The sequence below is a fragment of the Cyprinodon tularosa genome, unplaced genomic scaffold (assembly GCF_016077235.1).
Source record: "Cyprinodon tularosa strain WSP-4 unplaced genomic scaffold, ASM1607723v1 ctg212, whole genome shotgun sequence".
Classification (NCBI taxonomy): Eukaryota; Metazoa; Chordata; class Actinopteri; order Cyprinodontiformes; family Cyprinodontidae; genus Cyprinodon; species Cyprinodon tularosa.
Window position 1 is genome coordinate 659943 of NW_024038786.1, and position 72089 is coordinate 732031.

Genomic DNA, 72089 nt, shown 5'->3' on the forward strand with positions numbered 1-72089 from the left:
ACATTTGGACAAATTATTCCTCAGGAACATAAGGACTAAAAAATGTGGTCAAATTATTATTTAGAAAACACCAATGGAAAAAAAAAATCATCTTTTTGCTCTCATTTTTTTAAACCGGTCTGGTTATTTTGGCAAGGTTCTAACAGATTGCGCTTGTTGCATGGTAATGCTTTATGAGGCCCTAAGAGGAGATAAAATAGCCTGTAATTCACTTTTTAAGGTCTAATTTTTTATGCCCACACTGATATAGTAAGCCAGGCTCAAACAACACAAACTGATGGTTTTAAAAATCTCCCAATGGAAACACAAGCATGCATCAACAGTGACAACGTGCCAGCAGATAGTCAAGGGCCAGATTCTTGAAGGGTCAAGAGGGGAATAATGTGTGAGTGAACAGAAGGGGAGGGCGGAGGAGGTTGTAGTGTGTGTTTGTGTGTCACAAATGACACAAGAGAGATCCAGCCCAGTCTCCCACACAGCTTTGTCATATCATTCGGAGATTAGGAACACACATGTCAAGCCCAGCAGAGCCTGCTGCAATAATGCACCTGCCAGCTCTCAAGATCCACTCAACCCTCGCTCAACCCTTTCTTGTGAAGCACTAACACAAAAAAGACTCACACATACATACTCTAATATTTTTCTTTTCAAACATAATATTTTTTAATCTGTTTAATCTGATGCAATATTTTGCATCTTGTTTTGAGATTGTCTCATGATATTTAAAATTTTCCGGCTAAAGGGAAAAAAATAGCTAATTTCTGTAAAGGAAAAATATGTGTAAAGAAAAAGGCACACCACATATCAAAGATATGAAAAGGTTGGAAGCTGAGAAAAGTGGATATTTTACATGAAAAGCCTGATGGGAGAAGGTCGGCGTCTTTCTTCTTGACAGACTTGGGTGAGAAAAAGGAGAGGGAGGAGGCTGAAAGAGATTCATTTCCTCCAGGATCCAGGGTCATCCAACCTAGTCATCCTAGAAGCACTTGAAAAATATAAAGCGAAGACTGGAGATATTCTTCTCTCCAAAAAAGACTATGACTGAGGAGAATCACTGACCTTCAAACAAGCTCTCTATCCATATAGAGTAGGGGAAGACATGCACAATCCATCAAAAATGCACATGAACTTTCCCTCTTCAAATAGTTCCTGCTCCAAAAGCAGTCAATGGATCAACTATGAATATTGCATGTACTGAATTTAGAATTAGAATTTAGAATTTGGACTAAACAAAAAATAAATAAATAAATAAAGTCATTAAAAAATAAATAAATAAAAAGTGATTCTAGATTGTCATTTTCACAAGTAGGCAAAACGTTTCGATTCAGCTTGTTTGAATTGAACTAAAATCATATCATGCTTGCTTTTAAAAACAAATAAAACAACTAAGGAAAAATACAACCTATAATCAGAGTGCCTTTTTGTCACACTGTTTTTTTAGGGCTGGAAAGATCAGTGTTAATTTTCAGCCAACCTTTGATTGGATGAACCTGTCTCCCTCATGCAAGACACGGATTGTACAGGTCAATGGCTGGTGCAGTGTTGCATGAAACATACAAATAGAAAAAGGCACCTTGTGGCACTTGGGCTCTCGCCAGAATACAATTGACAGTGAGCCAGCCAGGATCTCATAATAATGACCAGTAACCAAAGCAATAGAGGTGAGTGTAGACCTTGAAACCTCAGTAGGTAGGTAATATCCATTCATGTTAGAGGGAGAGCCTCATATTGTAGTCTGCAACAAATAAAAAATAGTTGCACAATTCTAAAATGAACATGATTCTGACACCACTGACTTTTTACTGTCTTTGCTATTTGTCTTGTGGCTTACTACAAATGGTTTAGACTGTCTTTTTTATTTATTTATTTATTTTTTTTTTTTTTAATCTTTCTTACTGAGGGTCAGGGCTTTTATCCACAAAGTTTCTCAAAGACCTCAAAAAGCTCATTAATTTAGCCTAAATATTTCTGAAAAAATAGTAAAAGAGGTTCAGCCAGACATTTGAGAGCAACTCTGAGTGAGGAGGGGACAGGAACTTTTATCAGTGAAAAGGTGTGGCTAACCCCTTTTGTAGGTGAAAGGCTGTTACATAAAATGAAATAAAACAAAAGCAAATACTCTCCTCAGTGCAGAGGACATGTTTAAATCATCATGATGAAACCCAGCAAAATTTAATTAATTGTATACCGGTCATTTGAACATTTATAAACGTATCATTGTTGGATTTGTTTAGTTTTATATTTCCATGTTATGCTGGTTCTTTTACTCCCACATTTTTTTGATATTCATTTGGACTCTCATCTGCCATTCTATACTATGATTATCTTCTTATATTTAGCAGTTTGTTATGACAAAGCAAACACAAAATGGATTATAAATGGGGAAACAACTGGAGTTGTAAGAGAAACAGCAGTGGGAGTTTAAAAAGGTAGAGTTGGGCATCTGATCACAGTGCAAATACTGCCAAGCAGATCAATGCATCATTCACTCTGCTTTCATGCACAAGCCTAGAATGTGACAAGTGCTCGTATGTGCTGTAATCAAAATCCAGAGAAGAGATTTCAGCTCTCCAAATAGTGCTGGACATAGTGCTGGACAATAGTGCTGGAGATAGAGACCTTCAGACGTTCCTATCTGCTGCAGAAGTGCTAAATGGTCGATCAGTTCCTCTTATATCCACGATAATATTCTCATTGTTGAACCATCAAAAGATTAAGTAAGATGAGGTAGAACCTACAATTCAAGAGTTTACCTTTAGAAGTTTTTCTCCTTGGGAGTTCCCTACAGCAGGACTCTTCAGTTCTGTACTCAAATCCATTTATCTGACTGTTTTAGATTTTACCCTCCATCCAAACACCTGATACGTATAGAAATGGTTGATTAACAGGCGCCTGCAGAACCTTGATGGTTGCTGAGATGTGATCATTTGATTCAGGTGTGCTTGGGCAGTGACAGAACTAAAACATACTCAACACTGGGTCAAATCACGGTTGCTGTGTTCTAATCTGTTGGCTGCTTCCTCTGGAAGTGAGATTCTTTGGTTGATTACAACACAGTTCTGTGCTGTGGGCTGTTTAGATTGGAATGCTCCTCCCAAGTGGCCCACAAATGCAGCACCCTGTTGGAAGGACAGGTTCAGTGTATCCTTTGTAACCTAAGGTATCCCATGATTCATTGTGAGTCAAAGCAAGCCAGCTGTTCCGTGCTCAGAGGAAAAAGGGAAATAGGGACGAACAGTGGTAAATTTTGTAAGTGCTGTTTAATGTGATACTAGTATGTGAATAATTTCGTCTTGATGAAAATGGTTAGTGAGTCAGATATGTGCTGGATAATGTTTTGTTTATGGAAAGATTTTATCTGTCTCTGTGAAAATGGGGTTGGCTGACATTTAAGCACAGATTCCTATATCTCTGCAGTGTGGCAACTACAAATCTGATATATGCGATGATGTTCCTGATGCTGAAGCTTCTCAATAATGAAATTAGCACAAAGAACTGTAGAAGGTAGTTTGGCATCCATTCTTTGCTTGCTTTTGGAGTCACCTGTTCCTAGGCGATAGAGCTAAAAAAAAACTGGGGGAAGGCTCGAGCTGTTCGATTCTATAGCTGAACTCTTTAGGCCTTATTTTGAAAGGTTTTGAAGAACCCAGTCCAAATAGGCTTGGTCTTTCAGAAGACACGGCCTCCAAAATTAAACACAGCACATGATTGAAGACTCCTGCTCTAAATACCTAAACAACTTATCAATAAAAGGAAAATTATTAAAAAAAAGTACCTCTAAATTTGAATAGCTTTTTTGAATGATACCTAGTTACGGTATCAATGAATAAATAAAGACAAAAATATAAATATTCATCATAGATCAGGTTCATCCTGATAGTGTTTACTTAGCCCTTTTTGAGTCTGAAAAATATTTTAACTTTTACTCAGTCGACAAAAGCAGATTGTTTAGCACAATCTGCTGTCAGCTTACATTACTAAATTGGCTTTAAACAAAGCTTAAACAATTGGAAATAATTTTTGCATTACATACATATGAACTTTTCTGTCTATAATATACACCGCCCTCACCTCATGCTAGATAGACCTCACATGTTGTCATGCGTTGTTAATCGCTAAAGTTGAAACAAGCTGAACTTTTCTATGAAATCTTGCACGACAGCCTATCAGAGACTGGTTGATTGCAAACTGCGCTCTTTTGATTAAACTTTCAACATAAATATGATTTTTTTTTTTACCATTTTCTCTTCACTTAACAATCATGTAACACATTGCCTAAACCTATGACATAAACCCCAAACAAAATACATTTAAGTTAACAGTTGGTTCTTACTTACTAAAAATGCCAAAAGGTGTAAGGGCTTTAAATAGCTTCATTTTACTGCTTTTAGAATGCCACAGACAACAAAGAAATAGGCTAAGTCAATGAAACATTTGCTGAGGCATATCCAAATTGAATAAAAAAAATCTATCTATCTATCTATCTATCTATCATCTATCTATCTATCTATCTATCTATCTATCTATCTATCTATCTATCTATCTATCTATCTATCTATCTATCTATCTATCTATCTATCTATCTATCTATCTATCTATCTATCTATCTATCTATCTATCTATCTATCTATCTATCTATCTATCTATCTAAATATACATATGATATTTGACTTTTAATTTTGCATAAGAGAGGGGGGAGAAATCTGGAGTGACAAGGTGGAAAGGCACATCAAAGAAGAGGCAGAAGTGGATATAAGAACAGGACAGCTGGGCAGATCACCTTGTGATAAAATGAGGAAAATAAGTCTGATTATTACAGAGACTGGTAGCATCAGACAGACAGTTGGGAGTCATCTCAAAACTCAGGAGGGAAGAGGCAAGACAAGAGGTCACAATTATACCCCGCTTACAGCACTCCCCTCCTCCTCATGAAGTCCTTTAATATATTCGGTTAGTTCTTGTAAAGCACGGAGGGGAAATTCTAATTAAAGGGTGGGGGAATTTTGACACGTGTGAGGCAGAGATCAATATTTAGCACCATAATCAGCCTATTCTTGATGGTTTCAAGGGTTGTCACTTGCGAGTGCACCAATGCGGCTCTCCATTAGGGAGCTGGGAAAGAGACAAACAGGCAGGAGAGACAAGGTGGAGGCTGCAAAAACTCCCAGTCATCATGAATCAAAGCAAGCGACGCCTTGCGTGCTCCGTTTTGCTTGCTTTTTCATCTTCATTCATCCTCCTAAAGGAGAAAAGTGAACTGTGTCAGCCGGCTTTGTGGAAGTGGGAAAAGGAAGGAAGAAAAATGTTATAGAGGGAATCTAGTAGATGAGGAGGAAGTGAAGCTGTCAAAGGGGATGATCTTAAGGTGCACAGATGGTCTTGCCTCCTGAGTGGTTTCTGCCTTTGGTTTGACAAATATTTGAAGGGTAAAAAAAAAAAGAAGAAATATTAGAAAAAAGCAATAGAAAAAACTCATAGGAAACATATATACTTTATATTAATTTCAATAAAACATAATATTGAAATTATCAATAAATATAGATATAGGTAAACTAGAGATCATGAGCAAATGTTTTTTTTTTTTTTTTATTGAAACAGTGTCATATCTTAAAGTTATTGATTATGCCGAAAACCAAAAAAATCCTAACTGTTTCTGCATAGAGCAATGATGTTATTGATAAACTCCAAGCAAACTTCGCCACTGTATTCATATGCTGGGAACCCACATTTATTTATGACAGAATGAGAAAACACAACAGGTTTGAATAAACAAAATATAGGTAGAGACTTTATGTTAGCAGTCAATATCGTAAGCAAATTTCACAAAAATATATCACAGAAAATTTAGCAAATGATTACCTTTTTTGTAAGAAAAAATTAAAAAAATCTGCTTTGGCCATTCTTAAACCTTTTGCCTGATGATGTTTTACATTATATATTACTTTCACTCTATTGTTCCTTTTTTATTATTAGTTACTGTATCCCCCTTTATGAGTTTTAGCATAAAAACAGTGAAAAGTTCATCCAGTTATCCAAAAATAACATTGTTACCCAAAAGTAAGAGGAGCAGTCCTGTGTGATTCTGACATTGCAAACATTTTTTTTTCGTTAGCACATCTTGAATATGCAAAGAAAATACTAATTTTGGCTTCAAAACTTGAACAAGGCTAATTCCTCCCTTTGTAGAGCTGGAGTTAAAATATTAACTACCATCAAAGCAAGTACTAAGCCTGTGCATGAATATGTCAGATTTGTGCTGAAGTGCTGCACTTGTGGTTATATTCCAGCACTGATGATGACCAGTGGCTTAGAATCAAGAACACGGTGTTGTTTCCAGAGGGCAAGGAGTGAGGGCGGTGCACAATGTGTGTGTGCATGTGAGAAAGAAGGGGGAAGTTGTGTGGGTGCAGCTCGGGCCAGGTTGTCCCCTGTCTCCATGTGTCAGCTCGTCTCCTTGTTCTTGCATGTCACTGACACACACGTGGGTACTTGCCAAACTCAAGTTGCTCCAATTAATGGCCGTCCCACTGCGCTATCCGATCTGCACAGTGCGCTCGGGCCAGGGTGACAAGATATGGTCTGGGATCTGTCTCTCCGGTGACATCAGAAAGGAATTTAAAGGGGGCGGGGGGAGCGATGCAAACACACATCGGCTCATGCTGCGCCTAGATAGGTGGATAACAAAGACTCTTGTAAATGAGTGGCAGCAAGGAAGGCATTGAGGATTCTTTAATTACTTGCTGCAATCTATCTAAGTCAGTGGCCTTCTAATTTGATTTATCAGAATGCATGAAATCCCTCGGAATAATGCCCTTATTAGAAGGACAGCGCTGACGGGGGGACAAGAGGTCTGCCAAGTGGGGGAGGGGTGGAGAGATTTAAGCATCAATTACAGTCAAAGGCAGAATTAATTGTTATTAATTCACAAACATAGCTATCATTCTTTTTTAAAAATGTCTTACGCTATTGTAGGCTGAACGACCACTGATGCACATTAATGCTTAAAAAGAAACAGGTTAAAATTAACATTTCTAAAACTAAACAAGAAAATAGAAAGAATATAAATGTGCTCAAACAGAGCCAGTATCAGGTTAAATGGGACCCACAACCACTCGCCCTTAACACACACACACACAATAATTCTCTCTATCTTTGTGGGGCCTTTCTATTGACTTTCATATATTCTAACCTATTTCTACAGCCTAACCACGACCCTTACCCTAAACCTAACCCATTCCTTCATTTCTCATCCCCTGTTACCAAGTTAAGTAGTCCTGAAGCCACATTTAGAACTAGAGCCACATTCAGAACTGGATTGCCTCAAAACAGACAATTTTTCTTTAAGTCTCCAGGAATAACTTAGACTCGGATCCAGAACCAGGAGAACTCAAGGGACAACTGCCTCTCAGTCAGGCACAGACTCATCCAGCAACACAGTCTGACCTTAGTTTTTCTGAACTTAAGTTTTCAAGTTTGGAAAAGTTAGGAGACAACAGTTTAACAATTAGGTTTTTTGGATACTTTAATTTGTTTACTGTTGTGTAAAGCAAGATAAGTTATTGGTTACCGCATGGTACCCCATGATGGCATGTTTTGAGATTTTGCTCATTAAGCTAAATAAAAAAAAAATTATAGAGTTAAAAAGTGAATGTAACATAATTGACATGTATGTTTCCTGATGCTTATTACATTTGTTTGCCAGAATGTGACCAACAGAGTCCTTTTGAATTAAGTCTGCTAGCTACTAACTTCATTGTTTCACCTGACCTGACTAAAGAAGTGAGGTAGTCCTTGACTTAATTATTCCCTCAGGAACAATCACAGATGGTTAAGAATCGACTATTTAAAATGTTATTGATTTCTGTTTAGGCAAATGATTTTATTTTTTGATATTTAATGCACAAAAATCACGTTTAAATGTGAGGAATCCCTCCCTACACTGTTATTTATTTCCTTAGATTTATAAAATGAATAAATTGGTCAAGGGTGGTTCCGAAGGCTTTATAATTTTGCGGGGCCTAAAGAGCTCTGTATGGGGAGATTGACACAAGGAAAAAAAAAAGACGAAAAGTAAATCCAAACATTTATCCAACATTTAGCCTAAGCCTGTGGCTGTCAGAGTTCTCCCACCTCTTCAAAAAACTGCAATAAATTCTGTTCACATCTATACCTATGAGAATTAGGTTTTCCTACATTAACATGGATCAAAAACAAGTAGTGGTCAACCCTGCAGGTAAAGGATGATATATGTTTATTACTGTGAAATGATTTAATGCACAGGTCCACCACTTCCTGAACTTCAGCAGCTCCTTTGTCTCCTGTCTTTCATTACAGGACATGCTGATTAATCCAGGTGTGCCTGGCCATTAACTGGGGTTATTTTCTTTCTAGCTCTCTTCTGACTTCCTCCTACCTTTTTCTTTACTCTTCTAAGTACATTTTTCTCTTCAACTGTTTTTTACATCAGTGTTCTTATTTTCCTCCAAATCTCATTCAGTTCAATTCATTCAATCATTCCATCAGTCTTCCCATCTTCTTCCTCTCTCCCCTTCTACACATCTTACACTATTCTAAAACCGTGATATAATGTGATAACAATCCCTTCCAAAAATACCGTATTAGAATGTATGAAATGAAAAGTTAAAATAAGATTTTTGTTTTACACACCTATTGGAATTTGGTTATTTTTAGATGAGATACTGGAGTTATTCTGGAATAATCTCATCATACATATTAAATATCATATGTTACTATTTCACTTGATTAAGTACTAAAAATGCTAATTACAACAATATTTGTAGCTACATGCCAAAACAAATTATTAAATGAAAATTTAACAGGCGGTTGCCTGTTGACACCATCATTCTAAGATTATGCAGCTCTTGTCTCATTCAGTTTTCCTGTTACTGATTCCTATTTTCTCATGAAGAACTTTAATTTCTCAAAACTGAGTAGTAAGCCTGAAAATTTTTGCTCAAAAATCACAACCATCAATCAGCAAAACAACTTACAATAACCTTAATAATAATCTGAAAATATAAATTAAAGGTCCCCAATCAGTTATAAAACATCTTCAGACAAACCCTTGTTGATCCCTGGAGAACCACTGTACAGGATTAGGGCCTTAAAGGAGTTTTCAATCATTCTGTTTCATTTCATCCCAGTCTTTTTTACTCATGCCAGCTCGAATCTGTGGTCTTGTCTTACTTTTTGTTGATTAGCTTGATTAATGTTACATTTCCGGTGCTCATCTTTAGTATAATAAAACAGATTGAAGCCCTATTTTTTTCTTTAACTGAACATTTATTACAGAGATCAGCCCAATCCACATCAATTAACACATCACAACGAAGGGCAGCTGTGATCCGTTATGACAAAGAACTTCCGCGCCTTTTTCTGTTTTAAAAGTAGAGCACCCTGTTCCTCATTTTACGTTAACGGCAGAGCAACCGGCTACCATAACGCCGTAATACTGTACAGCCTACTACATGCAAAAGTTTCCTCTTTATTCATAAAATTGTCAAATCGGGGACATTTCCGGGGACAGATTTAGCTAGGGACAGGTGTTCCAAAATGGGGACTGTCCCCAAAAAACGGGGACGTCTGCTCACTGTACTTTTAATAGCATCAGAAAGCGATTAATATAAATAACTTTGCTTACGTCACTAGCACTAACTTGGGTGCTGTATCTGATTTAGCTTCTTAACACCCAATTAATTTTAAGTAATCCTCACCTCTTTGCATACTCAAATTGAAAAGCAAATACATAAGAAACTGTAAGCAAAAATTACATGTTTGTTACATCATTTGAAAGATAACACCTTCTAGTTTCTGAAAATATAAATAAAAATTGTGTGACTAAAACACAGACTAAACTGCAGCAGTTAAAACATGACTCATAATAGTTTTTTTTATTTTCTTGTAGAGAATAATAGGTCTTCTTTTAATAGCAATAACACAGACATGCTTGACAATGGGCTTATACCATTGTATTACCTTTATTTAGCATCATGTCAATCACAACTAGAGAAAATTTAAGACCTCAACAGGTAAGAGTTCCAGAGCTATTGGAATTTCTTCTATTGTCACCAGCGTCTCCAAACTTCCCAAATGTGCCAGATGACGCCATATTGTGCTTGCTGCTTTTGCACAACAATTTTACCCCAAAACTCAAACATTTTTTAACCAATTTCTTTTTTCATTTTTTTAACTTTCCATCAAATTATCTAACAATGTGCAATGATACAATACTAATGTATTTGTGAGCTTTTTCAAATTTTCCATGCTTACCTCAATAGCAGCCGGACAGTATGAAGAATAAAAGCAAGAGGATCCATGCGCAATGCGCTCACAGATGGGGGGCACTCGTTACATGTCAAGGCCTGCCCCGGCATCAAAACTTAACAGAAATCGAGGGGACACTTTCATTTTGTAGATTTGAAGGAGGAGGAAGCAAACATACCATGACAGTTAGCATTAGGAATAAGGATTGAACTTTTCTGATGGTAAAAAAAACTGACTTTATGAACAACTTAGAAAACACAGAGACATTATAGTTCACACAATGAAATAAAATATTGATGGCATTGAAAAGCTCCTAAAAATCTTAGTAGGTGAGCACAGTGACCCATGAGGGGTATGAGGTTGCAATCCTCTACAGGCCTAGGCTGTGGTTCATGTCCTGGCCTGCGGATCTTAGGAGCGAGTCTTTCCCCTCTCTGCATATTCCCTGTAAGATAATTTTCAAAATAAAGGCCAAAAGTTCCAAACATGAAAATAAATTTTTTTATATATATTTCTGGCTTAGTTCTTTTTTTCTCATAATCTTTGCTGGGTGAAATTAGCAAATAATATGTTTCTAGTTTAGACAATAATAGCTAAATGTATACTGTTTGTTATGATATCAGATCCTCAAAAATGTATTTCTTTGTTTGACATCCATACTTGTGCACTTTCAAGTGGATCTAAGGATGGAAGGGGGTCCTAAGCAGCTGTATATTCCATTTATTTCCGTACCCTCTGGTATTCCTGATACTCAGGATTGTTGAATCATTTTATACACCGGTAGATCAAAGGTCTTTAACTCTTTAACTAAATTCCTGACTGACAAATTCAATTGCTGTCATTGTTACAAGACCATCTATGTCATATGTGCATTTTGATTCAATTTGCCCTGCAAATACATACATATACATATTTTTTATCTTGTTATGGGTAAAAGAAATCAATACTTATATCAGTGCTTTATCATTCCTAAGTGCATCATGCGATAGAAAAATATCACTCTAATTGAATCCAGGAAAACATTGTAGATTGTTAATTTTGAGCTATTAAGCCTTTGCAGCATTTACAAAGCCTTCCTTTTTGCTCATTGATGACTCTTGTTTGTCTACTTGTATGGGAAAATAACCTTTTACATATTTTAGATTTGATTTAGAAAGGTCAATTTCTAAGCAAATAATAAATCATACCTGAATTTGTGTGCATACTTATCAGAACAGAAAAATACATCTAATACATGTCTTTTTATTAAAATATACTTTTAATTTAAAATATAACTACCTTTAAAGAAAAATAATTAAAGGGTAGAGTGTGTTAGTTATGCTAAATAATAGAAGGCAGCAGTCTAGTATTTTGTGACACTATGTTTTGGCTTTATGTGAATCCTTTGGTTTTTGAGAGTGACTGTAAGGAGAATGCCAGTGTTCTGTTGCCTTGCTGTCAGTCACACAGAGGCAGTATTTAGACAGGCAACTGAGAGGTCTGCTTCGCCGCCAGCTCCTGCTTTTTAAACAGCCCTTTCCTCAGAGAGACAGCTTAGCACTGAGTGCCAGTCAACCTCGCCTGCCCGGCCATTCACCCAACCAACCCCCTCCCCCTTCCCATTTCCCTCACCCACACACACACACACACACACACACACACACACACACACTTTTGTAGGCTTTTTGCTAAGGAACAATTTGGCAAAGGAGCAGAAATGATCATTTGCGGTCAGACCCTGAGGTACATTATGATGGGTCTATCCTGCTGTTTCAACAAAGTGGAGTGAAAGGCATCTGGACAGCAAATTCATCAGCATTACTTGAATGGCGGAACAAGCTCATGCAGCATTACATGGCTGACAGGGGGGAGATGAATGTAGGCGCACCAGCGCATAGGGGGGATCCCTCACAGACCCTCATGCATGGCCTGTGGTGGAGGACTGAACGATGAGAGTCAGTTTGTGGAGATAACACATTACGCTCTGTCTAGATCCCTCCTTTCCAGTATTACACTGCTGTCCTGTGCAATGTCTGTGACAATGCTGTGTAAAGCTTCTACTGACATCACTGTCAAACCTCCACGGTGTCGGGGCGTCACTCACACTTTTGCCGGGTGTCTGTCATGGTGCTCAAACAGTCAGGCACTGACACCTTTTCATGTGAATGAAGAATCTCCAGTGACTGATAAAAAATAGTGGATGGCCTTTAAGGAGAATAAGGAGGAAAAAAACACAGCAAGAATAGCACCTCTCTTCAAAGGGAAAGACTTATAATTTGCAATAATGGCGCACCTTTAGCTCTCGTAGAGGAAATTACAGGAAAAAGCTGATCCGAAATATCCTTTTAACTGGCAGAAACACATCCATTGTAGACAGAAGTCTTGTTTACTTGGTAAAATGGCATCAATTAGGAGCGGATGGCAAAATTAGCATATTCTCTTAATGGACTGGCCTTTCTTGTGCAGCTCTCTCACACTGATTGTATGGAAGGGACATGTTAAGGGAGACTGAGAAAAGGTCAGGTGTCTGCACCGCTCAGGTGATCATATTTTTCACCAAACACTTGTGCATTCTCCATGGCTATTGTCATGTTATATTGCAGCTGAGCGCAACATTCCTGCATGCAGAGCGATTTTATTTCAAATTATTATGGAAAACAAGTCAGTCATCCTGACACATCTGTGTAAATTCCATATGTGTATTAAATATTCCATATTTTCTAGGTTTTGTATATAAATCTTTTTGTAAGATTTTTTAGTGCTTTGCAAAAAACTGGAAATTTATACTGGGATAAGTTATAAACTGTACAAGAGCACCCTATTTATTTATTAAATGCTTTCAGAGTAAAGGGGAATAAACGTGTTTTTTTTTATTTCAATCTGAAAAACTCACAGAGAGAGAAAGATGCAATTAGAAGAGTTTATTGATACAATAGTTTGAACTTTGGCGCTCAGGCCTCGGCAGGAAACATAAACGCTGGTTTATACTTTAATGCAGATAAACTGATGTATGAGAATAAGGATATTCCCCCCCGGGCCTGAAACTGGTGGTGGAGTTTAGATAGGTGAAGTTTGGTTAATCCATAGAGGTTGGTATACAGGGTGATGCTTGAGTTAGATGTCACTGAATAAACAAAGTTTGCATAAACTGGCCATGAAGAGCAAGCATGAAGCGACTGTGGAGAGAAAAAACTCCCCTTTGGGAAGAAATCTCTGGCAGAACCAGGCTCAACGTGGCGGTCATCTGCCGGACCGTTTAAAGTGACAGGGAACTCCATGAAAGTCTGGAGGGAGTACACACTGGAGGTGAGGTTGAAGGAGCATCGAGGAGGAGTCGGATGAGCTTACTACAGTGGTGGAGAAGGGGATGGAGGTGGGTTGTCTGAATCAAAGTCCGACATAGGAGCGATGGATCTTGCGCTTGTTGAAGAGCAGGCCTAGAGATGATTTGGAGTGGTTTTAAGTAGAGTGCTGGAAGATGATTGGGCATCAAGGAAAGTGGCTTGAAGCGGGTTGGCTGCGTCGGAGGCGGATCAGCCTCAGATTGAATGGAAGTAATCAGAGTTTCTTCAGTTGAATTTCCGCTTTAGCTTCATTTGTCCTTCTTGAATAGAATATATTTACAATGAACAAAGTGGAACCAAATTCAAATTCTTAACTGTTTGCAAAGTTGGTTCTGAATTGCTTCTTTACTGCAACAAGAGTTTTATCAAGTTTTTATGTGCTTTAAATTTGTAAAGATGTTTGTATTGCATTTTCTTAAGGTGATCAGATCCATTAGATTTTTTTCAAGTGTCTCAGTCTAAAGAGGGCTGAATGAAAATCCACAGATTTTAGTTTAGTTTCTTAAATGACCAATTACCCACCTTTTGCCATAAACTGTAAATGTATACATGTCTTTGTACAGTGGTATCACATAAAACCGTGTAAAACATGTATAAGTTTATAATTGCAACAAGGCAAATAATTACACTAGTTTATGCTTACTAATTTATACAAAGGAAATGTGCTTCCTAATTAGGTAACTGAAAGTAGTTGGTTGAACCGGATTTTATTTGTGGTATTGGGCCAAATGCGACTATTTGTTTACTGCTAAATTTTTTAAATCCACTAATCTATTTTCCTCAACTTTAGGATTGTATACTGCTTTCTTAATAAAATATGTCTGAGGCTACAACAAGACAAAACTATTCAATTGTCTAATGAGTTTCCCAACTTTTGCAAGGCGCTGCATATTATAATTTATGCAGCACCTATATTATTATATGCAGCGCCAATTTCATTGCCTTAAAGGACGCCAATTAAAATAGTTACAATAAATTGTATGTTATCAGCAGTATTTCAGATTTTTTTTTTTATTTCAAGCAAAGCGCCACTCCTCCCAAACAGCCCACAGTAGCTCCTCGCTTGCCCTCTCCTCCCTTCCTCCCTAGTGTCTCTGCTCCCACCACCCCAAATTGACTGGTCTTGCACAGTTGCAGCTGAGCAAGAAAGGAATTGCTAGTGTCAAGACACAGTTTACAAATATGACATCTCCTCTGGTATGGCTGAAAATATGAAATATTGATTTATGTGCAGTAAAAGGTCTTATAAAAATGATCACATACACATGAGGGATTAATGCGCAGAAGATCAATAGAAATTTCATTCTTGACACTAGACTGTCACCTATGGTGAAATGCTAAAATAAAGAAATCAATATTATCTATGAAATGTCAAATTTATTATAATTATGTGGATGAAAGCTGGCCAAGAGGCTCCCAGGGGGCTGAGAGGGATAGGTTACCACTCTCGAGCATCCCTCATGTCCCTCCTTCTCGTGCTGCCAATTTTGAGAGCAATATTGGTGTAAAGGGTTTTCACCCGTTGTGCGTGGTCTTGTTGAAACAAATTCCTCCTGGAATATTTAACTTGGGGGAGGACTGACAATGGACAGAGCTGCAGTTCATAGCCCAAAGGTTGTGTAGTTAACAGCTGTTAGCTTTGGCACAAATTGCATGACTCTGCCCTCTCGATTGAAACCTATCCGGCTGCTTTTGCTGACATGGATAAGTCACATGCCACTAAAAGTGCAACCTTTCAGCTTGTCTCCCAATTCAAAGAAGACAGATTTAGTGGTGTTACACATTGATCTTCAGACATTACTGTTGCATTAACACTGAATTAGTTGTTTTACCTTAAAATATCTTTAAAAAGAATAAGCTTATGAGTGTTTAAAAGAGTAAACCTAAAGATATACCATACCTTGCAAAAGCATTTAAACCCCTTTAACCTTCACATTAGAACCATGATTTTGTGTATGGTCATACGATGTTTTTTGTCCATTTAAAGTTTGTTAATTTCCACAAGTTAATCGGTGTGATGATTGATAGACTTTTTTGATCTCGCAGTAGAGGATTTTACTTGTCACATTGGCTCAATAGTCAAAAAGAAGGTGCCTATATATATATATATATATATATATATATATATATATATATATATATATATATATATATATATATATATATATATATATATATATTATGATTTTGTTTGACCTATGGCTGAAAAAATCTAATATATAAGACAAGACTACCACATAAGACAGATAAGAGAGTTAAAACATACATGTTGGCTTAACAAGAAACACAAATTCTATTTTATTTTACATGTGTTGCAACTGTAGTCAACGTTTGATCAGCTAAATTTGTTGTAGTTAAAAAGTGTGAGGAAATAAAAATCTAAACAGATGTTGAGGATTTGTTTTTTTAACCCACATTACTGTGATATCATTAAGTAATTTTTTTTTTTACATTTTAGAAATCCTTTATAATCAAACATCGCCAGAGTTTAAAATAAATCTCAGTATAAATACAGCAGTTCCAAAGGTGTCAAATGTTTGAGAAAAATATATACAGTAAATTATTTATGTAAAGAAAAAAAAATTAGATGATAATCTAAAAATCAAAAAACAAGAGGTACATTTGTTTGGCATTTTCCGCAGGGACGTGTCCTTGTATTAACTCCTTTAGATGGTCAGAAAGAAGTTAATCTGGTTTCCAAAATGATCTGAAATAATTCAATTTCAGATCGATTCGAAAAAATCCTTTATCTAGTCATTATTGTGAGCTAGAGCTAACATGAACAGATTTTATAAGCCGTTAACAGCTCATAATCCACTAATGCCACAGGCTAAAATACAGCACATCTTTTCAAAGGAAAACATTCATAGAGAGCATCAGCTGTCAGAGCAGCATTCTACAGCTTATACAGGAAACAGCAGTTCAGCTACTGGATAACAGTGCAGCAGGTAGCAAATGGCCAGCTGAGGGCAATTAAGAAAAAAACTAAATAAATGTGATAACTATTTATGTGTCTGTAAATTCCCTTATTTCATTACTGTTAGTCAAGAAGGATTATTTACAATATATTTTAATCATCGAAATTATTCTTTTTAGTTTCTATTTAGTCCAGATTTTTTTTGCCATTTGATTTCATTTCTAACTCCACTAAAAAACCCTTAAAAAACAAACAACATAGCCAGCAAGAGCTTTAAGAATGCTGCACTAATTTTCAGTCTGAATAGAGACAGATGAACATGTCCTGCTCTGAGTGCCACTGAGAGGGACTGCATTATTTGGGCAGCCAACCAGTACTTTGAGGGAAGGACTCATGGCAGCACCTGCAGCTTTTTGAGAAGAGTACAGGCAATGCCTTCTGTGCCATCGGGGTCTCCAAAAGACTTCAATAACACTAAAAAGGTCACTTGCTTTGTCGCAAGTTGCCTTTTTGAAATTTCAACTTTAGCAGCCAGAAGACTCCTCACTGTTGGCAGTGCTCGCCATGTTCTGCATCTTCCTCTATTGACTTTTAGTTTAACTAACACGGATGAAACCACATGCTAATGAAGCATATGTAGAACTGTTTTTTGGATTGGAATCAATAAAACATGAGATGAAGGGCTTTTTTAAGCAAAAAAACAAAAAACAAAAACGTTTAAAACACATGTGCTGAGTAGTGCACAGCAGCTTGGGCTATAGTTTAGAGGTATAGTTAAGGCGCTCTAAGCTGGCCATTCTTAAAGAAGTAGAGTGAAAAAGTTCTTTAGCATTGTATTGTAGTACTTATAATCAACGTTAAAGCTGTGTGAACATTTTCAATTTGGAAAGCATCAATAGAATTCAGCTGTTGATGTGTTACTTTGTTTTCTAAACCTCCCTCAGTATAGTATTCGCTGCTGCCTTTAAACTAAAGGCAATTTGTGTCCATTCCCTTGTTTTCCATGTCTAATTAATATCCTCTGAATGTATGGCAATCAATTTATTCAATCAATGGTGGGTAGTGCCTGTGGCCTTCTAAAGGTCACTTTGATATGGAATAGAAAAATCATCAGAGCCACATCACAAAGGCTTGAACAGGTTTGAATGTGGGAGGAAAACTTTGCAAGTCGTTGCTTAAAAACTACAGAAAACAATTTTTCCTTTTTCCCTTATTTTGAGCAATGGTCTCTAGTTGTTTGCTACCAGAGGCCCCCTGTATACTCCTGAGTGTGGCAGCTGTGTAATCCTTTTAACAACCAGTGGGGCTATTAAATGAACCGGCGGCGCAGCTGCAAATAGCCAATAAAGCCGGCACAATATCATCCCTATTAAACAGTAATCTCACAGGCTTAAGAAGTTCTCTGAAAAACAGGAGGAAAAGCGTAACAAAATGTAATCAAGCAAAACATGTGGGGGGGTTTTCCTCCACAAAATAAGCCGAACAATCTTCCCTTTTCCCCACATGAAAGGTGTTCGGTAACAGCTCTTCAGCCTCAGAGAACTTTTTCAGCCGCTTCAGGTGACCACGGTCTGCAGTCTTATCACAAATACAGAGGCACACAACAAGAAAAATGAGCCTGTCAATCGAACCAATTTATCTCCACAGATATTAAGTGAGAAAGGGAAACAGGGGGGGAAAAAATAGCAAATTGTGCAGTTACATTTTAAAAGTGGCCAAATCGAATTCATAAGATCACAATTTGAGAGATAGAAACCAGTTTATTTTTCTCCCTTTTACCGGCTTATGTGCTCTGTCAGATAAAAGCAGAGCAGAGAAGCGGCTGTTGATGGAGCCTTTGAGCCTGGGAGAGGAGACAACGCAGGCTCTTGAAGGGGTGCCGGGGACAGCGATAACCAGGGAGGCTGCAGGAGCTCCCTCCCAGAGCTGAAGGAAGGTGTTCCAACTTATCAGAGTCTACATGTGGGGATGATTACCCCCTCTGCCGGACCGATTACGACTGTCTCTCTGGGTTAAAAGCAGGCCAGGATAAAAGAGAGAACTGAAGCCTCCTATCCTACCTCCAATCATCCATTAGCACTCAGAGAGAGGGGCCTGTTAAACCCCCCCCCCCCATCACACCTCTCTCCAGAACAGGCTTGTCAGTCTCATGCATAAAAAGTGAGAGGAACATAATCACAAGCAGGACTCTATTCAAATATAGCTTAAGGATTTTGTTTTGTTGGTGCTTCCTTTGATTTGTTTTTATTTTAGTAAAAGAAATAAATAAATAACTTCAAGATGGGCATGTTGAGAAAAACTTATTAAAGGAAAATATATTTGATTGCCTTCAGCTTGATTTTTCTCTTTATGATATGCAATGCATGTGCTTCTAAATAACAGTTACAAATAAATGTTTATCTATTTTAGAAAATATATTTAAAATGTAACTATTAGTCTTATCAATTACCCAATATCTTATTACGAGTATTTTTTATTTTTTTTTTCAAAAATTTTACTTTTGACCTACAGCTAATGAAAATCCAAAATTTTAGTTTTCAGAAAATATAAATATTATTAATAACAGTTAGAAATAGTCAATGCGCTTATAAGGCATTTTATTTGGGCAGAAGAAAAAATATGTTATAGATTATACACTAACTGATATAAATAAACTTCCATTCAGCATTTCAGTTCAGACTTCCCCTATAAAAATAACTTTGCAGGACACTATCCTCAATTTCTGTTTTCATATGCAGAGTTGCAAGTTCAAAATCTCCCCAAAATTCATCCATATAATATTTTTGCTTAATACACAGATCACACTGTAACAACAGAAAAATAAAGAATAAAAAAACATTTCCAAATAATTCACTAAAGATAAGCTAATAACGATTGAGGGCCAACCTATAAATATATGCTAATATTTATACTTTTATGACTCTGGTAGATTTTTTCAAATAAAGCAAAATGTAAAGATAAGACACAACAAGGTTTCGTACAGATAGCAGCAGCAGAGTGAGCTGCAGAGCAGGGCAATATCAGAGATATAGGGTCAGGGAAGATCATCATAGGCTTTAAAGAAAGGGAGGATTGGACAGATTGAATTCAGACAAAGATTGAACACATTATTCCATAGATTAAGCTAAGAATGCAATAATTTTTTTCTGACATCTTACACCATGAAGGTTCTACAGCAGTGGTTTTTAACTTAAATCATTGAGGGGCGATTTCCTGCAACAATTAGAAGCTTCAACACACCTGACTCCAATATGAGCTTACTGGCAGAGCTTAGCTGCTGCCTTATTTTAAAGAGAAAATTGTTCTGTTGTCACTTTCTACAGTTTGACTATTGCTATTGAATTGGAGTTGAAGTTTCTGTCCTACACCTGCTTTAACAAACCCACTCTTATCTAGACAAAACTTGTAGCTGTGGACCAGTTTATCTGAGCACAGAGAGCTTGCAGACCATTTATTATTACTATAATTTTTTTTAATGCAGTAAAAACTTTCGTCTTGTCCTGACTGTGAATAAAAAAATGAGACAAACTGCTTAAAGGGATAGTTCGGGATTTTTGACATGAATCTGTATGGCATCCCCATCACCAGTGTCATGCAATCACACTGACTTACCCCTGGCAGCATCCTGTGAGCAGAGTTCTCGTCCAGCTTTGGTCAAGCCGAAAGTAGTCCGGCAGGTTTGCTAGACCCAGCGAAATAAAACGTTTCTCTTCCCAAAACATTATGTGTTCAAAAGAGCGATATTTTTGCATCCCAAAAACATTGTAGTGGAAAAAGTCACACGTCGTTATCACTTGGTCCTATTTTCTCTCTGTTCGTATCAGTGCGCGCGACACCATGACCTGACAGCTAGGGCCTACTAACCTGACAACAGCCAGATGCATGTCTCGCTCCGCCTAGCTCCTAGCTGGGCGGAGCGAGACATGCATCTGGCTGTTGTCAGGTTAAGGGCCTACCTGTTTGATTCGCGATTGTTTACTACTGGGGAAGATGTCTGACTACGAGAGCGACGAGGAAAACATCGACTTCCACTTAGAGCCAAAGGGATATCTTTATGAACCCGAGTACACTGACGATGAACTTCGACAAATGGAGTTAGATCGCGCAGAAAGAGAGAGGGTGGACAGAGAAGTGATGGAAGCTGAAGCCGGAGCCGCAGGAGCCTCAGCTGGAGCTGCGATATCCAGGGTGGCCGACAAATCATGGTGCACTTGTTTCAAGTGCGAATTAATGCAGACAGAGGTGGATGCTACTGTTGCCACGAGTGGGATTTAGTAATGCCCGAGATACAGAACCTTTCCATTGATGAGGATGTCGGAGTTGCAGCAGCTGCTGTCTGCATCACAAACAACAGCGACTTCCCTGCCCTCCTCAAAGTTGAGCTCGCTGTCAGAATGACGGCGCGCACTGATACGAACAGAGAGAAAATAGGACCAAGTGATAACGACGTGTGACTTTTTCCACTACAATGTTTTTGGGATGCAAAAATATCACTCTTTTGAACACATAATGTTTTGGGAAGAGAAACGTTTTATTTCGCTGGGTCTAGCAAACCTGCTGGACTACTTTCGGCTTGACCAAAGCTGGACGAGAACTCTGCTCACAGGACGCTGCCAGGGGTAAGTCAGTGTGATTGCATGACACTGGTGATGGGGATGCCATACAGATTCATGTCAAAAATCCCGAACTATCCCTTTAATGCCCTTCATCAGAGAAGGCCACCAGAACTGTGTATGGACCACTTTTAGAGTCATGACGATTCTGGGATGACAATATAGCTCTCAGTACATTGCCCACCAGGTTCTTGGGAAAAAAGAGCCGATGCCTTGGACAAGACTCATGGATGATTGCGATTCAGCATCCCTCACATCCCTCTCCAACTCCAGTCTGGTAGCAGCTACTCGAACAGACCAGGAAGAATAAATTCTTTAATACCACTGACCTATGATCCAGAATTTTCCTTCATCCTGGAGAGTGCATTGCTTACTATTCTTTGTACCAGGTCTGTAAAACAAGAAAAATTTGAACCAACCAAAGAATAAGGCCCACCTAGCTTGCCTAGGATTAAGCCACTTAGCAGGTTCCAGGTATTCCAGGTTTTTATGGTGAGTCCAGACAATGAATGGTTCTTTGGCCCACTCCAACCAGTGTCGGTATCCTTCAGGCCAGTTTGATAGCCAATAGTCCCCAGTCCCCCAATATCATAGTTGCGCAGCATTAGACAGAGACCTGAAGAAAAAAAGGCTTTCACAACAAACTGTCCTTGCCAACTGGTCAAAGGACTGCTTATGAAGGCTGGGAGGCAGGTGAGGATACGAGTGGTATATAGACTGAGCAGGAGCATCACAGGAGGGTTAATAATTTAGTAATCACAGCAGGAGGGAAAGAGGAAAGTAAACACACAACAGTAGACGGGCCAGTTAAAAGGCCAGAAACTTAACAGTTTCTCCAGAACTGCTGTAAAATAGACCAGTGGAGATCTGTCCGTCCTACAGCTTCTAGCATCTACAAAAACTTGTTCAAGAAACCCCTATGAGTTTAGCATTTAACGTTCCTTTGGAATTAATATAGTACTTTTGAACTTTGTCATGAATAAAATTATATAACCCTTAAAAATAAAAATAAAAATAAAAAAAATGATAATTGGCCTGCACTTATAAAGTGCATTTTCAAATCAGAAGACTTAACCAAAGCACTCTACACTACATTCAGTAATTGACCCTTTCATACACTAATATATATATATATGATTTATATATATATATATATATATATATATATATATATATATATATATATATATATATATATATATATACTTCTGCAAAGCAGTAGTACTACAAACTGCGCTACTGTGTAGTCCAAATTCTTTTTAAAGATAATTAATTTTATTGAAATTTTATGGTCCATACATGCGTACCAAATACTTCTAAATTGGTATTTGTGCAGCAGACCTGTCATGATCTGGCCTGTTTGCTCTCCCTTAATTAGTAATTCCTCTCACCTGCCCTCTTCCTTCCCTGCCTCAATTATAATTTATTCCCCTCACCTGTTTCCTCTGGTTTATATTCAGTTCAGCCTGAGCATTCAGTGCCAGATCATTGCTTGTCTTTCTGTCAGTCTTTCTGTTCAGTTTTTATTTGGTTCATGTCCTGGATCCTAGCTGCCAGTGGAAAGAGGGTTTTGGTGTTTGTCTCGTCTCCTGATCGTCCACTGTTCCTCCCCCGCGGAGTCCTCTGGGTTTTTGACTCATTATGGGGGGGAGGTTCAGTTTTTATCAAAGTAAGCCTGGCTCCAGGGAGGAGACCAGTTTAAAGTCCAGCTTCAAGTTCCGGTTCCTACGTCCTGTCTCGGCTACCCTCTTCCACTGAGCCTGCCTGTCTTCACCTGATCCTGTCTGCTCCTGTGCGTGACCAACTGGTCATGCTTCTGGTCCCAGTCTGACTCTGAACCCTCCTGAGAGCCTGTGGATGCCTGGAAGTCTGGATCCTGCCTGCTCCTGTCTGTTCTGGATCCCTCACCAAGATCAGCTTCCAGCATAAACTCTGGGACTGCAGCACTGGGGACACTCATGGTCTGGACTGTTAAACCAGGTAAGTGACCAACCCAGATAATCATATCTGTTTATCGTGGTCACTTACCTGTGTTTCCTCCCTAGAGTGTCTGAGATTGGGTGGTGCCCCGCCTGCAGTGTCCGTGAGCCACAGCTCCGCTTTTGTTTTGTTTCATTTAATAAACCTTTTGAACTTTCCTACTGACTGTCTCTCCTGAATACTGGGTCCATCTGTCCTCGGTTCATGACAAGACCGTCCCTTACATCCTCCACAAGTGTAAGCGCCAAAACCCCATTTTCACTATAGACAAACCTTACTCACACAAGCGCACTCTCACAAACACCGACAGCTGCTTGGTTACATACTCCCCAATTTTTATCTTCAGCAACCACTTTATACATTTCCTATTGATTAATACTGTATACATTTCAGTGATTGTATTAATGTGTTGCTGTATTATAGCAGTACTTTTATATCAGTTGGTTTTGCTGTTCTTTTTACATTTCTCTTTGTTGGTTGATGTAGCAGAATGATGAAGTTTTGTGAATCTGTCACTTCTGTCTCTTTCTTTCACCTTTCCTCCCCTTTTTTCCTTATTTCTCTCTCCTCTTCGACTTATTCTATGTAATGTCCACATAACATGAATTATTACCTACGTAAATTGTAATTAAACTATTTACATACATAAATCAAGCACAGCAGTAAGGCAAAAGCGTTAATGCTCCACTTTGAGAGTAAAATGTTTTGGGCTCTTTCTGGCATTAAAGGAATAGTACACCCAAAACATGATTAGCCTTCATTTTCTACTCACCCCCATGCTGAACAACACTCTGGAGTATTTTTTGATATCTCAAATGCATCTGGAGATCTGGGAGGCTTCTTGCTGTCTGCTGACATTCAAATAATGGAGGTCTATGGTGCCCGAGACAGGTCCATAAAAGTCCACAAAAAACGTGTCAATATTCCTCCATACTGCTCGTCCAATGTATTCCAAGTGTCCTGAGTGGGTAGCATCCAGAATTTACTCGAAACGAAGTAATTTAGAATGTTTTTAGAGCATAAACAGTAGTGTATAGGATTTCCTGAAAGCGCGCGCCTGCGCGTTCACGACGCTACAGAAGCCGGCAGACCAAACCAGATGAAAGTGCGCATTCAGCGTCTGCTCTGCCGATAATGCAAGCGTAGAAGAAGAAATGTGCTGTTTACCTGTGCAAAGAAAGAAACAACGAAAGAAAAATGTCTGAGGACTTCAGTGTTGAGGAAGAGCATGAGTTCTTTGCCGAGCTGAATGCGCACTTTCATCTGGTTTGGTCTGCCGCGGTTTCCGTAGACTCGTGAACGCGCTTTCAGGAAATCCTATACACTACTGTTTATGCTCTAAAAACATTCTAAATGACTTCGTTTCGAGTAAATTCTGGATGCTACCCACTCAGGACACTTGGAATACATTGGACGAGCAGTATGGAGGAATACTGAAACGTTTTTTGTGGACTTTTATGGACTTTTCTGCCTCGGGCGCCATAGACCTCCATTATTTGAATGTCAGCAGACAGCAAGAAGCCTCCCAGATCTCCAGATGCATTTGAGATATCAAAAAAGTACTCCAGAGTGTTGTTCAGCGTGGGGGTGAGTAGAAAATGAAGGCTAATCATGTTTTGGGTGTACTATTCCTTTAAGACAACAGTTCTTATTGCCACATTGGCAGAATGGACACTATAAAAAAATACTATACTTTTTTTTTAAAGAAAAGAGGGTCGTATTTCATTTATATATATTTAGATGCTCTAACTTCTCATGCATCCCCTTAGAGGCCCTGCATATGGGCAACATTCCATTTGAATCTAGTTTAATAATCTTTATATAAGCACTTCCATCATGATTTGCATTGGAAATAAATGTGAAACACCTGCAGTGTCAGGAAGGTTGTTTACATTGTTTATGAAAACTGTGTGTGGGGACCCTTTTGCTGGCTTAATATAGAAAGCAACACTTTCTGGAATAAAACAGGTGTATCTTAATGCAGCCTCACAAAATTATATCTTATGTGAAAAATGGGAGAGGGATAGCTGAGCAAGCCCCTTTGGTCTAGAAATGATTCTAAGTTACTGAAACATTGCATTTGGAGTGTCTCAATTTAATGCTTCACTCTGTAAACCTTCTCCAGCTAGCATTATATTATGAGTGGACAACAGGCAGGCAAAGCACAGCTGACCGGATTCACCTCTTACTATAAGGGCCCAACCCTTTAAATTAAGGTCAGTGCTCCAGCCAGTGCTACTTTTGCTTCTCCAAGCCAATTGTTGCTGGAATATCTGATGTAAAAATACTCCCTCCTATGTGCCTCTGTGCACAGGTCAGTGTGAGGGTCTTTACAATTCTGCAGCATGATGTCTTTTTAGAAACCTTAAACGTTTAATTTCAGTGACAAATGTGTTTGGTAGAGTGCCTCAGTCTCAGAGGAACCAATCTGGTTGTTTAAATTATGGGTGAATGGGCAGAAGGAAGCTGTTAGACATCTACACATTTAAAGAGGCAAAGAAATTCTTTCACAATATTCTACCACAAAGCCACAACAAACTTTTCTACTGCTGAAATTAAAATTTTAGGCCAATATGCATGAAAAGCCTGAATCTTTAGAAAAGTTTTGACAAAAAATGTGTTGCACAAGAAAGGAAAACATTATCAAGATAAGATAAACAAATTGTATATTATATTAAAGTTGATATAATTAATTTATACTTTGTTCTCTGAAATATAATAGAAAAAAAAAACAGTGCATTTGCCTATGTTTTACTAAGATGTTTTCACTTTAAAGAATACCTGGCTAAGCAAAAACAAACAGCTTCAGTGTTCAATAAATCCACATATTTTTTTCTGCAGAGGACCTTTTCATATAGGTGATTTGCTAAAGTAGGGCCTGCAGAGCCCAGGAACTGACATTGGGGAACAAAAATTATAGTGTGCTAACAAAATACAAGTGTGTTCCCACAAATACTAAGTCATTCACACAAAATATTAATATATGCCAATAAAATATATATTATGTGCCCACAAAATATTAATTTGTGCACATAGAAGTGTCCACAACATAGGTATAATTTATAAGCTGCATTGGATTCAGTTGAGAGGTTGAACACAGTAAGGCATATATTAGAAAAATTAAAACAAACAAACAAAATACTGGATTTGTGTAAAATTACAAGTAGACAAGCCACACATTGTCGAAGAATTTCCTATGAACAGATGAAACTTTTTGCCAAGGCACAACAGTTCTGTGTTTAAAGATGGGGAAATTAAGCGTATCAGGAAAAGAACACTATTCCTACTAGCGGTGTAAATCACATCCATCATGGCAATTCGATTCAGTATCGATTTCCTGACCCAACGATTCGATTATTTTCGATACTCAAGAATACACCAAGATACGATTCGATTTGATTAATTGGTTAATTTTTTTTGTTTTTTTTTCATTTGTTTTTTTGTTTTTTTTTTACACCTTACAGGCTAGACAATGTTTCAAATTTGAAATAAATCAATGAAAGCTGTAATATTGTTATGCATTTTTTTTTTAAATAACGGCAAATAACAGAAGTAGAAAAGTTGCACTCCAACTATTCCTATTAAAACCACATTCACTGAAAAATAAGAATACCCCTGCGTTATAGATTCTGAAAGGCCTTGCATCAAAAAATACTGCACAAAATCAGTGCAATAAGAGCAATGCAATACCTCGGCTCCAGATGTCCCCCTCCACAGACGCTGCTCTGCACCTCTCCCAAATTGTAGCTGACCGCAAACAGTGTCGCAGACAGGGGGCCGGCTTGTTTTTTATTTTTATGAACGAAATTGTGGAAAATACCTCGTGAAGTTTGACCCAGTAGAAGAGCGAGGTGCGTGAGAATGCTGGGACCCTTTTTCCTCCTGGCCCTCGTGTCCCTCTGTCGTAGGACTAAACTCGCTCCCACTTCCTCACCGCCTCGGCCGTATCTAGACCCACAGCGTCTAGCACAGACCACGCTTCAATATTGAGCATGAATCAAAAAAGTCTGTGTCAAGCTTACTGCAACACACTAATCTAAGAGTTTACAGTAAATAGGTGTAGCGCCACCGCAGCACGGGAGGGAGAATTACGTCCAGGAGCAAATGGATAAAAATAGACCGGAGGAAAAAAAACATGAATCGATACTCTTGCGACGTGTCAATGCATCGGATCGTCGGCTGTTGGATCGATGCATCGATACAAAATGATTATTATTCACCCCTAATTCCTACTGTGAAAAATGGAGGATGTTCTGGTATGTTTTTGGCTACTTTACTTCATCTGGCACAGGGGTCTTGAATTTTTGCAGTATAAGAAAGCTTGGTGTCAGTATCAGGTCGAGGATCTTGCAACAGAACAAAGGCCTAAAACATGCAGCTAAAACACCCAATAATCGCTAAGAGGAAAACATTAGACTATCCTGAAGTGGTCTTCTATGTGCCTTGACCTAAATCCTATAAAGCATCTTTGAAAGGAGCTGAAACATGCTGTCTTGAAAAGGCACCCCTCAAACCTAAGACAGTTAGAGCAGTTTGCATGAGGATTGGACCAAAATACCTGCTGAGGAGCAGAAGTCTCACTAGTTGTAGGAGCCATTTGATTGCAGTGATTGCTTCAAAAAGTTATGCAACACAATACACTGCCTGCCCACAAAAGTTGCCACCTGGGTTGACAAATTGGTACGAGGCCCCCATTCAATAATTACTGCATGGTTGATTATGCTTCAGCAGGCAACAGGCAAGTTATTCAACACCAACTAGTGCAATGAGGACACCTCCTATGTTCACGGAGAAGATAGCTACATTTACATGGACACAAATAATCGGATTGGAGGCCTGATCAGATCAAAAATGTTTCATGTAAACATGTCAGACTGAAGATTCTAATCCGATTCGGTCTGATCGGATATAAATTTAATTCGGAAAGAGAGAGGTGGTTTTTGCCGATCGCCATTCTGATTGGCGTCCATGTAAACACCCATTCGGATCTTAAGAGTAAAATAATCTTCACTGCGCATGTGTGCGACGTCAGCGTGACGTTTTTCCGCCTTGTCAACAACAGGAAACCCCCGGTTGCTCTCGCTCTTGTTGTGAACAACATGGCGGGAGGAGTCTAGGAACGCCGACTTATACACTCAAGTTCATTTAAAGCTGCAGGAAGCAGGAATTTATCCTCCTCCTCTTCCTCTTTTCTCTCTCCACAGCCCACTCGCTCTCCCACGCCGGTTCAATCGCTCATTCTCTACATTTTCTCTCGGACATTTCGCTGCCAAGTGCTTTTTTCCTCCTCTCTCCGTTTTTCTTTCCGCTCGCTCCGAGCGCATCGTTTGTCAGGCCTCCCAAAAACCAGACGCAGACAGAACTGCCAAGTTTGGCAGGAAGTTCTGCGCATGCTTAAAAGATTTAATCTGATCCAACGCTTGGTACATGTATACACACGTCATGATCGGATCATTTCATTCAGTTTCCATGTAAACGGAGATTTTGAATTTCCGAAGACCAAGGTTTGGATCGGATCGGGGAAATTTTGCGCATGTAAACGTAGCTGATATCAGTCTTTTTCACAAGGGTCAAGTCATTGGCATGCATCCAGTTAAAACATCTTGCAAAAACTACCAAAGTTGGGTCATAAAGTGGCCAATGCATTATCAAAAACTGGAAGGATAATAGGGGCCACAACGTCTTTGAGGAGAAATTGTTGTCAGAAAATAATCCTGAATAATGCCTGATCAGGTAAACGTTTGGTGAAATCAAATCAAACAAAAACAGTAGAAGTTGTGTTCCTTAGGTAGGAAACAAAAATAATATCACCTTCAAAAAAGAGTATTTAAAAGAGCAAAAAAAAATTAGACACAAAGGACAACTTAAGTTGCGTGAACCATCATTCCAGACCTTAACAGTATAAGAATTTGGCTATTTCCACAGGGCTTTAACTAGTGCTCATTTATAGAACTGTTATTAATACGGGAAATGCATAGCAGCAATAATTCACTGGTTTGTGGATGAATTGAAGATGCATTAGACTTTAAATGTTAGTTTATGTATAATCCTTTCCATTGATTTGTGTCTTTAAAAGTAGTCTGTAAGTCCTGCAGTACTCTTCCTCTGGTTAAAAATCTATTTGAGAAATATTGTCGTAAGCAGGACCTTGTAGTTAAACTGATGAAAAAGTAGCTATACACAAGATGATCATTATATATCCAAGCCTTTCCCAAGAAAAATAAAACTTAAATTTAACATCAAGATTTTCTTCACAGATGTGATAAGAATGAAAAAAAAAAAAAACAAGACTTATGTGGTCACTTCAACCAAAGAAGAAGTGCTGTTTTCAGTGATCCAAAAGCATCTTGTTTTGTCCTTTAAACTTGCTTTCAATGAATTATGTATCTGCAGTGATTTATGGTATGCCATCACTTACCCTCTCCTTTTCCTTCAATGTTGAATCCTACATAGATTTTTCACAGAGAGCCAACTGGGAAAACCAAAATTGCTCAATTTAAGGAAGTAATTAAAACTGTCCCCCAATCAATATTTATCTTTACAGAGACCCTGGTGGGGGGTTTAGTCTCCTACCATCCCCCCATTAGGCCTCTGTCTAGCCTTTCGTCTCTGTGCTCTTCTTATTGACAGCTGTTCAGCTCCTTCAAATAAAGCAGAAACAGGAGCAAGCTGCTCCTGCTCAGAACTGAAAATGACATACGATGTGAATAATTAAATGACCCTTGTGTTTGAACCAGTGCAATATATCCTGAATGTGTTTAATAGATTTAACCAAAAGCTTGATTTAAAGTTTGTTTTTAAAGGGGGTGGGGGCTCATCTTAAGTTTGCACTTACAAAATAAGTGAAACCTAGAAAATAAAGTTTCATAGCTATAATATTTCTTTCAGCTAATTCATTTACATGTGAAGCTTTCTGAAACTCATGAATAATCAGCAGTTGAGTAGTCGTTTTTCTGATACTCCTCAATGAAATAATTGGCTTGACATTATCTTCTCACCTGTGCACAAGTGGCAAAAAAGGAGCAACATAGATTTGTTAAACGATATTTAGAATTCGGTGTATACTGAAAAATGAGTTTGATCCGCCTCCAACCCTTCAGCCTCATAAACATTTCAACAAGATTCTATTTTCAGTGTGAGATGGCATTAACAAAGGATCCATTAAAACTGAAGATTTGATTTTAAATTGTCTGACACAGTTACTGATAACTTTGCAAAAACACCTAAGAGTTATGATCAGGTTGACCATTTGAAATAAAAAAATAACTTTCCATAAAATTAAAAACAGTTCAAATGTATTTATAAGGTCGATATACAAGCAACTACTATTTGAAGAAGTTTGGATGATGATGCTCTGTTATACATGTGTAAAACGATACAGGCTTTTAGAAACATCCTACCTTTTACTTCACATATCAAACAGAGTGGTGAGAGGATGGTGGTTTAAGGCTGTTTTGTTCTGAAAGGAAACAAACCTTGGCATCAAATGGGTGGAACTGAGTGCTGAGAAAGGAGATATGATAGCATTGCAATGTAACAACATAGCCCCATTTACACAACCATCTGAAAACCGATCGGTGCCAAGTACGGACTGAGCTTGGATCAGTTAACCGTGCTGAGCTTGGTTCCTTATGATCGTTTACTCATCATGCTAGCACGGTTCCTACCGTGCTAGTCACGATCTACGGTACTACTGCTCTCTAAAGGGAATAAAGAATATCAAAATGGCCGCTCCAGTAACATTCAGGAAGTTTGGTCATAATTGTGATATATCGTTGTTTGTGGAGAGTCAGGCAAAGAAGGCAGCCTTTGATGAATTAACTTGACAGAGTCAGCTTTTGGGAAGTGGATACGACAAGTCTAATCAGGGCTTACAGATGCAGGAAACAACGACAGATGTTGAGGTTCATCACACTGCAGAATCACCACTGGAAACTGTTTGGCAAAGTAGGGAAGCTAGTTTTTTTATGAATGTCTTAAATTTCAGGATTCAGGACGCTGACTGTAAGGTGATGACACGGTCTGCTGATGCGCTCTTTGTTATCAGAGAACCGGGTGGCAACAACTGAACTATCCCTACTGTTGAACTAGTACCAGTTTAGCCCAGTTCAGTTGTGTCTTGCCCAGTTGTGTCTGGTCCAGTTCAGTTTTGCATGCCATTTACACTCAACAGTTATCTGGGTTACCATGCTAGGACCGATCCTGACATGGTTTCAAAAAGGTAGTGCAAATGGGGCTATTAACAGCTACTATCAAGCAAATCTCGAGGGATGATGCAATCTTATGCGTGCATGCTTTCTTAAATTGTTGGTGGGTTCCATAAGCAACACAATATTTACCTTTATAAAAATAAGATGACAAAAAAAACAGCTAATTCTTTAAAATCTGGATTGTATACTATTGCTTTGTGAATGGCTAATATAAAAATACAGAACACATAAATTCTTAAATAAATCAATGACAAGTTAACCATAATAAACACTCAGATCAGGATATAATTAACACAATTACCAAAAAAATATAACCTACAGACTCTGTCTTGCTAATAGCACTTTAATCCAATAAGTATTTACTTAAGACCAGTTAAGTGAGGTGAAACAGTCATGTAAAACAGAAACGCTGTGGCATGACAGTTTAGTTAGACCGTCTTCTGAGACATTTTGCTGCAGGCAGAAATCATGTCTCTGTCATTCTATATCATCAATTTTAATTATCCTCACAAGTGCTCAATCTGCTTCAGGCTGCAGAGGCAACGACAGAATCTAGGAAAAATTCCTCTAATCTATCTGGGACATGAAGTGTGAGGTGAGACCTCTTCTGTCACACCCCTCCCCCTTCACTCTCCACTCTATGAGTAAACAAGAGGCCAAACATACAAAAACAGACCTGGTAATTGATGGAAATATGTACAGTAAACTGACCAACTACTTAGATATATATTTTTTTTTTTTACAAAAAAAAGACATCAGGGGATTGTTTCAAATCTTCAAATAATTCTGTACAAAAATGATTGTGTTGTATTCAGCTATTTTCTTATCTTTTTCATGCTAAAATAACTTTGCCCCACGTGGTATCAGCCAGGAGGACAATATGCAACAGAAAAGATTCTTTTCCTCCTGGCCAATCGCCTGCAGCTGCTGAACACTACAGGTATTTAGTGGTTATTAGAGCAGCCTCAGGTGCTTCTTTTCTCACTACCTTTTAGGGGACCTAAAGAACTGTTAGCACCCCCCACCCCTTTCCACTGGGTCGGACCATCTATATTTGCCAAAAGATTACAATCAGCAGTTTATGTTCCCATCTAAATTAGTTGCAAAAGGTTAGACTGGCCTAAAACTGTGTAAAACATGGTTGACTGAGATATCAGAGTTTGATTCCAAAAAATAAAAAATTCTGTAAATCCAATGTGGAAATTTGAATATTGCAACGTAAACCAAAAATCTTTGGCTAGTGCTTAAATTTTAAATCCATATCCAAATATTTTGAATGCTGAAAATATCAACAGGTATTGTTTTGGGCTCCCAAACCAAAGCAGATAGTTCCAGGAGTGAAGCAGAGCAACCAGCAGACGCTGAAGAGCAGGAGGATCCAGGGCAGAATCCCGAGCAGGTATCAAAGCCGGGGGTCTAGAGCACTAGATCAGAGAGATGCAGAGGTACCAAGGGGATAATCCAAGCCAGGGTCAGGGGACAGATCTAGGGTCGTTAACAGCCAGAGTACAAACAGGTCACAGTCATAAACAGGTTGAAACAGGGGCAGACCAAAAACTCAAGGGGCAAAACAGGTTAGGATGAGGTAGTCAAAAAAAAAAAAACACTACAGGAACTGCTTAGATGACAGAAAGATTGCGGTTAGTTATTTTCTCAATTCATCAAATTAGGCTTGCTTTGCAGTTGACCTGGGTCTTAAAGCTCCTAAACTCTAATAATCTGGCACTGATGGCTGGAAAACAGGCAGCATGAATAGGAGCTGAAAACACATGGATAAGCTGTAATGAGCAACCGGGCAGAGTGAAAACGGTTAATGGAATTAGCAATAAAGCCAGCCACCAGTGCCAAGATGATGACAGTTGCATAGTTTGAAATGCAGCTGTCACTACTTCATTTAATTCACATTAAATGAATTGAATGTGACCTTATCTTGTGTTTACAAAGAACTATCTACGTGCTGGACTTATGAACATGCAAGTTCTGCCATTCGCACATTTCAGTTAGGTCACATTAGATCATCATTGAGTCCTGAAATTTGCAATACAGTTTAAAGCACAAAGTTAAAAACAGTTAAACAGTTAAAAGCACAAAACAGGTAATGATTTATCTTTTTTTCACAATGCAAAGTTTGGTCACAGAAATGTGGCTGGCATAACCTAGTGCAATTAATAAACAACAGAGTTTAGGCAGACCAACTAGAGGGCTTAGGTAATTAGCATGATAGAAACCATTAAAGATTACTGTGACACAATAATATCATCCTTGGGATCATCTCACAACAGACTTGGTTTTACTTGACTCACACCTGCACAGAAATTAGACATGAGGAACCCAGCATTTGAAGCTTTTTATACTCCATGTGGCTTCCCCCTTTGCATAATATTCTGGCCAACTCAACTGTAGAGCACAGATAGCAAATTTACAACACCACACAACATGTAGTAGAGTTTAGTCAAGTGCGAAAGTAATTTTTTTCCAGCATGTTGTACCCAGTCTACCGATTGTTGTCATAATTAAAGGCAAAATCATGAATCTTGGATTTTTTTTATATTTGCAAATCCAGTAAGAACTGGTGATTATGTACCATATTTGTCATCCCAAATATGTTCGGATTCAGTAGTACCACACAAAATCTTCCCACATTTCTTGATGGTTCCTTGGCTGGTCCTTAGCTGGTCCCCTAAAATTCCTGTTTAAACATCAACAAATATTATAGCAACAAAAATGCAGAAGATAGCTCAGCATAGCCTAAGTATTTTGAAGAAGAAAAGTAGAGCCACAGTGTTACTCATCAGCCACTAGAAGAGTAAGGAAATAGGAGAGGGTAGAGTGAATGGTCTGATTTGACATGGGAGAATTCAGACCAGACAGACATTTCTCCTTGTTTCTACCTTTTTCATACCTCATCAAAAAATGGTTAGGTTATCCTGAGCAGTTTTCTATATTCCTTCTGCTATACGTTTAGGCTACTGTAGGACAAAGGGATAACTTTTCACTATTACTGTATCTCCACTGTTACTGCATGCATGCTCAGTGCTAGTGAATATTATCGGTGCATCCAGCCAATCTGACTATAGGATCCGAATGAATGTCCTCTGTAAAGTTCTTTGAAAAGACATGTTTTTTGGAGCTAATTTGAGCTACATAAATAAACTGCATTAAATATTAACTGAATTACTAATGCAAAGTAAGTTTATACTTCAAAACAACTTAAGTGATCAATTTAAACATAAGTACAGGAAAGGTTTTTGCTAGGCACACTAGAGGCTAGTTGATGTGCCTCCATGTTGAGTTGTGATTATTACCCAGTTGATGGATCACTGTTGGTGTTTCAGATGTTTATTTATTTTTGTGTGTTTTGTGTTTTTTTTTGTAATTTTATTTAGTTTTAATTATTTTTCAGTGAATGATGTGATTTGAAATGTAACTGATTAAACTTTTTTAATTAAAACCTACTCAAGAAAAACCTATAGTAAATGTTCAGCTTTAAAAAACAACTTTAAAAAATATACTGTACAGACAAATTGTACTTAATTACAGTAAAGCTTGTACATAGCAAAAAAAACTTTATAAGAAACTTTTAACCTAATTGGAAAAACTATACATCTACAGTCTTGGTAGATATTACGCCATTTGAAGTTACTTTAGAGAGTGGATTTATAAGCTTAGACCCACTATATAGCTCTATAACTTTTAGCGTCTATCTGAAGTCTGTGTGTAAGACTTTTTCACCTGTTATGAAAAAAGTGTGATATTTTGTGGCAGTTGATTCTATTATTTACTATACAGCTAGTCAGAGCATCAGTGATTGGAAATCTCTTGCATGCAAGCACACAATATGGTTAAGTCTAATCGAGGAAAATTGCATGCATTTTTAGGGATCATTAAGTTATTAGCATCACTGGAGGGGGCAGAAAAACACTTGAAAAAAAATCTCTCGGCTAATTGCAATCAATTTCTTCCTTTCAGTGAGACTTCCAGTATATTTTGATAGTCTGCGCTTCATGAATTTCTTGTGAAGCTTCAAAGATTTCATCTTAATACCAGCAGCAGCTAAGTGCTGTCCTTCTGTTGGAAACATTTATAAACAATCATTATTTTGTGGTTTCTAGTACAGTCCAATAAGGTTCTTCTATACATCCAGCCTTCAGGACAAAGTTCAGGTTAAACTTGCGGATAAAAAGCCATTATTAATAGAGAATAGGTTGACATATGATTGGCAACTCCAGTAAAGTGAAGCAGACAAAATGAGAAACTGATCATGAGTTCCTTCACTGGTGGAAAATTCTGTTGCTGCAGGCTAAAATAAAGGGAAGAGTGCTTCCCTTGTCATAAAAAAATGATATAATAAATAAGTTAGATAAAATCAGTGGCCAGCTTTAGTGTTTTACTCTGTCAGCTGTGTGTCAAGGATTTTCTGTCATAAAGATGGTGAAGGCTTAAAAGCTGATGCTTACCAAGAATTAATCAGTTTAGGGTTTTGGTCCTGAACATGAAATGTCAAACATTGCTTCTGAACATTTGTAGGTGATTTCTTTGAGCCTAACAACACAATAATCCGACTTTTCATTTCTACTGAAGGTCAAAGTTGGTCAGTGAGCCAAGAAATACCATATCAGAGTTTCTTTCCTCCTCCATTGCTGCGAGTATAAATTATGGAATTAGTCTATCGATTGCCCAGCATGGCTTCGAGCAATCACTTTTACAGCTATGACAACATTATTTTATCCTACTTTTCCCATATTATTATATGTTGTGTTTGAGTTATTCCACCAGCATGGGAAGTGACAGCCTGAATTTATTCAATAAAGCAGCACAGTTAGGAAAGTCAGTGAGGCAAAAAGCAGAAGACATGGCATGGAGGAGAGAAGCAGCAGTCCTGCCAACCTAAATAAAGAAAGATATCTAGCAGAACAGGGTGCTGATCAATAGATTCATACAAACACAAGCATGTCGTTTGTAAAGAGTTTGATGATAACCTCTCAGTGTTACTCATGGGGAACTGCAGGGGTGAAACAGAGATCATAAATTACACAGATTATAGTTTTCAAGGTTTTATAGCACAAGACTGGGAAATCCAGTGTGTGGGTGTATTTGTACATTCTATGTTCAGATGTAAACATGTTACATTTAAACATGCCATTATGTTCAACTTAATACCCTTGCCTAATCAGGAAATAAGGCTTTTGAAGTACAATATATATATATATATATATATATATAAAATAACAAGTGGAAAACATATATATATATATATATATATATATATATATATATGATTTCCATTTGTTATTTTATATATGCTACTGTAATACTCAACTTGTCTAAATTTGGTGAGAACTCTGGCAGCAGAAGTTTGGGTTACTTGTAAGCAGACCTGTGAAAGCACCATTGCAGTAATTAATTCTTCTAAAGATTTGTTTAATTTTTAGGTTTTTCAGGGTCCTGCTGAAACATTATGTGAAAAAGGACATAAATAAGTAGTTACCGTAAATCACGGACTATAAAGCGCACCTGATTACAAGCTGCACGCTCTAATTTTAGAAAGAAAATCAATTTTGTACTTTTATAAGCCGCACCGGATTTTAAGCCGCAGGTTTCCCACATTGTATGAGATATTTACAAATAAAGATATTACACGTGAGCATTTTTTAACGTTTGATTTAATCCATATGATAAAAAAACAAATACGGTACATATTATGAACACTTTTTTTTTTTCAAACTACCTGTAACACATTTTAAAACACATGTGTCGGTAACACGCAAATAACGCTGCGTGTGCCGGGACTTTTAAATGAACAACGCATTGAACAGAACATTGCAGCCGACCAGGAAAAGTCCTTAATCATTTTCTTCTTCCTCCTGCGCACTAAAACCCTCAAAGTCCTCTTCCTCGGTGTCTGAATGGTGTCACTCTCACTTGAGCACTCGCGGTCCTCTTCATCCCGCAGCAGCCCAGCCTTCCGAAACCCGCCGGTGATGCTGGATGTTTTTACACGGCTCCACGCATTGAGAACCCACTGGGAGACATCGGTGAAAGATGCCCTTCGCATGCGGCCAGTTTTGGTGAAGGATTTCTCGCCACTGGTCATCCACGTCTCCCACTCACTGCGCAGTGCCACTTTAAATGCACGGTTCACACTGATGTCTAGTGGTTGCAAATACTTGGTGGTGCCCCCAGGAATCACAGCTGCAATTGAGTTTGTCCTCTTGATGGCAGCTTTTACAGAATCTGTAATATGGGCCCTCATGCTGTCCATCACGAGCAGTGCTTTTTTTTTTATGAAAAAATCCCCCCGGACACTTGCCATAGCACTCCGTAAGCCATTCCTTCATTAGGCTTTCTTCCATCCAACCTTTCTTATTAACTTTCACCAGGATTTCTTTTGGGATTTTTTCCTTTGGCATTGTCAGCCGCTTAAAAATCACCATGGGTGGAAGCTTTAGTCCGGATGCTGTGCAGCTCAGAACACAGGTGAAGTGCGTCCTCTCGTGACCCGTGGTTTTTACTGAGATGGACGAGTCACCTTTTTTATTAACAGTCCACATGAGAGGCATGTTTATAATTTCATCTGGCCCGATGGAATGCTCCGCTATCTTTGTTTGGGTGAAAGTCGGGAGGGAGGGTAGAATCCAGAATTTACTCGAAACGAAGTCATTTAGAATGTTTTTAGAGCATAAACAGTAGTGTAAAGAATTTCCTGAAAGCGCGCGCATGCGCGTTCACGACGCTACGGAAGCCGGCAGACCAAACCAGACGAAAGTGCGCATTCAGCGTCTGCTCTGCCGATAATGCAAGCGTAGAAGAAGAAATGTGCTGTTTACCTGTGCAAAGAAAGAAACAACGAAAGAAAAATGTCTGAGGACTTCAGTGTTGGGGAAGAGCATGAGTTCTTTGCCGAGCTGAATGCGCACTTTCATCTGGTTTGGTCTGCCGCGGTTTCCGTAGCGTCGTGAGCTCGCAGGCGCGCGCTTTCAGGAAATCCTATACACTACTGTTTATGCTCTAAAAACATTCTAAATGACTTCGTTTCGGGTAAATTCTGGATGCTACCCACTCAGGAAACTTGGAATACATTGGACGAGCAGTATGGAGGAATATTGAAACGTTTTTTGTGGACTTTTATGGACCTTTCTGCCTCAGGCACCATAGACCTCCATTATTTGAATGTCAGCAGACAGCAAGAAGCCTCCCAGATCTCCAGATGCATTTGAGATATCAAAAAAGTACTCCAGAGTGTTGTTCAGCATGGGGGTGAGTAGAAAATGAAGGCTAATCATGTATTGGGTGTACTATTTCTTTAACTGCTAATACTTTCTCAGCAAAACCTCACCTTAAAAACTCAAAAGTACTTTTGGCAATGAAGTTTAGACTCGTATAATAAGAAAAGTACTTGGTTTTCTTCTGATAAGCGTAACACTGGAGCATCACGTTTCGTTACTGAATTTTTTAATGCTCTCTGAAATGATGAGTCGGTCAGCACATGACAGACAAGTATCTGTGCTCTGCATTGCATCAGAATGACAGGACTGAGGGAGGGTAATCTGACACATCTTGATCATGGCACAGTTCTGATCTTTCTGTCAGACCAAGGATTAAAACAGAAACACAGGGCTAAAAAGGGTCACATATGAAATTTCAGTGAAGTGACACATGACAAGACAAACAATTAAGTGTCAGTATGCTGACCTAGGGGCAACAGTTTTACACCATGACCCTGTAAGCATTAGTCATTCCACCAACGGCAAGAGAGGAGGGGAATGTGGGAGCCTCTCTCTGCTCTTGTTAATCCAATGCCATTAGCCCAGTGCTGTTCATTGTTTAGTCATTATGATTAAAAGATGTACAGCTCTATGGAAATTGGAGAGCTTGTGATTTGTCATTGTCCTCCAAGCCTCTTCTAGCAATCTGTACATGAAGCAGAAGTGTGGTTCTTTTTCAGGCCTATACCACATATTATGTGAATATCCACTCTTCATAACATTTAGAGAAGGAGCTTCTACAGCAATCCCTCCATTTCTCATCCTGAACGTCTATATCTATTGTGGAAACTGGACCTCAAAAATCAAGGATGTAATTATTCATGTAGAAGGGGAAAAAGCTATGTTCTGCTGAGCATTCCATTTAAAGAAGGCAACTAAACAAGCAGCAGCTGCACTGTAATCTGTCAAATCCTATCGCTAATTCTTCAGGTGGTGAGACTGAAGCATTTTTAACTCAGAACGACTACTATCCATTTTTTCTCCTGACCAAATTCTACTTGGGTTATTCTCCTTACCTTTCTTATATTTAAACAAGCCCCATGACCCAAAAGTTCTCTGTAAGAGTACAATACTCTCTTGACAATAGTGAAACACTATGTATTGTCAGGATCTTTGCAATAGGAATTTAATGTGCAGACACAACAACTGATAGTAACCTTTACAGCACCTTTACAGCACCATCCATCCATCCATCCATCCATCCATCCATCCATCCATCTATCCATCCATCCATCCATCCATCCATCCATCCATCCATCCATCCATCCATCCATCATCCATCCATGCAATTACCGGACCTTCTCCAGCAAAACGAAGATAAAACCTCAAAATGAAGACACAAGAATTCTGATGCAAGCTGGATGGCAGGTGAGGGTCTAGGACTTAGCATGCTAATGGGCTAGTTTCCTGCTTTGTGGGGCATGTCACACCTGTTGCATTTGATTATTAAAAAGATTACACAAAAAATACATAGTTCACTGCTCAGAATAACACAGAGTGTTAATCGGCTGTATGACCGCCCTTTATTCTATCCAATATGAGGTAAGTAGAGTTTAACATTTGCTTTCTAATCTTTGTAGACTCTGTCCACCCTGATCTAAGTTCCCTGTGACAGCTGGTGATGCTTTCTCGTGATTCACTGAAATCCACTTTTTATTGTGAAAGAAGTGCTGGTACATTTCTATACAGAAGGGAATGAAAAAGTTTGAGACCACATAAGGACACGAAAGCTAAATTGGAAGGTAAAAATTAAAAGTCATGAATTCAAAAACAAGACTTAAGATTTAAAAGCCCTACTTTAAAGGACCTTTTTACTTCTGTTAACTTAAACATACAGCACCTTTCATCATGACCAAAAACCCTTGTTAAACTTTCATAAAAACATAACTCAGAATTTATTTCAATTTTATTCAAAGCTTTGCTTCAGCCTTTGTTTTTATTTTTAAAAAGATCAACACACATCTGTCTTATAAATAAAACAGATAAACATAAAACAGATATAACATTCACACCTTTATTGTCTTACAACACGGAAATGCATTTGTGACACTGGCAAAAACACATTTCAGAAATGAAGAAACTGTTGTGCAAGTTCAAAATAAGAAAGGCATATATAGGAAATAAAGTTATTAATTGGATGACGATTATATCATGACTACTCTATATTCACATATGATATGTGACCTTCTTCAATTATGTGATTAAACAGCTATAAAAGAAAAACTCGGCATATTAACAAAACCGTTTGGCACAATTATCGTTTCACTTTCATGGTGTGTGTACTCCACTGACAGCAACAAAATCATTATATTGGAAATTATGCTAATTTCCAAGATAAAATTTTAATGCTGTAAGGTATCAGGCAATGATCAAGTGCAAGCACTTTGACTCATACTCTGTTATACCTGTGTTGATAATGCACACAATTATGTAAATGAACGAGACATGACCCAGATCTGTTCGATGTAAATTAATGTGTTTTACATTGGATAAAAGTTGCTACAGCTTCACCAAACGCTAAGTAATGCCTTATATTTAAACCTTAGCCCAATTCAAATTAACATGATAGGCAATAATGTGGGAAAAAAGGGAACCATAATTTCTTAGTTGCAAATTATTTAAGTAACAGAACATAAACAAATCCAGCATTCATTCATTCATTCATTCATTCATTCATTCATTCATTCATTCATTCATTCATTCATTCATTCATTCATTCATTCATTCTCTTTCTTTCTTTCTTTCTTTCTTTCTTACTATATGTTGAAATTAATAAGTCATAACATATGATTCATAAATAAACAACAACATGTTATGTATTTTCATTTAGTCTATAATATAATTAATTGAAACGATGTATATAAAGGTTAAAATAAAAAAAAAACAAGCTAGGCACAAGTCAGCAACACAGCAGAATGAAAGTATACTTATCAATTTTGATGATAAAGAAATATGAAAGGAATTGATGTATTTTGATTTATTTTTTAGGTGACAAATTGACTTAAACACAATTTAGGTATTTTGTCTAATTTTTTTAATGCTACAAACCGAGCAAATAAAAAATTGGATCAAAGCACAACAGCAACAAGTCCTGACAAATGATCGACTGAATCAAAACTGTACAAAACAAGAATATGGGGCTTTGCAAACAAAAACAAACAAAGCAAACACGGAGAAGTTTAAGAAGCAGATAAGTGGGGTTATGGCCGCTACAATATGAAGCTGGAAGGTGACTAGATGGAAAACAGGGGGCTGGGGGCACCTTTTTAAGCTACTTCTCCTGCAAACAGAATTATCGTGATTAAAGTTTAATTAAGGATCACATTTGGCTGTGCCTTTCATAGTGATCTACATGAGCAGATTTCCTAGGGCTTAACTTTATCGCTGGGAAAATCCTCCTTTATTACTTTCAACCTGTTGTAAAAGCTGTTGGCACGGAGGGACGGCTGCCTCATTCACCGGCCTTGTTTGCTGCTGGAAAAATCCTGCGTCTCAGGAGATCTCCCCACAGTGGTTCAATTTAATATCTGTCCTATCACTACAAGGCTGGGGCTCATTATTAATGATACTATTCATTAATTTCTTGTTGGGCTGATGTTATTTATTAAATTATTAAAGAAAGCTCCCGAGACACTCTCACGTAATGAGGGATGTGTCCTCCTTCTACAACCTACCCCAGCCTACTCACTAGCCCCCACCCACCCCCACTTTCCTGGATGGATGGTGGGTAGAATTACCCCACTCGGACACTGATAGTCTGCACACCCTCATTAGTCGTTCTCTAGGGCTGAGTGACACCATAAATCCATTCTGCGTGACAACCAACGGCAGCCACATACAAACGCACACACCTCGCCTCGGCCTGTTAATGAGCCATTCCCATGCACAGTGAATGGACTAGTGTCCATCCAGCATAACTGGACAGTGTTTTTTGGAAGCACTAAACTGCTGCCATGCTACAGATTTAGAAACCTAAATATTAGTTTCACTTTCGATTAATAAACTATCATGTTATGAACTTGATATTGAGATTTAACTCAAGAGAACTGCCTGGCTTTTACATTACTGTATGACAAAAATAGAGTGGTGCTGTTTGTTGACAAATCATTTTAATGCCTCTAACCATCAAAAAAACTTGCCTTTGGATTAAATGTTACCAAAATTATACCAGGAACATCAAAAAGGTGTATATATTCACAAAATAATTGTTAATGCACACACTTTCTTAGGTAAACCCAGAGGTAAATGGTAATTATTTTCAGTCTGAATCTGGCTTGTTAACCCGAAATGTATTAAACTGGTGCTACAATGTTTAGTTTTTAATTCCCGCCTTTCACATGAATATGCAGTGCTAGCAAAATAAGTCACATCATTTGAAGCTATTTTTAACCTAAAATTCTAATGCATTTTATTGTGGAATTTTTGTAGTGAATTGGCACAAAATAAAGCATAATATATTAGTAATAATGGGTTGGAAGAAAAAATAAAGCTGATATCAAACTTGTGTTTAATAAAAGTATTTTAAAAAATTGGAAGTATACTGTACAAATAGCTTGTCTAAGTAAAACTAAGTAAAATTTAGGCAAGCATTCAGCTTTTAATATGAAAATCCACATTCATTCATCTATAAATACAACAATTCTGTAAAGACTATCTATGTTTGTTCAAAAATAATAATATAGATAAACTGATAAAGAAGTTTAAAGCAGGGTTAGGTTTTTTAAAAATAAGCTGTATTTAAAGTTTTATTTTTTTAAGATGTCGGAGGAACACCGTTAGCCTGTTTTAGAGTCAGCAGACAGAAAACGGGAATAAAAGAGAGGGGAAAAACACACTCCAGGGAAGTCTTACCTGCCATATCCCTGCCAAGCACCAGGGCCTCCATACATGGGTTGTTCCCTTTACCACTTTGCCACCACCGTGCCCAACCCTAGTTTTACACATCCTACATGGTACTGTTTTATATATCACATTAAAAATGGAAAGGGTGAGGCAAAATTAAACAACCTATGCTCAAACAAAAAGAGCAAGAAAAAGTTAATCAGAGGAGCATATGAGGCCAATCTTAAAAGGAGGCGCTGCTCAGGTCCTTAAGTTAAGTCAGGGATTCTGTAACCAAACAGCTGTTAGAGTTAAACTCCACAGATCTTGGATCTATGATTCAGGTCTTTATGAACTGATGAATGAGAATTAATGGAGCTCCCCTAGGCAGTTTGCCAATGGCAGTGTAATGGATATAGCAAACGTGAAACTAAATGCTCTGGTTGGAGCAAAATTTCAACTTTTTGGCCCACTTGAAGCATGTGTGTCAATAAAACTTGCCAACAACACACCATCCTTTTATTGAAATATGGTAGTGTCAGAATCATGTCTGAGTAATATTTTTTCAACAGGTAAAGGGAAGATGGTCGGAGTTGATGGGAAATGCATGGAGTTAAATACAAGATGATTTTGGAAAAAAATTTGGATAGAAACTTCAAAAGCTTCAAGATGAAGGCCTTACAGTATGGCAATAATCCTGAACAAACGCCAACAGCTACAGCAAAATGATTTGGATCATGGCATATTTAAGTAATACAATGGCTTAGATCTAAAATGATTTGCTCATTTTGTTCTCTGTATGATTTGACACAAGTTTAAATTAAAAGAACAGGCTAAAATCTTCGAGTGTCTAGACGTGAAAAGCTATTAGACATAAGCCCAAAAACGTCATTGAAAAGTTATTCTACTGAACAATCTTTCGAGTTGTGGGACTAGCTATATATGCATTTCCCTTGTTTTTATATAAAATAAAGCAATCAATGAATAAAAACATGAGCTTTACAAAATAAAATATTTTTCTATGTCTTTTCAAAGTAGTGCGTTTATATATAAAAACACAAGAAAATATGATAAATTAGGCATATTTTTGCCAATTCATTATTCCAGTGTTTTTATTTTGTTAAAAACAATAGGTTTACTAAAACCGTTTTTTTAACAAATCTAGAATAATGATTGAAGTAGTTTTCTACCCAATAACTTTAATGACTGATTCAAAAATCTTAGCATATAAAGATGCACTTGAATTCACGTGTCCTGCCTCTTGTAAAGCCCTATTATAAATGGCTGCCCACAGATATCCAAAAATCCATTAATCATAATAATTAATCTGATCCAATTATATTGCAAAGAATATAACAAATTGCAGAGGGAAATAATGATCTATCACTGCGGTATCATAGGGATGTGGGACTAAAGCAGTAATTAGACAGAGGGATTTTAAGTAGTACACGTTGTAATAACAGCTCATAGCTGTTCTGTTTGAATCTGATGATGTAATTAGAGACAAAGTTGAACACAGTGTTTTTGCTGGTGAAATCAAAGATGATCTGGGTAGAGAATGGGGCCGCTTATAACAGTCAAGATGTACAGGAAGTATTTTATTAAGTAGTTTAAAAACGTCTGTGGGATGAGAGCTGACCAGGTTTAGTTTTTATGCTACTGTAGTTACATCCTGTCTCAACATGTTTGAAAAGCAATAATAACAAGAAAAACTCTTGGGGAGTTCAGATCTCCGACAGGCAGCAAATTTTGTCCCATATTGTGACTTATACCTATAACAGAAACTTGCATATGATCTCGATCGTTACCAAATTTAAATGCTTTGTTCCTTTGTTTTCTTAAAATCCTTAGTTTTTAAAAATGGCACAGAGTATATATACACTCTGTGATGTTTATTCTGCTCTCACCTTCCTTATTCACGCTGATTTATTGTTTGATCAGCGGATTTAGATGTCCAGCGAGGCATGACTCACCTTTCCTGTGTTTTTGTCTTGTGTATAATACTTCTGGACTTGTTTGAGTCCGATGCTGAAGCTGTCATTAGTCACTGTTGCCACTATCTGGTTTAGGGGGGAACAGAATCTTTAAAAAAATTCTTACATGGATTTGGATTATGACCCACATGTCTTGTTTTTTTTCTAGGACTGAGCCGCACCTTTGGTAAAAGTTTCATCAAAATCTGTTCATAACTTTTCAAGTTATCCTATACACAGACAAACAAACACACAAACCTCCTTGGTGGGGGTAATTATATAAATCTTACTAACTGAAAATAAATAAGTTGTCAAGAAAAGAAGAATAAAAACAATATATTTGTTCTGCTTAAGTATAAAAAATGCTGGACAAGATGAAGGTAATCATCTACACCTTTATTCAGGCTGTTTGGTGCACATCCATCACTGTGTGGTTTGGCTTTTCCACAAGACTGTGACCCGTCCAGCAAGCAAACTTGACAGTTAAAAGTACATTTGATTCAAAGAATGAAAAACAAATAATGCTGGTAGTTACATCTTTGGCAGATACCATTTAGGCACTTTACATTTTTCAGTCTGCGTGAAATATCTGAAAATAGCACACCAACATGGTCAAATGATACACTATATTGCCAAAAGTATTTGCTCACCTGCCTTGACTCACATATGAGCTTAAGTGACATCCCGTTCCTAATCCATAGGGTTCAATATGACGTCGGTCCACCCTTTGCAGCTAGAACAGCTTCAACTCTTCTGGGAAGGCTGTCCACAAGGTTTAGGAGTGTGTTTATGGGAATTTTTGACCATTCTTCCAGAAGCGCATTTGTGAGGTCGCACACTGATGTTGGACGAGAAGGCCTGGCTCTCAGTCTCCGCTCTAATTCATCCCAAAGGTGTTCTATCGGGTTGAGGTCAGGACTCTGTGCAGGCCAGTCAAGTTCATCCACACCAGACTCTGTCATCCATGTCTTTATGGACCTTGCTTTGTGCACTGGTGCACAGTCATGTTGGAAGAGGAAGGGGCCAGCTCCAAACTGTTCCCACAAAGTTGGGAGCATGGAATTGTCCAAAATGTCTTGGTATGCTGAAGCATTCAGAGTTCCTTTCACTGGAACTAAGGGGCCAAGCCCAGCTCCTGAAAAACAACCCCACACCATAATCCCCCCTCCACCAAACTTTACACTTGGCACAATGCAGTCAGACAAGTACCGTTCTCCTGGCAACCGCCAAACCCAGACCCGTCCATCAGATTGCCAGATGGAGAAGCGCGATTCGTCACTCCAGAGAACGCGTCTCCACTGCTCTAGAGTCCAGTGGCGGCGTGCTTTACACCACCGCATCCGACGCTTTGCATTGCACTTGGTGATGTATGGCTTGGATGCAGCTGCTCGCCCATGGAAACCCATTCCATGAAGCTCTCTGCGCACTGTTCTTGAGCTACATGAAGTTTGGAGGTCTGTAGTGATTGACTCTGCAGAAAGTTGGCGACCTCTTCGCACTATGCGCGTCAGCATCCGCTGACCCCGCTCCGTCAGTTTACGTGGCCTACCACTTCGTGGCTGAGTTGCTGTCGTTCCCAAACACTTCCATTTTCTTATAATACAGCTGACAGTTGACTGTGGAATATTTAGGAGCGAGGAAATTTCACGACTGGATTTGTTGCACAGGTGGCATCCTATCACAGTTCCACGCTGGAATTCACTGAGCTCCTGAGAGCGACCCATTCTTTCACAAATGTTTGTAAAAACAGTCTGCATGCCTAGGTGCTTGAATTTATACACCTGTGGCCATGGAAGTGATTGGAACACCTGATTCCAATAATTTGGATGGGTGAGCAAATACTTTTGGCAATATAGTGTATATTAAACCAATTATGAATCAGTTTGTCTACATAGCTCCATGCAAGAAAAGGTAATTTAAAAAGTACACGGAGCCATTTTCATGTGATTTATGTCTTTTCATATCAAAGTTATTCAAGCTATTACAACTAAGACCACTGATGATCCACTTACAAAACAGTCATGAACTGTTATGGAGCTCTGGAAGTTGTTTTCCATCTATTCCTTAACCTGCATGAAAAAAAGAAAAGGAATTAAGAGAAATGTCAAATTATTTTATACATTATGTGTTTTAGTCTTCCAGTGAATCTGTTCCATTATTTCTAAATTAAGTTTTCATATTAAAAATACAATTTTTATGTTTCTTAGTTACAGAATTTTAATTTGAAGACATTTTTACTTAATTTTTACAAATATACTGTGGTAAATTATTGATTTTAATTCTTTAATGATTTGTTAAATCAAAGGTCTAAGAGTTGATTGGACATCTTCTTGCCACACCCCTTTAAGAGTTAGCTGTAAATTTTGGAGGATTTCCCATGTCTAAATAATAGGCGACTTCTATCGCTTGATAAATTTACTCGGTAGTTAATGATTTCAACCTCTGCTTTACTTTCTGTAAAAAAAATACGCCATGCCCAGCATCCCAGAATGCTGAGATGCTCAAAATTACAACTTAATTATATGAACTATTCTACGGTAAAATACTAAAGAAAACAGAAAATAAATAGTAAAGAAGAACATAAAGTAAAATGAGCAAATGGTTCTCATGAAAGTAAGAGAAAAAAAACCTCCACTGCTAGCTTCTCAAGAGGACAGAATTAATCACCTGCCTGCCTCGCCGGTCTCTGTGCTAGGACCCGAGGATGGAGGTAATAAGACAAGCCCTAGAGGGACACAACGCAGAGTATAAATATCAGCTGCTGTGCATATGCAAATCACTCCTGGGTTTATTTATTTTTTAATTTCTTCTCAAAGGCTCAAGTGTGCTAATATCAAATAGCAAGCTTTTAGGGAGTGTTTAATGGCTGATGGTGGGAGGTAGGGGAGCGGCAGACACTGGAGCGGGTGCAGGTTCATGAGTAATTAAGGGGTGTTTTGCTGAGCATAAATAATGCTGTTTGTATTGGCTCTACTGAGGAGTAAGGCACTGAGAGAAGAAAAGGGGAGGATGGAGGTGGAGGTAAGGTGGGTTAGCAGTGGGATGTTGGACAGGAACAGCAGGGGTTAACCCCGCAACACAATCCAGTTAACCACACATTCTGAGAGCCTTTTTGATGTCCTACCGTATTCTGCTTAGACAATAAATAATTCTTAATAAGTGCTTAAGGCAGTTATTAAAGTTAGCACTTAGTCAAAATTACAAAGTAACATTAAATTTAACTGTTCTGTAAAAATTTAAAGAAGAGGAGAACTTCAAACTCGTGAAAAAATTTAGAAAAAAAAACAACTAAAACTGAAATCAACAACAAATCTAACGTCCCATTTCGGAGAGTATGTATGTAAACCATGAATTTAGGGATAAGCATAAATGAGTTTTAAAGGTTAACAAATAATAACAGCTGCTATGTTAATACAAACAGTGCATAATGCAAAAGAAAGGAATATTCTGATGAAATTATAAAAAAAATATATACTTACCGGAATAGAAATGAACGGTTTGGGACCATTAATTCTGGTTGTTTTGTTAGTTGTAAATCATAGCACTGATGTAATTAAGTATTTGACTATTAACATGTTTACTACTACAGGATAGCAAACAAACAAATTGATGATTAAGTTTACCCAAAGTGGCTGATGAACTTACCAGCTGCACTTTTCCGAGTCCCACATGCACCCTTAAGTAACTAATACAAATATTTCTGTGTTTAGGAGTGCTGTGAGCAGGCTAGGAACAATAGCGGGGCAAATAAAACAAATATTATATTTAATTCAGCACAACTAAAAGCTTATATAACCAGACACTAAGATGAGTTTGAGTCATATATCTTTTTATTTTCTGCCTTGGCACAACTTTGTACTTTATTACTTTATGCCTAGATGCTAACCATATATTTAGGATACCATGAAAGGAACAATTTATGATAATCTAGAACCTTCCCCAAATTGTTGTACACTAATTCTATTTTTAAACACACCTTCAATTCTGAAAAACATTATTTTTTCTGGGAAAAAACAAAATAAAGATTTTTATTTTCTTGAAAACATAGTAAAAGCCTCATATTATATCTAGCATTGGACATCTATAAACCCTTTAGAAACAGAAGAAAGTGAGTAATAGAAAAGAACAATGAACAAAGATTAGTGTTCTAAGTTTTATTATTTGATATCCTTTACAAAGAGGTCAAACTGTTTTTTTTCGCTACATGGTTTCACTCTAAGTTTAAAACTGTGCAAGAAACCGAATTAAGCTGGTAAAAAAAGGGAACAAAACTGTTTTGGGTGTATGTGTGAAACCTTTCTCTTCACTCACAGAGTTGCCAATCGTTATGTGTTGTAAGATGCCTGTATTTATGGAGAATACTGTACCAGCATCAGCATTAAGTACAAACACATATATATTTGCTTCAATGGTCAGTGAATAACTCTTCTCTCCATAACATTAGCAACAACGACACAAAAGGACATATTCAGCTTTTTTCCCTCAGCATGTTCATTGGTGTTTTAAAACCCTTTGTTTGTGTGGATGTGTGCAGCTTTGCTTGCAAATGCATCAGTTCCACTTATGATATTTTCCCATAAAGAAGCATGAAATTTAGCAATTAAGGGTAAAATTGCTACAAGTTTTTATATGTAATTAGAGAAAAAATGTGGACTTTATTTCCCAGCGACATTTATCATGTTTCCTGTTAATACAATCAACACAGCAGGAGAAGAGCAGTAGATTTGTCATGAGAGAGACACTGAAACCTCAGGAGAAAATAAGTGATTCTAAACGGTGCTCCACTTTATGAAAGTGTGATTCAATATCACAGCGAACAAAGAGGGAATAAAGACCTCCTTTTGCAGTCTTAGAAGCCACAGAGGACTGCGCTTTTGAAGAGAACCAGATTCCACAACACAAGCTTGCAAGTTCCTCTGGGTGCAATTATACCATATCTGTCTGATAACAAGTGGCTATAGGTAAGAGGGACAAGGGGACAACCTCTTCAGTGAAACAATTTAGCTGTCATGACTGTGTGGCAGGAAGCAGTCTTGTTTGGGGAACAAACCGATCCCCAGAGTCTGGAGATAATCATGTCCGGCACAAAGAACCGATAAATCAATCTGGTTTAACAACCTTGTTTTATAAGCATCTGTTTAACTATCAAGCAAAACTATAAATAGACATCTAAATAAAAAGGCCCAATTCACATGGCAGAGGAAGCACTAGTTCAAATTAGAATCTTCATCAGAAATTCTCTCATAGAGGAAACATGTTTGGCAAGAAGCATGTTGTTTTTATCTAGACAACACCACCATCTACCAGGGAAATAGTCAGTTTAAGGAAAGTGTAGTGTTAGGTGTGTGTGCATTGTTGTGCAGGATGTTATAAATGTAAAAAAAAAAAATTATAAAATAATTGCCATGGAAACAATTACAACAAAACAGTTAGAACCTGGTGTAAGATATTTTGTATTCATTGATGAAAATTGCAGAACTTAAATATGAAGAGCACAATCTAACCTGAAGATATTAGAAAAACAACAGAGTTTCATTAACATATGAAATATAGTGCTCAAACACCAGAAGAAGATGCCAGCACTGATGGTGAGTCGTATTGGCTGTCAGCAGGGCAAATTTCATTCCTTTCGGTTTTGGATGTTGCACACCTGCGTTCAGTGGCATTTAGATTCTTTCCACTGGAGCTTAATCCCTTTTCTGTGATATCTCTGAGTTACTTTAACTGCACATAAGTGTGATTAAAATTATTTCAGGAGCCTTGAATTTCTACAGGGAACAATTTATGTTTTTCTATTCATGGTAAGGGGTCAATAGCCTAAAACTTGCTTAATTCTAGTATGACTTCCTTCTCTGTCTCCCCTGATGCTTTTATTTCTCTGTCTATATCTCCTCTTTACTGCTCTCTATGTCATATGTTTCATCATACTTTTACCGTTTTTGGCTATAAACGTACAGCATGACACAATTGTATTTTTTTTTGTAGCTAGGCGAAAGTATCAGAACTAGAACCCCGGATCTAGATTGTTGAATGTCCAGGAATTAGACCACAGTGGACAGCTCACAGCCATCAAGAGAAGCTTCAAAGCCACAAAATGTTCCTCAACAGTTCTCAAGTAGCCATGGTCCTAAGACGGCTGAGTGATGGTATGTAGAAAAAGCACTCAAGGACCCCTGTCTACTAGTCACCACCAACCTGTCCATGTTTTTAACCAATTTTACCCGCTCAGTGAAACACCCCGTGAGTTCTCTGGTGCCATTTACTCTAGTAAATGGCACCAGAAGTCACAAAAGTCAAATTTTTGCCAGGGACCAGAACTGGCAACATCGAATCCAACCTGAAACTGCTGGCTTAAAGCCAATTTATACTTCTGAAGCATAGCATCTACAACCGTCAAAATCAACCCCCCCCGCCCAGTTTCTGCAACCATTGTCGCTCACCTTAAAAAAATCCTGACAACACGTTGGATGATACCCGTGCAGACCACAAGTGGAAGTTTGCAGACAAAAAGCAGCTGTGATTGGTCCTTGGTATGCCTTTCCAGCTATCTGTGTGGTCGTCCTTCTCTGTTTGGTGCCGGGTCACTCCATTTTAAAAACCGAGAAATAACAACAATGGATACTCTAGATTCATCTCTGTGACCTTAATATCTTCCAGACACACCATTGTTGTTTTGGAAAATAAACACTCCCGCTGGCACCACTGAAGAAGTTCTCGTGAGCATCCGGCGAAGTTCTTGCAAGTTCTCGAATAGGCTCCCCCTTGCTCTTTGGCGGGAAACTGCTGTGACTTCCTAGAAATTCCAGACCAACGTTGCAGAAGCATACCAGCATAACTGGTTTGCAGCCAGACACAAGCCACATTTGATGTGACGGTTGCAGAAGTATAATCTGCCCTTAAGGATACGGTTGAGACTTATATTGACGTTGGTAATAATGATATCCAGTACAAGTAATCAGAGGTCTCTAAAATGTTGCTTTGGTTTGCAAGCTTTCCAAAACAATGTCAAACACAGCAGATCCTAAATGCTGCAGGCCACACATCTTATAAAAATTAAAAAGACGCATCATGCTCCATATTGCACTAGACATCTAATTGCTCCATATTTCCTAACAGAGCTCTTTGCTCCCAATCTGCAGGTTAACTATTGGTTCATTGGATTTCTAAAAGTCTTTTAGTTATCAGGCCCCTCCCATGTTAAGCCAACTTTCAGTTTTATTCTATAAGGCAGACACAATTTTCCTTTTTGATAAAGTTTATAGATATCAGCAAGTAATAATCACTGGATCATAAAAAAATTATTTTCGTCACGATCACCGAGTCCGGGACTGGCCATTTTTGCCCAAATATAGTAACACCTCACTCCTGACATCTTCTGGCAGCAAGCCTTGCGCAATTCTCCCAGCTTTACAGGCAAAATCAGTGGGAACTACTCGACACGGCTGATATCAACAATTATGGGTACACTATGCAACCGGTGTTGATTTTCCAGCGAGGCTCCCCCCAGAGGGCGAAAGTAAAAGTGCACTGTCATAAATATGCACAGCTGTTCTCCTGGTTTCTCCGTCAAGCCAGGCGCGGTTGTTTTGAGCTTAGCAGACAGGCGAACGCAACGAATGACTAAGCATCTGACGCACGTGACGCGCCGCAAACGCGCTGCTGCTCGAGATGGAAACATTGAATTTTTGTTGCTCGACGTGCCGCGTCAACCAATCAGAGAAGCTGATCTAGGAGCTGGCAGGGAGAGAGACACAGCACTGATGATCAGAGCGCTATCATCACTCCTCTTAGACAGTTTATTGACGCCTAAATTAACTTAAAATGCAAAAATCTGCCGGCAGAGTATGTTCGCTTTTATTATCCTGCTGCCTGCAGTTTGGATTATTTAGATGAAAAACACCTACCAGCTGCCGCGGTGAACCGCGAGGAGGCGACCCGGCCAGAGGCTGCTGATGAAGGGATTCCTACTGTCGGCGCACCACTGGTATGTGGGGGTCTGAGCGGCTCCGACAGAAAAAATATTGTAAGGCAGGATGATAATCTGAATGAACTGACTGCACTGATTACGTTTTCAGGTGTATTTTCTCACTTAAAAACATATTAAAACTACTTTATTCCCACTGATCACAGCAAATATAGCTGCAAGGCAGAGAAAGGATAGTGAAGCTCCGCCCAACGCGCGTCAGACACACTTTTGCACCGCGCAGCCAGAGCAGCAAAGCTGCTTCAGCCGCGCGTCAGAAGGTTCAAGCAGTAAAAATGAAGCAGCAGATGCGATTTTGCTGCTTTTGCTGCGTCCGGTGTGAAAGCAGCACTGCACAAAGATCGCCACTGTGCTAGCAACGAGCATGCTTTTAACTGGGGGGTGTAGCAGTTCTCGCCGTAAAGCAAGACCGACTCTCGCGAGACTTCTGAGCCTGTGGGTGCGGGTCGGTGCTCCTGCAATTGCAGGTGCGGTATTTCCCCCACAGACCACCAGGGCGGCCGAGAATACCTTTGTTCAACCTGAAATGACTCATTTAATCATCCAAAAGGTTATGGAACACATTAATTAACTGAAAAATGTTGCATAGTGTGCCTTTAAGATTTCGAGAGGTCTTCACCATTGAAATTCAAGAGAGCTATAGTTAAAATGACAATGCCCACTTGAATGGCATTAAGATGTTGTAATACATTGGGTAAAAGTGAAAAAAAAATGTGTTTTTTCACCTTTCCGATTCATGATCCTCCACGGAAGGGTTACTGCGGTCCTGGTCTTGGGATTGCCACCTTGAAGAGGGAGGATTTTCCATCAAACCTCTGGCCAGAGAAAAAAACATGTCATATGTAGCCAACATTTCAAAAAAGAATGTTTTCAAGATGATTTGTATAATGATGCATTGTGACAAACACCAGATACAGCACTGGGATTTGCTCAACAGCCGATACTACACCGTGAAACACTTATCATTTATTGAACGGAATGTAATAATTTTATCTTTAAAGTATTTTCAGAAGTTTTAATTCTGAATATGACTGGACATTTCCCTTAATACAAAAGATCTAATGCAACTGTATAATTATCAGAAGCTGGTTGAGGGGGAAAAAATCAAATGAATATATGCTAAAATATATATAACTGTGTATGAGGCACATATCCGTTCTTTTTTATTTTTAAATAAGCTTTAAGCAAATAAAAAATAACCTTTTATTAGGCACAAATATCAGGATTAAAAACTGTTATCAGAGACGTTAATGTAATTAACATATAATAAAGACTTAAAAACATCAGTCCATGTGTGGTATATCTATGTTTTATTTGGAAGTGACTATTAGCTTTTCAATGATATCGTATTTAAATAGATACACCTGCATTTCACGCATCTTTTGTGTATCCAACTTTTAGGGCTTAAAGTTTGAAATAAACCGGTGGCTAAATTTGGTTCCGTGCCTCACTTGCCTTGTGGGCTCCATGTTTCTGTAAAAAGATCCTCAGAAAACAAAGACAAACTTAGTAAAAAATAATTGAAATGATGATGATTATGCTAGTTAAGTGTTCTGATAATCTAAGACAGCTAAGGGAAAATAAAAAGCTAATTTTACCATCTCTACACGATAACTGCACTTCCCAAAGACTTGTTTACTTGTTAGACTTTTAATCAGCCAAGGTATCAAAGCCAACTCATGCCGAGACTGTTTATGACTCTCCGGGAGGTACTGTAAAGCTAACAGGGACTGGCACCACCTGTGCCTCCACCCCTAAGCTGCCAGCACTGTGGTGTGTGGCCCATCTTAAAGCGCATTAGCAGAGGCCATGACTGGAGCTCCAATAGCTCTGGTCATGCTGGGGAAATGTCAGCTACAAAAACCAGCCAGGTCCACTGAGCCCTGAACCTGGCTCTGGCGCCCAGCATGACTCTGACATGATCATGGACGGCGGTTGTGACACATGTAAGCAATGACTCCACACAGCTATCTGATCAGCATTACGCCACTGTCAAAAGGCTCTGACTACAAGCGCGTGATGGGAACTGTGATAGGGCTCCCTCTCTCCCATGCGGAACATCCAAGACCTCGGTGGCTTTAACTCTCTGAAAGAACTAAATCCTTCAAAGAATCATCCTAAACACTTTGTTTATATTCTTTATTTGATCTTTGCATGATGCAATTATTTTTAATGAATGTACATGAAGATGTGAAATTCAGAGAAAAATAGGCTTTATTTGTCATCAGCTTGTGTGTGCATCAACCATCAATCATTGCCATCAGAATTGCCACAGTCTGCTGTCAGAGCCTATTACTGCTGAATTCATTTCCCTCAATTAATTCAAAATCTAACCCCCTGGCAGCAAACAATGTGTGTTTTTATATCCATCCGCCCACCTATTTGTCACAATGGACCCAGTGACAGTACAGTAATGCATTCATTATAAAAATGAGAAACAATAGTCCACACATATCATTAATTAAGTCAGGTCTGGAAAATGACAAATAGGCAACAACAGTGTGTTTTGCTCTGTAAATTAAATGCTAAATATATGTAAAATATTTAAAAAGATATGTTTCTTCACTTCACATGAGGAAAAAAGTTTGGCTAATGTCATAGACCAACATGCAACCCAAACTAAAAAACACAAAAACATTCAAGAGATTCACAGGGACATTAAGATGCAAAAAAAAAAAAATCTGTTCTAATGATACTAATGACATTTTGTGAACTTTTTTTTAATGACGCCCATAAAATACAAAAAATTGTAAAATGGTTATACATAATGTCATATATCATGTAACATAGCTATCTAAGTATACTTTATATAAACTAACATGATGAACACTCATCCTATGCAAAGATTATCTCATTCTTTTGCAATGCAAATATTCTTTCATTCTTGTGCTATATATATATATATATATATATATATATATATATATATATATATATATATATATATATATATATATATATATATATATATATATATATATATATATATATATATATATGAATATTACTCTCACAAACTAGATCACTTGAATAAAAAGGACAAAGAAATGTCATCATCAATCTTATCTGCATTCCCAACTCCACACAAACAGGCACAGATGAGTTCATAAATAGCAAAATGACAAGCTCTTATAATTAATAAACTGGACATATCAAATCTTTCCTTATCACAGAGGCTACTATATCATATTAAACAACAGTTTTGTCTTGTGAAGCACAGGCTGACTTTCATGCCTAAACTGTGGGTTTAAATCAATTAAGTGTGAACATGATTTAACTTCAATATATAATTTGAAAGTATAATTGCTCATAGGCATTAAAATGAACTCGGTGGGCTGCAGTCTCACCCTACTGTGCTTCCCATGTTGAGAAATGTCCAGTTTTAAGGATTAATTTGCATGTTTGAGGAGGAAGTCTTAATCTAAATCTTAAAAGGCATTAAAAGAAGAAAAAAAGACAGCACTTGTTCCCCATTGAATGCCACTTTACCAAATTCTTTACCGTGCAGAATTCACAATTAAATCTTTCCCGTGTCATGATTCCTATCTCTATAGCGGCTGTGCAGGGAGCATCTCACTGTGCATATTAATTACAAAGAGACTTGGTCATATTGGGTTACAGGGGTGCCGTGGCCACGCTTGCTAAGACAGGTCATTTGAGCTGAAAAGTGAAGGCTCCAAAGCCTGCTGTGTGAACCTAAGCTGTAGTCAGAAGGCAGTGGGTTGCAGTGACGGAGTCCTAATGTGATTACTAGTTCAGTAATAAATGCCAATTTCTCACTGGCTACTGCAGAATTCCTAAGGCAGTTCACATTAAGATGAAAATGTATCTATTAGATTGTGTTCATAACAGATTAGAAACTAGTAGCAGCCAATTATTAAGATCGTGTATGGCCTATAACTGTCATTTCTTTGTTTATTTTTATGAACTGAAAATGTATATCGATCTTCAGTTATTAAAAAGGCGAGCACAAATAATGTCCAGGTATACATAAAACAATGTTCCCTTAATGGTTGTGGTCAGTAGAGGACCTGCTACTGTATGTTGGCCTCATGATGGTTAGATGCTAAGATATGGAGTGATGTTAGGCTTTTGTGGCTTGCAATTCAAATGCTAAAATGTTATTGAAGTTAAGAGAGGGCAAAGAGGACAAGGACACAGATCAGTATGACTATATCTTTTTTTTGTTTGCGTTTTAAGGGGATACACGGCCATGATTTAAATGAATATAAAGGATAGCTGTGGATTATGTTTCTGCAATTGTATCTGTTCTACTGATAAGCCAATAAGAAAGACCTGATGGTGAGGATGCAGAAACCTTTTATGTAATTATTACTTACTTAAATATTTTGTCATTTGTAAGTGAACCTAGAAGCGTGAAATATCCATGGAGATGGCAAAGTGGTTATAAAGACAGGGATGTTGGAAGCTGGAGAAGTACCTCTCTTCTCCAGCAGAGTCCGCTGTGGATCCTCCTGAGCAGAGCCCTCTGCACAGCTGCTGCTCGTTACCATCATCAGGAGGACCCTCTACTTAAGCTGTCTTCAGACCTTGCCTCAACGCCGCAGTGTTGAGCCAGTTGGTTAGCACCTAAGCCCTGAACCTCTGAGAACTTTGCTTGCTCTGAGATCCTGACAGGATCCTAATCTTGTCTCTGTTTTTCCAGGAAAATCTGATCCTCCTTCGTGAAGCTCTGGAAGAACTTAACCCACCGAGCCTGCCCTCAGAGCCAAACCTGAAGACTTCCCCTGGATTCTCTTGCAGCTCTGGACCAAGAGCTGGAGATCCTAAGTCAAGGTCAGCTACCTTTCAGAAGCAAGACGCTGAAGCAGCTAACGGACTCAGCTAATCAGACTCTCTCCAGTTCCAACAACCTTCCTCTCCAAGATCCATTCAAGGACCCACAAGGTACAAACCAGAGACTATCAAGGGACAAACCGCTAAGAGCCCAGCTAACTAACTGTCTTCCTCACAGACTCCGGTGAACCCGTTTGCCCAGGACCATAACCAGAACATACTATCGTTGGATTGTCTTCAATAAACTCTGTTAACTTTTCATCTGTTTCCTGTGTCGTGGTGTTCTGCATAATTGGGTCACATTAGTGTACCGATCATGACAGAACACTGCGGCCAAACACAAGGCCCAGCAGATCACTTCACCCGCCACTTGGAAGAGCAGGCGGCCCAACTAAATGGACATGCCTTGGCCTTACGTGAGCTAAACTCCCGCATTGAAATGCAGAACCAGGTAATTCAAGGCTATGCTAATTACTTTAATAGTGCTAACGCCATACCGGCAGCGCAACCATTTCCGGGTCCAGTTCCACCTCCGCGGTCACCAGCAGTGACGTCATCAGAGTTCCGCCCAAGCCTCCCTGAAAAATTCTCCGGTAATATGAAGGATTGCAGAGGATTTTTATTTCAGTGCAGATTATTGTTCCAGAACTCTCCCAACAGTTTTTCGACGGACTTTAAGAAAATAACCTTTATTCTCTCTCAACTAACAGGAAGAGCTTTGGAGTGGGCCCAGGCCAGATTCCCCTCAGATGAAAGTCTCAACTGCCGATACTCTGATTTCATTTCTGAGTTCTCCCAGATTTTTAATCAAGAAACTGATCAAACAATTGACTCTCGTGCTCTTTTCAGTATTAAGCAGGGAAACTCATCTGTGGCTGATTTTTCGATCAACTTCCGGGTTAAGGCAGCGGCTTCCGGATGGAATCAAAGTGCTCTGAAGGGAGCTTATTTCATGGCCTTAAATGAGAATATTAAAGACGAACTGGCAACTCTCGACGAGCCAGCCTCCCTTGAGGATCTAATCAAACTAACAATTAGATTGGACAACAGAATTAGAGCCAGAAGCAGCTCCAAGTTAAGAAATTCTGGGCCTCATGCCTCTACATCTGCTTCAAATATTATGACTGTTTCTTCTCCTCCCACAGGGCGACCTAAAGCCCAGTCCCTCCCTCTGCCTGTTCAGGCTTCACATTCTGATGGTATGGAGGTCGAACCTATGCAGGTGGGACACACTCGGCTTACTCCTGAGGAGAGGCAAAGACGTTTTTTGAGCAGACTTTGCATCTATTGTGGTGAAAGTGGACATTTCATTGCTTCCTGCCCGGCTAAATCAAAAGGCAGGGCCCGCCAGAGGATCTGAGGAGTCTGGCGGGCCAAACCAACTCTAAGAAATCTCCTCGATTGATGCTTCCTGCCACTTTGTTTTGTGATAATCAGAACCTCTCCTTTTCTGCCTTTATTGACTCAGGCTGTGAACGGAACCTCATAGACTCTAACCTTGTTCAACAGTTGATGATTGAAACTGTTCCCCTTTCTCAACCTCTCCGTGTCTCTGCCATTGATGGGAAAAATCTCCACCAAGTTACTCATCAAACCCAACCCCTCGAGCTCCTCCTCTCAGGTAACCATCGTGAAACTATCACATTTTTTGTCATTCCCTCCGCATGTTCCCCGTTGGTGCTCGGATTCGAATGGCTGGAGAAACACAATCCACGCATTAATTGGACCGAACGTCACGTGGAAGCATGGTCTACGTCATGCCATGAGACTTGTCTTCGGTCGGCAGCCCCCGTGGTGGGGCCTCCTAGAGGGGGGGAGGAGATGGACTCCCCTGACCTATCTTCAGTCCCCTTTGAGTACCATGACTTGGCCCCGGTCTTCAGTAAGGTCAGTGCTACGTCCCTTCCACCACATAGACCATATGACTGTGCAATTGAGTTGTTACCTGGAGCACCGTTACCCAGCAGCCGTTTATACAACATCTCCAAACCAGAACGAGAGACAATGGAGAAGTATATTAACGAGTCTTTAGCTGCTGGAATTATTCGTCCGTCCTCTTCTCCTTTGGGTGCTGGTTTCTTTTTTGTTGGCAAGAAGGATGGTTCATTAAGACCATGCATTGACTACAGAGGGTTGAACCAAATCACTATAAAGAATAAGTACCCTCTACCTCTCCTAGCCTCAGCTTTTGAACCAGTTCAGGGGGCAACAGTCTTCACCAAACTGGATCTGAGAAACGCATATCATCTCCTCAGAATCAGAGAAGGTGATGAATGGAAGACTGCTTTCAAGACACCATTAGGTCAGTTCGAGTACCTGGTGATGCCTTTTGGTTTAACTAACGCCCCCGCCTGCTTTCAAGCACTAGTGAATGATGTTCTCAGAGATTTTTTAAATGTGTTTGTCTTTGTCTATATAGACGACATACTCATTTATTCACGGAACTTAACTGATCACAAGAAACATGTCCGCCTGGTGTTACAGAGGCTACTGGAGAACAAGTTATTCGTCAAGGCAGAAAAATGTGAATTCCACCAACCATCAGTGACCTTTTTGGGGTTTGTGCTCGAGGGCGGGCAGGTTAAGCCTGCTGAGGACAAGATAAAGGCGGTATTGGACTGGCCGATTCCTGAAACTCGAAAACAGCTTCAAAGGTTTTTGGGGTTCGCCAATTTTTACCGTCGTTTCATTAGAAATTATAGCCAGACGGCTCAACCTCTGACCTCTTTAACTTCGGTTAAGAGGAATTTTCAATGGACTCCCGAAGCTCAGTCTGCTTTTGACAAACTGAAATCTTTGTTTTCCAGAGCACCGGTGTTAATTCAGCCTGACCCTTCTAAACAGTTCATCCTCGAGGTTGATGCTTCGGATTCTGGCGTCGGAGCCGTCCTTTCCCAGAGACTCGACTCAGATCAAAAGATTCATCCATGTGCTTTTTTCTCCCGCAGACTCTCATCAGCAGAACAGAACTACGGTGTTGGAGATCGAGAACTATTAGCCATTAAGCTGGCGTTGGAGGAGTGGAGACACTGGTTAGAGGGAGCTGAGCACCCGGTTCTAGTCTGGACTGACCACAAGAACCTTGCTAGCATCCAGTCTGCCAAACAGGCCAATCCTCGTCAATCCAGGTGGTCCATTTTCTTCTCCAGATTTAATCTCGTTATCTCCTACAGACCCGGATCAAAGAATGTGAAACCAGACTCCCTCTCGCGCCTATACTCCGTCGATCAACCCGAGACTCCAGAGCCAGTCCTCCCGGCCTCTTGTACTGTGGGAGTCGTGAACTGGGAGATCTCCGATCTCATTAACTCCGCCCTGGCCACGGAACCCGACCCAGGTAATGGTCCGGCTAACAGAACTTATGTCCCGTCTTCCGTCAGGTCCAGGCTCATTCAATGGATGCACACTGCCAAATTCTCGGCTCACCCTGGAGTCAGTAGAACCATCGCTCTCATCGCCAGACGCTTCTGGTGGCCCACTCTCCACAGGGACGTAAAGGAATATGTGCTAGCCTGCCCCATTTGTGCTAGAAACAAGGCCTCGCATCAGCCACCCTCTGGTCTGCTTCAACCTCTTCCGATCCCTTCACGTCCATGGTCCCACATTGCCATAGATTTCGTCACTGGTCTCCCCGTCTCTCGAGGTATGTCCACAATACTCACCATCGTTGACCGTTTTTCCAAGTCCTGTCATTTAGTCCCTCTCAGGAAGCTCCCCTCGGCGTTCCAGACTGCTCAGCTTCTCGTGAAACACGTCTTCAGATTACATGGCATTCCCCAGGAAATCCTATCAGACCGTGGTCCTCAATTTATCTCACAAGTTTGGAAAGCCTTCTGTTCAGCTCTGGGTTGTAAGTCTGCTTTGACTTCAGGTTATCATCCACAATCCAACGGTCAGACCGAGCGCATGAACCAGCACCTTGAATCCACCCTCCGCTGCCTAACTTCCAACAACCCCACCGACTGGAGCCAGTATCTCCCTTGGATTGAGTACGCCCATAACTCCCAGAGATCCGCTTCCACCGGCCAGTCACCATTTCAGGTCAGTCATGGATACCAACCACCACTTTTTCCCGCAGATGAAAAGGAGATATCAGTCAGGACGATCAACCAACACATCCGCCGCTGTCAAAGGGTTTGGAAGGAAACCACCACCACTCTCAACAGATCATCAGAAACCTCCAAACGTTTTGCCGACTCTAAGAGACGTCCCGCTCCTGAGTACACCATCGGACAGGAGGTATGGCTGTCTACCCGGGACATTCCCCTCAAGGGAATGTCTCGGAAACTGTCTCCCAGATTCATCGGTCCGTTTAAGGTTTCCCAGGTCATCAGTCCCTCCGCAGTCCGTCTCCAGCTACCTCCGAGTCTACGCATCCATCCCACCTTTCATGTGTCTCAGGTCAAGCCCGTAGTCTCTAGCCCTCTGTGCCCGCCATCCGACTCCCCACCACCCGCCCTGGAAGTCGATGGTCACCCTGCATTCACCGTCCGTCGCATCGTGGACTCCCGTCGGCGAGGTCGCGGCTGGCAGTACCTCGTCGACTGGGAGGGCTACGGACCTGAAGACCGTCAGTGGGTTCCCGGCTCTTACATCCTCGATCCTTCCCTGATCGAGGAGTATGAGCGTTCCTGCCCATCTACTTCCTCCGGACCGCCAAGGGGCGGTCGTTGAGGGGGGGGTACTGTTGGAAGCTGGAGAAGTACCTCTCTTCTCCAGCAGAGTCCGCTGTGGATCCTCCTGAGCAGAGCCCTCTGCACAGCTGCTGCTCGTTACCATCATCAGGAGGACCCTCTACTTAAGCTGTCTTCAGACCTTGCCTCAACGCCGCAGTGTTGAGCCAGTTGGTTAGCACCTAAGCCCTGAACCTCTGAGAACTTTGCTTGCTCTGAGATCCTGACAGGATCCTAATCTTGTCTCTGTTTTTCCAGGAAAATCTGATCCTCCTTCGTGAAGCTCTGGAAGAACTTAACCCACCGAGCCTGCCCTCAGAGCCAAACCTGAAGACTTCCCCTGGATTCTCTTGCAGCTCTGGACCAAGAGCTGGAGATCCTAAGTCAAGGTCAGCTACCTTTCAGAAGCAAGACGCTGAAGCAGCTAACGGACTCAGCTAATCAGACTCTCTCCAGTTCCAACAACCTTCCTCTCCAAGATCCATTCAAGGACCCACAAGGTACAAACCAGAGACTATCAAGGGACAAACCGCTAAGAGCCCAGCTAACTAACTGTCTTCCTCACAGACTCCGGTGAACCCGTTTGCCCAGGACCATAACCAGAACATACTATCGTTGGATTGTCTTCAATAAACTCTGTTAACTTTTCATCTGTTTCCTGTGTCGTGGTGTTCTGCATAATTGGGTCACATTAGTGTACCGATCATGACAAGGGAGGCAGCATTGAAAAACCTATTTGATGGGAACTTCTGACCGAATCTAGTTTTAGAAACTGATCCCAATCAAACTGACCTTAAGGCTTTGGAGAAGCAATTTAGCCTTTATATTTTGCTTCACTGATTGTGTATAATGTTATTGGAATGAGTATATCATAAGTTTCTTGCAAACCTTTAAAACTCATCCCCTTTGAAAACTTGAACTTCAGCTAAGCTCAATTTGCTTAGCCAATGAAATTTTTGTATGAGAAATCCTGATATACACAAAAATAAATTTATGTGATATTTTCAGCACACAGTAGCAGGCACCTGCAGCAACTCTGCGTCCTTGACATAATTACACTTGTATTGCTACGGAGGTCATAATTCATTCTCTCTGTCCTGAAGTTTCATGCAAAAAAAATAAAAAAATAAAAATCTCAACATGCTAATGTCCAAACTACATTTGTTGGGCTGTTGAGGAAGCATGAATTAAGCACTACTCAGTATGTGAAGTGATGTCCAAATTCTGGGTTGTGTCCTTTTGAGGCATACCTAACAAGTTTCCACATTCTGATTAGCTCAGCAGAACTCTGATAGTTTACCTTGATAAATTAGAGGAGGCAAGATTTAATGAATGGAACACAGGGGTCACCTTTGTTTCTTGGGGTGATACAATAAGAAAAAAACAAACAGATTTTTCTTACTGCCACATGCCTCTCCTTAATAATCAGATTTCTCATCCTCCTTGTAATAGAGGGTGCACAGAATCTCATTACCTTCTCTCGCTGAGGGGAGAGAAGCAACACTTCTTCTTTGATTCCACCGTTGAAAAAGAGGGGAGGGGGGAACAGCGGTGGTGGTAGAGAAAGCATGGGACACGTAAAGTTCTGCTTATTTGCACATACATTGACATCCCCTTAAAGATATGTAAATGACTCAGGCAAAATCTAAATGCTAAAGCCCAGACCATTAGTTTTCCACTTCATAATCTCCACATGGGGCCGTTAGAGGGATAATGTACCATACAATGCATGGTTTACTTTTAATTAATAGAAAAAAAATGTATTTTGAATTGAATATTAAATTTAGATTAATGTGAAAAAATCCCCCACATCTATGAAAATGTATGGTTATGATCTTTTGTTAGAATGAGACAGCAACACCTATGCAGAAAACATACTTAATACACATTGCATGTTTTAAAAGGAACAATGAAAAAAAAAAAAGACAAAAGAGGTAAACAATATTTTAAAAGCTTTCTACATCAACAATGTAGGAGTGACCATAAAAAACTGACTGGCTCAAATAAGTTTAGCTCCTTAAGGCTATTAATAACAGAATACTCTATTATAATCATGGCATTAGCTGACTGCACACCATGCATACTTTTACTCTGAGATATATGCTTATATTAGCAATCTAACATGTTCATTATGACATGGTTTAAAGTTCATTTGTTTAATGGTTAGAATGCATTTAAGTTCCCTCTATGAGATTTTCCTTAATATTCTTGCCTTTTTTTCCCCACAAAACTATCTGGTAGAAATATATATTACTGGGTTTAAAGGACCTATGATCAAGCATCTTTTGAGCTGCTCTCATACGGTTATCTCATCAAAGAATTCTGACATATCTAAAGTGCAATAATATGTATTTCTGTAAGTTAAGAATTTAGTGTGAAATTCTTTAAATGTTAAATATTAACTTTTGTCACATCTATGAAGTTAATTTATGTTTTTCTATTATGACAGATGATTTGAAATGTATTCTTCTACTGTTTAGTTAATAAACATTTTACAAGCATAGCAATTACAAGACTAAAAAAACTTGATTACTCTTTATTAATTTAATTTTCTGCCATCTTGGGCTGAAAGTTCTTTCATTGTGGGTGCATTGCAAAGGGTACATAAAAATATTTTATTCCTTAGGTAGTAAAATAAAATAGAGCTGGGGTCTGTTTTGTTTTATGAGGGACCAATTTAAAAATTAAACAAGCTTTTATCAACCAAAAAGTAAATTTTTCTTATATGTTTGAGAGGAACAGACTAGATGCAATGAATAGCCTGCTGTTTTTCCACACTTAGCTATAAAGCAGCTCAGGTGTACAATTTTTGTTCTGTATTTTGTTCCCAATTCATCAAGTTTAAATGTGATTATAAGGGAGTTACTCAGAGGAGCTCTAGTTTTATAAATACAGGATTATAACATTTGTTTTGTATTTATTCTGATTCCTTACTAACTACCAGGAGCATGTTTAGTTTTATTTTTTCTATTTGAGAGGGAAATAATTAAATGCACAAATTACAACTTTGGTGAGTGCATGTCTTTCTTTTACATTAGGCTGAGTTACTCCAAGCTATAGGTCAGATACTAACTTTAGGTGGTAACATAGATTACTAGTTTTAAAATTAGGAATTTCTGAAATATAAAACAACATTTCATGGGAAATCCTAGGTCATTGAAGTGTTTCATCCAGGAAATTAATCAAAAGGTATTTCAGCATAGTAAATACTTATGATTTTGCACAGTTATGCAACCTTTTACAGCTATTTGATTTTCTATATTATCTCCTCTATTACATCTTTCAGTAAAACATTGCAGAATTAATGTCACTTTACATTTAAAAAAGTTATGATCCCATTTTTAACATTGCAAAAGCCTGGCATTCTATGTCAGCTGTTTCACTATCAAAAATATATTGATAATATTTAGAAATCTACACCATTTTTTTTTTATTTTTTTTTTACAATTTATAATCATCTTGCCATCCAGTGACAAAATACAACTGCATCACCATTCTACTTATGTAGGAGTGCAGTTTCATTTCCTGCTAAACCTGGCTAGCAGAGATCTTTTGAAATTGACAGAAAATCATGCCACAATTGTCAAATCGTTGAGACAGCTTAAATGTTGCACAATGAAATGACTAATTCAAATGTTACAGTACATGGTTATCACTGTAATAACACAACTCGTGCTATCTTAATGCCCAGTCTTTGCACAGATGAAAATCAGTTCATATCACAGGACAAAATTCTTAGAGTGGCACCCATAAAAGGGCAGACCCTATTTAGTGAACAATAAGTTTAATAAAAATAACAATTCAGCTATTTTTAACCACTTAGGGCACTTAGGGCACTCATACACTTGGTATAGCTCAGTGTTTCAAATTTAAAAAATGTGTTTATCATATTTTAAAAAGATTCAGAACAAACATTGATATTCTAAATATTGATTAAAAAAATTCTGTCACTGCTGTACCTTCTTTTGCAATGCTTTCACAAAATATCAACATGAATGTGTACTGTTTTCCTTGAAAGCTTTGACATAAATGTAAACAATGAATAGCAGAATGACACAGTGCATGTACCTTCTAATCCCCAACTGGAAATATTCCTGGCATCTTCGAAGAGGAACATCTGTTTAATTCCTTTATGATGGACCACAGAGTGAAAGCAAAGAAGAAAGCTCCTCCACCACCCAAAGAACTCCAGTGCAGCATAACCTTAATTGTTAGCTGCACACTTCAAATGCCAGACTTTATTGCAAGGTTAAGCCCTTGTTAGCACTTCATACGTGCCCACTTCCTTTGTTATAAACCTATCTTTGTAACATCACAAACTTCCTTGATCAAAACACTTTCAGATTTTTTTTCCAGTAACAAAGGAGCTGAAGAGCTGATTGATGTTTGTGGTGTTAACACTTCTGCTTTTTCTCTGCTTTTTCTCTTGAATTATAGTGGAAAGCAAGACATTGGAAGGGATAAATCATTGCTTTGACATGGTGAGTTACAAATACTGTATTTGAATTATTGGGTTACAGAATAAAAAAAGGATTTGCCATAACTGTTATTAATATAATTCCAGGTACTTTTTTGCTATGCTTTTTGACATTTATTAACATATTGCTGGTTACAACATCCTCTATTAGCCACTAAAGCTAGTCATGTGTTTACCCAGGCACTATTGCTGCACATTAAGTCCTGTCAACAAAACAATGCTTCTCTTATAGGGAATGGGTATGTATTTTTTTTTCTTCAAAAACAGACATATTCTTATATGATTTTCATGAAATATAGTACAAATTGAAGCTGAGTAAATTGCTGATGTTATCCATCTTCTTCCACCTTTCGTCAGGGTTACAGAGTCTTTTGGGGAGGTGTGAATTATAGGGTTAACATTAGTTGCAGTATTTAATTAAATAAAATCTGTTTGTATGTAAGTAGTTGTATTTTTTACTGCAGTAGCCCAGACTAAATGCATAGCAATAACTCCTGTATGTTGACCCCGTGTCATACTACTGTATGTCTTATCCTGTTATACATATCAATGAATAAAATATCAGTTTTAACTCATTTTACATGAAGTTGGGATGGCAAATGCTATACTGGCCTGGCATGGATAGTTATGCACTTTTGGGAATTTCTACATTCGCAGGTTTTCCAGAGGGAGAAAAAATGTCTGTTTGAAATTTATTTGTGTCAGGACTCCTGTTTTTGTGTTTCTGTGTTTGTCTCCCTTCATCCACCAGGAGGCGCCTGGTTCTGGTCCGCCTCCTCAAACACCTGCTGATGGTTTCCTCGTTAAACGGAGTGTTCTTAAGCTGCTGACTGCCACTACTTCGACGCCAGAGTGTTTGCCAGTTTAGGGTACTCTAGCCAAGCTGAGTTTTGCTGAGTCAAGCTGAGTTTTTGTCAACCTGAGTTTAACTTTGTCTTTGCCTCTCGGCAGGAAGTCATCCTGCAAACTGGATTTCTCTGACCTTCACTCTCTGGAAGGATCAACTGAGCTTCAAACTGAGCTGGGGTTCAAACAGGAGGTTTGGATCCACTTTCCCCAAGAGATCGTTTGAGCTTCTCACTGTGAAAGGGATTATTCTCAACTACGACCCGTTCAAGTACCGCAGGAAATCTGAGTGGCAGTCAGTTACTCCGTTCACCAACTATCGACCCCATTCTGGGTAAACCCTGTTTCGTACTCCACCGAATCAGAGAAACACTGAAACCATGGCACAAAGACAGGAGTCAAGGATTCAACAACTTCTCTGGAAACATGAGTCGGCAACCAAATCCTCTTCTCCAAGTTCACGAGTCAAATTTCCCACTGAGCCTAAACTAACCACTGTGTCTTCCCCTCACTTTACAGTTCCGGTTGAGCAGTGTTCAGAGCAACACTTCTTCCTCTGTTTAACTTCTCCACTAAAACCCGTTAAACCATTTTCCCTGGTCTCTCTGTTTTGGTTTTTCTGCATTTGGGTCTGAACTTTTCAACATCATGACAATTTGTAGTATTTTATAAAACGGTCTTAAGACTCTACACCAATGTGCTTCATGTGAAAGACAGACTTTGGTTAAGTGTTTTTTAATGACATGCATGAAAGCATTACCTTTTGCACAGCTCTAATTGATCCCATAAAACAAATGCATGCCTCAAAGCAAGGAATACAGCAAGTATAGCGCTAAGTCCTATTATTACCTGCATTGAACTGGCTGTACTGTAAATAATTCAAATCTTTATGGCATTTACCTAAAATAGCTACATGCTTAGTGTTTTCTTCAATTCTATTTAGTTTATTTATATCGCACCAATTCACAACACATGTCATCTCAAGGCACTTTACAGTTCACCAGATCATCCAGTCAAATTGATAAAAAAAAAAAAGGTTTATATCTAAGGAAAATCAGTTGATTATTATTCATTATTTTCTCTCTACCAAAACCTGCACAGGAAATGTGACAAGGCATTTAGCAGCTCTTGTGCAGTAAATGACACATTTGTCCTCAGTTTGCATTGCACACAACAATTAATGCATGTTAATTCTTTATTATGCTAATTTCATTTGAAATGGGTTGCAAGGTTCTAACAGGGTGGCTGGGTGAGAGAGGGAATCCTTTGGCGACATGCATGCTGCTGCTGTTGTCTCTGGTAGTTCTCCTCACACATTCACATGTCCTCTGGTGTTAGATGGCCTTAATGAGAATGCAAGATCAAAACATGACACGCTCTCAGCTCATAAAAGTAATTGGGCTGTTTTCTTTAACTGTGAGGGGAAAACAAAACATTGTAACTGCATGTATTTGAATTAAAGTGCAAAAAGGATAAATAAAATCTGTTTTACTTTAAACATGAGCAACCAGGATGCTGAGAATATTTTCAAACGTGTTCATTTTGTAAGATATTTAACTTAAACAATACAAGCTGAGAGCAAAATATTGGTGCTTTTAATATTGACAATAAAAAAAACATTATGTTCTATACTAATATATTTTCTAGCTTTCCATATATAATGCTTTGATTTGCAGTAGCAGTGTTTTTCAACCCTGGTCCTCAAGGCACAGTGCTCTGCATGTTTTGGATGTTTCTGAGCTTCAGCACACCTGATTCAGATGATTGCAGTTCAGCAAAGCCTGATAATCTGCCATCAATTGATAACAGGTGTGTGAAAGCTGGTTTAGAGAACAATTTAAAAGGTGATGCTTCAAAGAATATTTACAGCTCTTCCTTTCACATTTGTTTTCAAGCTTAGACCATGTTTGAAAGTCCAAGCTCAAATTATATCTAAAGTCTGCCAAAAAAGAGGATAAAGATTTAACCAAGAGTAACGACTGTATTTGGTATGACAATTTTGGCCTTCAGCACATAAAACGCATTTAATTCAGAACAAAAACAGTGAATAAAAAAGTCTCCAGCTTGAAAGTTAATTCATAAAAGGAAAAGTTATATGGATAATTGTCCTGTGAGGAGTAAGTCGTTAAGAATGTTTAATGATTATCAGCTGAGAGACCTATCAAACCAACACACTATGGTGTAGTTTTACCACTTGTGTGGAGAACTGTAATTCTGAACTTCAGAACTCTAGCTGCATTTTGGTTTAAGGTAATATTCTACTCTGCTTGTGACCATCATTACTACCCTGATCCTAATTAAGATCGGCTTTACTAGTACTAAACAGACTGAACAAGAACTGGTTATGTTAGGAAGCCATACAGGAATTGAAGGACTCTGCATGTCCATCTATGGGTATTTTTATGCCTATTCATGCAACAGCATCCTGAGTCAAAACATTTCTCCTGTGCTTATTGGTGGTAAAAGCTTCCAACAGCTGATGCTGATTAAACCTATGGTAGAGCAAAAACTCTAGTTTGTCCTTCACCTTTGGGTTGTTATGCCCCTCAAATCCAAGGTTCCAATTGCTGTCTAATCTGAGAGCACCAACTGTATTTAATTAATAGCGCATTTTAATGGGGTAGGAACATTTTTCTCACCATCTGTTTACTTATATGGAGCACAGCCACATTTTCTGCTTGGAAGATCCTAATATTAAATGTGTTACCAATATACTGATTCTGTAACAAAAGAACAATCTAAAAAAAAATTTTCTTCTTGTTCCTTCTGAAAACTACGTGTCTCATCTGTCCAGTCTAAAAGAATTAGAGGTAATAATTTTGAGGCAATATGGAAGGTTTAGTTGTTCTTCAATTGCTGGTAGTAAGGTCTTCCTCTACCACCAAATGGAGCTCAAAAATGTATTTTTACTTTAGAAAAGGGCATTTTATATTGCTTATGCGATTTAGAACCTTTTTAATTTTTAAATAATTGTAAACTAGTATAACAAAGAAAGACATTTTTAAGTTTGACATCTTTTGTTTTTAAATTTCCATGCTTTGAATTCAGGCCTGTGCAAGCTTTGAGCTTAACACCTCATTGCAGAATCCCCCTGAGGAAAAAAAAAGCAATCTATTTGTTGGTTAATGTACTGTATACATGTGCTATAATGAGATACAATTAGATAAAGCTAAACTGTGTTTACAACTCCTGTATTAAATTTAAACATTTTTCTTAAGATTTAAATGACTTCAATGAATTCTATTGCAAACAAAATAAAATGCAGTACCCAATGGCGGGGGAAAAAATATATGAAAAACATCTTTTTATGTACTTCATAAAAGTGTGTCGTCCTATTAGTGTAATCCCCCATCCAGAAACCTGCAAATTGTGCACTTCTGGTTTTACAGTTCCACAAAATGACTTTAATTCCCTTTATTCTCCAGTGTTTCGGGGAATTCACTGAGAAAGGGAACAAGACATGGTTCGTACTGTTAAAGACTCTGGCAGTTGAAATATTTCACCTGACACGCGCCATGCAAGTCGCGTGGCACAGCCAACCACAACTGGGCCATTAAATATATGTAAATGAAGAGAAACACAAGAGAGCCCAGTATAATAGCACGCACAAGGGAGAAATGGATCCTGGGTAGTGATTAATTTATTTGATGATGCCCCTAGTGAGGAATTTTAGGTCACAAATGAAGTGACAGGATGACAAATTACCATTTTAAGGAATTTACTGGGAATCATTAATGAACAATTGTCAGGTAGTTTACAGCAGGCAGAGGAGACATAATAAATGTACATCTCTGTCTTTATCTGGGATAAATTACTTTATTCTTTTTTAAGCTCACTTTCCTTGTATTATCTTAAAGAAATACAGGGAGCTCTAATTTGAAAGCAAATATATTTAGGACAGGAAAAGGCTAAATTATTTTGCTGTT